Raw genomic sequence first — 72,089 nt, 5'->3', positions numbered from 1 at the left:
CTATCTACTATTTGTTGACCACTGTGAAGGGAGCAATTTTTTTTTAACAACTATTGCTTATTCCATCAGCTACTGTTCATGGTAACTTTAAAGTTACAGACATTTATTTCCCTCATATAAACTGTTTCACAGAGGACTTTGTGGAGAAACTATTGTCGACAGCTATGAATAGTGTGCGGGGGTTGCCTTCGGAAATATACATTTAATTACTATAATGAATAAAATAATCCTAAGAAAGGAGCAGAGCTTTGGCTGTGAAATTTAGGAAGATTTTGGGGGTGAGAGAGGATGTACAGGGTATGTGTGCAAGGAAGGATTAATGAATTAACACTTTATCTTTCTTTGCATGCAAAATATTGAAAAAGCACTAGAAGCTCTATTATGACTTGATATCCTGTAATGCCTTGGTGTATTAATGTGATTTAATGTGACACTGCACAATATAATTAATCATGCAGTAAGTTAAGCCAGGTAGTTGCCAAAGGAGACAATCTCCTTTTAAACATATATAAATGCAAAGAATGGCTGCCACGTATAACAAACAGATTTGAAGATCTTGTTCTTCTTGCTGTTTCTGGCTAATGATGAACACTGATTGCTCACAAATGAGCAATTTTTCCTGCTACCTTCAGAAAAAGCAGATAGTGAATAATTGGTCTTGGGACCAGGCCACATCTCTAGAGCTGGCGAAGTTTCAAAGGAATTGATTCATAGCTATTATTAAGGAGAATAAAAGAAAAATGAAAGTGTTTTGCAGGATCACTCTGTTTATGTGCTATAAGAATAGAACACAGATTCAGTGTTGATAAACTTCACCATGAATGGTAGCAAAAATAGGCAATTGCAGTAAAGTGAAAGGAATAACAAGAGCCCAGTGTTTCTCATGGTCTTTTCCGTATCTGAAAATTAATGGACCATTATCTGTCAAAAGATCATTAGTTTCAATGGTAGAAAAAAGGATGTATTTGGTTCTATTTATGTAATTTAGAGAGCTCATGAGAAAACATTATCTAGGAAGGTGATGGGACACATCCCTCTGTTTCTGTAAGACTGTATGTAACCATCTACTGCTAGAGCCGTCTTTATCACGTACTTAGTGCAACCCATGCAGGTAGCGTTATCAACTAAAGGGTGCTTCTTCACACAGGCAGTACATCTGCCTTCACTTGGAAGCGTGTTTTGGTTTTTTTTCAAACCATAAGGAAGGATATACAAATTCTTTGTTTTCACGTTACGGCAGCTGCATGCTGTTGTATAAGAGCAATTAAAGCCCGGCACAGTTGCCTTTTTCTCAGATGTTTATGCATTTGCTTATTATTCCTTGTATTTAATATTTCACTTAACTTCATAGTTTCATAGTTCCTGTTTTGCCTGTCGTGAGTCCTCTTCAAGTTAGGTCATATAATTAATAGGGAGGACTGAGCCGAACTTGAAGCAGGTAACTGGTTTTACAGACCTTTAAACTATCAATGTACAGTTTTCACGTAACCACAATTCTACCTAACAAGATGATGTGTTGCAAGTTGCCTTGTAAGCTCCTTCTTCCTAATCCTGTTCTTTTACTCACTTTGTACTCCCTGTGCATCTTAACAGAAATGTAAGATGTAGTAAGGTCGGCAAGTAACATTCAGCTAAGTGTATCTCTAGGGTATTCCAGGAGTAACTTGCCACTTTTTTTTTTTTTCTTTTCTATAGCCTCTTTTGCTGAATGAGCAAAATGGGCATTTCATGACACCCTGCTGATGACCAGTATATTTAGCCCATTACAGATGTGCCTTCATTACTACTACCGCAATGGACCTGATTTTGTCAACCTAACTGCATAAGTTACATTGCAAGTATTTTTCTGAAGCAGGCTGGTTACACTCACTTCAGTCAAGTTATTCTGGACTCCTTATGATGCTGATGATTGCTGAGTGGCAACGAATCTTAAACAGCAGACACGTAGAGGATGTTGTGTGTTAACCCCGGTTGGCAGCTAAGCATCACGCAGCCAATCATTCACTCCCCCACTAGCGGGATGGGGGAGAGAATACAAAGATGAAAACCAAGAAAATTTATGAGTTAAGGATAGTTTAATAAGCAAAAGGAAGGTGAAGAAGAAAAACAGAACAGAATAAGTGATGCAAAGGCAATCCCTCACCACCTCCCACAAGTAGGTTGATGTCCATGCAGTCTCCAAGCAATGGCTACATACCCAAACTACTTGTATCCCTCAGGTTTATTGTTGACCATGATGTTGTATGGTATGGAATATCCCTTTGGTGAGTTTGGTTCAGCTGTCATTGTTGTGTGCCCTCTCAACTTACACATCCTCAATGTACTCTCTTCTGGGACAGAGTGGGAAAAAGAGAAAACCTTGATGTTGTGTAAGTGCTGCTCAGTAATAGTCAAAACACTCATGTGTTATCAACACAGTTTTAGTCACAAATCCAAAACATATCACCATATGGGATGCTATGAAGAAAATTAACTCCACCCCAGCTAGACCCAGTACAGAGGAGAAGACCAAATTTTATTTGCAATTGCAGTGCATATGATAGGATACTCCTCTGTGCTTAGTGGAATGCTAATTATGTTGGTAGACTTACAGAGAAATCAAAAAAGAAGACTGGGCCTTTATACAGCAATTAATATATAGGTGATTATTTTTTGCTCTATGAATTATTTTTCACTCTTGCTCATTTTAAATATATAGTTTTTCTTGGATTTGCTTTTCCTCCTTTCCCATCCCTTTTCCATGTTTTCCTTTCTGGTCTTTACATGATTGTCCTACATTTCTTTCTCTGAGCCACATCTTATTACTTGTTCCTAACCCATCCAATGAACTCAAGCTGTTGAAATGACCCTAATGAGCTCCTTTTTCTATTACTGGTCTTCTAAGACTCAGTTAGCTTAGTTTGTGTGTGTATGCATGTATTTCTTTCAGTTAGTGTTTCAGGCTACTTACTTCAGTAACTACATTAGAAATTCTCTTCCACATTTGAAGAAACTATGGAAAAAGAGGTTTACCTTTTAATGTATCACTATATTTTAATATTATCATTAGTAAATAATTCCTGGTTCTGATGTCTTCATTATGAGTACGTCTTATAGGGTAATCTATAAATGGCTGATTCTTTTTTTTTTTCTTCCTGCTCCAGAGTTTTTTATCAGAGCTTTTTAAATTTTTGAAAAATACACTACTAACTTAAGTGTAAATATTTTACAAACACTATTTTTTATGAATTTGTGGAGCAAATGGATTTGTACCCATTTAAGTGTGCATAGCATTTGTAAATCTATTAAAAATGAGCTAAAACTACTTTCAGATAAATTTGCATGTCATGATTTTAAGGTCTAAGATTTTATGAGCTACTAGAGCTAGAAATTAAAGCTGGCTTTCATTAGAAAGCTAAAATGTCAACTGATCAATAGGAAAAAGAAGGCATTATTTATTCTGATACATATATTGGACCTTCAATGAGGAACTGTTCAACAACAAACTATAACCAAATCTGGAATGTAGACCGTTTAATTTGAGTTCATTTTAATCTATGTTAAGATGAAAAAAAGATTCCATTGACCTAGAATAGGTTTCCAAATGTGGTAGTTTCTCAATGTGAGCAGATGTTAACCTCTAGATAATAGATTGCAGTGTGAGGAGGTCAAATTTCAAACAAATGCAGCTATTCTCTTCACCATGTATACAATCAAAAAGGCATTGAGCAGGCTGATGGTGTTCTCATGTTGTAGTAAGCACCCATAGGCAGAAGCACTGACTTTAAGAGCTAATGTGGTGAAGCAGTAGTAAGATTAAGTTCTAAGCTGAAAGATTTTACAGTGTCTGCAACCCTCAATTTCCTTCTATTCCCTCTGACTCTCTTTCATTGGGCAGTAATGATTTTGAATCTGATTTGCCTTGGATGACTGACTTACACAGCCCATTTTGTCAGAATGGGTCTCTTTGCTCCTGTGAAGTAGTCCATACTTTTTTGCAGATGACCTTGAAAAGTTGCTGGGGACTAAGAAGGAAGGGCCTTGGGACTAAAGTTGTGATGGATGGTTGAGTTCTGCTTCTGCACCTGTTCAGTCCAGAGTAGAAGTGGGATTTCAGACTGGAGTGTGCTTGAGTAGAGAGGCTGTAGCAAGTAAGGGCACAACTGAGGAAACATTGATTTTAGCTTTGATATTTTCTTCTGCTTTCAAGACTAAAGGCTGCCTTCTGTTGAAAGGTTTCAGCCAAAAAAATGAGAGAAATAATTTGTTTCTTCTTACACATCATCTTTTTTTATGGCATGGAGTCCAGTACTGGGCCACTTTTTCCTCTGTGCATATTTTGCTTTCTGTCAGTGAGAGGAATCTGTTTCACTTCTAATCTTTGAGTGCGAAGTGCTATAGAAGATACAGTTTATGTGTCTAATTCAGAAGATACAATTAAAAAATATGGAAATTAAGCTTTTCAATTCAAATTGTTTGATCCCTTTCAGATGCTGACAATAGTCATCTGAGGGCCATAGGCACAGCTTGTTATTTTTTATCTTAAAGTTCCGTCTCATTAAACAGTGATAAACTACACCTAATATGCAAATAATATTTTAATCAGGGACTAGAATCCAGGATTCTTCATCCCTAATGAGCTTCTTCTAGTGAGTTCTCTCCAGTCCAACAAACCTGGAATTTCTTTTTCCTTTAACAAAAACAGAGTTCTCTCAAGGAAGTCACATCTGTGGCTAGGGCAGTGCAGCTTCTCCAGAAAGAGTGCTCTAGGTGTCCAGTATCTGCAGTATCTTGACCCCAGTGCAGATCTCTGAATAAAAAGACCTATGCTTATGAGAAAAAAAAGAAGTGAAGTATCATCACTAATAGCTAGAATTATGGCTTTATGGTTTTGAGGAGCATATCTGGGTGGAAAGGTTTGAGTTTCTTATTTCCTGTGAGTTTCTTTTTTCCTGTGAATTTCCTTTTTCCTGTATAATGTATGTGTCTCATTGGCTACATATACAAATATTGAGCAGGAGTGGACCAAGGATAGATGTTTATGACAGCTGATGGGCTGTAGTCAGTGGAAAGAGACAGGTCTCCATAGAGCACATTTCATCTTTTTCTAAGATGGATAACTAAATCTAAAAGCTGTTCTAGAAATGCCTGATTCGCTGCATTGACTATAGAGAAATCTAGGTGAGCAGCTTAATGATCAGAGGGATGGAACACCTCTCCTATGAGGAAAGGCTGAGAGAGTTGGGGTTGTTCAGCCTGGAGAAGAGAAGGCTCCAGGAAGACCTGATTGCTGCCTTTCAGTACTTAAAGAGGGCTTATAAGAAAGATGGGGATAGGCTTTTTAGTAGGGGCTGTAGCGATAGGACAAGGGGTAATGGTTTAAACCAAAAGAGGGTGGATTCAGATTAAATAGATAGAAGGAAGATTTTTTTTTATGATGAAGGTGGTGAAACCCCTGAACAGGTTGCCCAGAGAGGTGGTAGATGCCCCATCCTTGGAAACATTCAAGGTCAGGCTGGATGGGGCTCTGAACAACCTGATCTAGTTGAAGACATCCCTGCTCATTGCAGAGGGGTTGGACTAGATGACCTTTAAAGGTCCCTTCCAACCAAAACCATTCTATGATTCTATGATCTATGACTTATACTGTGAATGCCTACTATTAGGTGAGATGCCTCTAGCCTGCGGAAAGGTTGGCACCAGGCAGTTCCTTGCCAAGGATGCTGGCTGCCATGAGCCGGAAAAAAGAAAAAAAGAAAAAGCATAATAAAAAAAAAGAAAAGAAAAGAAAAAAAGAAAAGGGGAACCATTTATTTATTTTAGGGTGAAAGTTTTCCAGACATATCACACTTCCTCAGAAATTTCAGACATCAGTGAAAAATAAGTTATGATGCTTTTCTGCTCAAGGAAAATAATTTGGAGCATAATTCACAGTTGTGTAAGACAATTACTGAGATCGATTGCATACTATAGATGCCTTGATATAGTTTGCCCTAGTCTTTCCTACTGTGCTGATTCCAAGTAAATATTCTTAGCTGAAAGATACATGCAATGCAGAAAGATTCATCTCATTATTAACAGCTTCATTCCTGATTTAATTTAACCACGATAATGATATATAACTTGAACCTGCACACTAAAATTGTCTGCCATGAAAGAGAGTAGGCTGAAAGAGAAGTCATAGTTGTGTGAGTGAGAAGATGAAGGAGGTAATGGCAGTATTGGTGGATTTTATTTAATCAGTGTGAGGAGAGGGAATAGGGAGTTAGATGAGCCCCGGTTAGTGTTGACAAGAAAAGGGAAGGAGGAAGAATGGATCATCCAGCCAGCGATCATAGAGAAGATTAGTGTGGGGCTGAGTTTTCAGAAAGTAAAGTTCTGTCTTGGGTGAGCAGGGGCCCTTCCCCTGAGCTGAATTTGGACTGCAGGCAGGGAAAGATAGTTTGCTGCATCAGGAAGCCCCGCTCTTTTTTGGTGCCTGCACTGTGACACCTCTACCCCCTTTTCTCCCTTGCATTTGGATGTCTGGCATAAGGTGGAAACAAACCAGGGCACTGAAATGGAATTGTGTCATAGATGAGTCCTTGACAGGAAAATATGAGGAATCAGAGATGACCTGTGTCTGCAGAGAAACAGAGAGGGAAGAGGTATTGGAAAAGAAATTGAGTGGGATTGGTGATGGGTGGGCCAAACACTTCAGGTCAAATACTTTAAAATTATTTTAAGCTTAGTTTTTTAATAAGCATTTTAATATTTTGAGTTATACAATAATGTTGTTAATGGCTAAATCCTGTCTACTTTCTTCAGTAACAAGTTAGGTACTGTAAGCCAACCTTTCCTTCTAGGATAGAAAGAAATTAGAGCAGTGCTGAGTGCTGGGCCACATCTTCAGTTTGCTGAAATTTTGAAAGGGATTCAGAAAAACAAAATTACAAAAAGATCAATGGGAAGAACAAACTAGGAAGACAGAGGAGTCTCACAAACATACACAAGAGTCATTCAGAATCTGGAATTTCCCACAAAATGGCAATTCCAGCAACATGTCATAAAAATTTGAGCTAGAGTAAAACCAGAAAATATTAGGACCAATCAATGAATTCTAAGCAATAGATTCCTCTTATCAGAGACCTATGTGGCCTGTTTGTCCTGTTCAGACTCTGCTGACTTTTGAATTTCAGCTGTCATATACTTACTAACAACAGGTTGCTGTGACTATGCTGTTGATCAGAAGTAATCACAGATCTCTGAACAGATTTAGATAAAGTCTGCATTCAATAAAACAATGGTATTTTAAGGAAAATGATCAAAACCCTGTAGACAGAGATTAATTTGATCACATATATGCATTATTATTTACCTAGCTTTAATAGCTAAAACATTCAGTTTATTTCCCTAGCTGTTTTGTGATTTTGTAATACTGTTTATTTCTTTTTCAAGGTAATGGCTTGCAACATCTTCAAACCATGTGTAATGAACAATTATTTTTAATGTTGTAATTGAGTCTTCAAAGTAGTGATTAGAATATAGTATGCCAACAAACTTTCTAATTTTCTTTAAAAACATTTGAGTCACTATATTTTTAAAAGGAAGAATAGTGTTGCATATATAGAAAGTGAACAGTCGTCCCCTACTCTTGCACACGTCTGTCTGGACATAATACTTGTATGTCTAATCTTGTGTTACTGACATTTAATATGAAGCAAATTATTATGCAGTAAAATAAGAACAAATTTTGTCATTGTTTAAATGCAGATATGTTCTAAATTATGCAATTGCATCTGCATCATAGCATACCTGCTTGCTAATTTCACATGCAAAATATTTAATGTATTTCTAGGTAAACTTACCATAAGTTAGCACTCTCTCAATGGATTATAAATTGCATGTATTATTTAACAAGGTCCAGTGTGAAAAATTTACTAAAATATATATGTGGAAAATGTTGTTGTGCCAGCCAAATTAGATTTGAATGGCTGAGTTGATTCATGCAAATTGTAGGATAGGAACTGTGTCTTTTAAAAAAACAGTACACAGTATATTTTCTAGAGATTACTCTTCACACTGGAATATTTTTGCTGATCTAAATCTTCTTTGTAATGATATGTTTGCATCCCTATGAGAACTGTGCCTAACAGAAACTGTTTTAATTTATTGTGATTTACCAAAAAAATACAATTGTTATCACCAAAATGATAAATCAGTCTGGAAATAAAAAATGTGTTTTATAAATTAAATTGATCATTGCAGAAATTTAATTAGTTGTAAATGTAGATTGCCTCAAGATGGCAGGTTGATGGAAAGCTTTGCAGTTTGATGTTTAGACAGAGTATTTTGAAGACTCTGTTTCTTAATACATTGGACATTTACTTTGCATGCAGTCATTTTACATTAGGACCTTGATTAATCCATTGAGTTAATTCTTGATCACAGAATCTTTTTTGTCATTATTGAAACAATTGGTTGTTGTTTTCACTATGTATAATTTACTTTTCTTTGAACTGAAGTTGGCCTGATAAATAGGCTGTGGAAGAAATCAGTGGTGTTACTGAAATAAAGAGCCAGTATTTGGCTTATTTCTTCTGACTAATTTATAGAGCGATAGACTTTTTACTCAACTAGATGCAGCCATGCTGAGGATGGAAAGTATGATTACCATTTTAATATATAATTAAAACAATAACCAAATCAGACGTGTGATTTTCGACAGCAGTGGGCAGTAGAAGAAGAATGCATCTTGGGGCTTTGGAACTGTGTGGGGAAAACTATAACTAATTGTTGATTAGATAGTAAAGACCTGTACTTAACTGTACAGGGATCTCAATTATATGGTGAGAGAGGCAAATGATGAGTCATTCTTCCCAAAAATGTTCGTGCTCAGATTTAATAGCTATAATCATCTCCTTTTCCTCTTTTAATACTTCTGTGCTCAGAGGCTATTCAGGGCTCAAAGTGCCTTTCTCCCTCTCCTAATCTTTAGGTGACAGCACTGATCTTTCACTGGTGGGCCCAGACAGGACCAATAGGGAGAAAACCAGGTATCCAGATGTTACTTTTTTATACAATTTTGATTGTCAAGGTAATGTATTTCTCGGCAACACAATGCAGTGAGTATTTATCTTTATGAGAGCTGTCTTATTTTTCCTTGAGCCTCTTGCTAAGAAATTTAAAAAGAGGGAGTTTTATGATGCCCCTGAATAGTTTGGATACTTACCTCTACACAAATGCTCTTTTCCACTTTAGCTATGTGAAAATGCATAAGTTGTCAATTCAATTAACTTGTTCAAGTTTTCTGAAAAAAAAAAACAAACCCAAACCCAAAAAAACAACCCAAAAATAAAAAAAAAAACCCAAACCAAACCCCAAAACAGCAAAACATCTGCTACTATAACTAAGAGTCAGTACGCACCCTCCTTAAACTGGACTTTACAACTGGTATGTTCCAGTAAGAACAATGGCATCGGGAGGAGTTAGTGTTAGATATCCATTTATTTCACCATAGAGACTCTAGCTGTTGTTGGACATCATTGCCCCTGTGTTTAAAAGTTTTGTATATTCACCTGATTTGTGTTGTTACAATGTATGCTACATCTGAGGTTAAGGCGGCATTGGTCAGAACAAGAATTTCTTACTACATGACTGACAACTCCTTAGCAATAGTATCCGTTTTACTGTTTTTTTATCTGTTTTATATTACGGTAAGACTGAGATATTTGTGACTGTTCTGGATTTGCAACTGTGTAATTAGACACATGTTATGCTGCAACATTTAGCAGCCATATGTTATTCTTCTAGTTTGATTATTAGATGGAAAAATATTGGGTCCTCACTGGTGAATATTCCTGTGTATGCTAGTATTAATATAAAAATGGTTCATGTTGCAGAACATAAATTCCCCTTTAGTTACATTAGAATGCACACTAGATGTGTGTTAAAAGTCTGTGTGGTGTTCAAGTAATGTGTGCTGGTATAAGATGCATGTTGAGGAGTGTGTTTTGGCACATCACATTTACCAATCCAAATATCATTTATTTTATGATGTTCTCCTTTGTCTAATTTATAAATGGTTTCCTGTAGTCCTAAAACACAGGACTAAATCTCAAAGAGTATTTTAAGACACTTCCTGATTTGTATAGCTAGGGGCTATGAAAGCATGTATTGTCTTTGCAACTACTGTGCACAGTATCTCATTACATGGCAGTGCTTTTTAACATATATTGTAATTACAAGTACAGGATATTGTTTTGCAACAGCAACACCTGCTAAGCATTTGAAAATTTTCATGTTAACCTTCATGTCCAAAATGGCTGAAGCAAATACATGGTCTCAAAGGTAAAATCCAGTTGGTAGTAGAAACAAAAGTCTCACATCTCTCTAGGGGTAAACACACAGAGTTAGTAAGAAATACAGATTTAGATGAGCATTTCCCAGTTTCCAATTTTGTAAAAAATTAGTATTATTCCCTTAGTTCAGACTCAGCATTATTTATACTGCATCATTTAAACCCTTGCACACACAGCTTCATAATAAAAACTTTAAGTCAAGTAATGAAATAAAACATGACAAAACATGGTTACTTATTCTGGTAGTAATAAACAGTTTTTAAAGAAAAAGAAATCATGTAACAGAACTGTTTCATGAAGTCCTACTTCAACTGAAAACCTAATTGTTTAAATGTATTTCAGTTTCTGTTCTAGTATGCCTGTTACTTAGCACCATAGAAAGCTACCAGGTATCTGGAAGAAAAAATAAAAGCAAATTTGCCTCCTCCCAGATTTTATTTTTTTTTTTCAACAACACCATCAAAAAGAAATCTTCTATTAAAAAAAGGGAAAAAAGAAAATAGATAACTCTAAAAGGAAGACTTTTCATGTTTTCTCACTGAAGTATTTGTGCGTTTTAAAGAAAGAGTGCAAATAATTTCTTACATGAGTATATGCAGTTTTTTATATTTTACTAGGATTTTCTCTTTCTTATAACTATATTGACCTAAGTTTACATAGCCCTCATTGCATTTTATCCCTTTCTTTTTACCTTAAACTGCATTTATTTAGGATCTTTAGAATCTTTTGTCATATTCTGGTTCATGTATTTTCATGTGGCTTCATAGTTACATCAAGTTTTCACCACAGAGATTGTTTGCCCCAAAATACCTAAGAAGCTCTAACTCCCAGACCTTCTTTCCCCTTTTGAGAGGTAACTGGAAAGGTTGCAGGCTTATTTTCCTCTTCCTGTCCTTCTACTGCAAATAGTAGGAAAGTCTGAATCACTGCAGCGATTAAGTACTCTAAAGTTTTTTGGGGGACTGGTTTTATACACTTCTCCATGGCAATGTGTGCTAAATTAAGCACATACTTTCATTTCCCTGTGAGGTTTTTTTTGGACACCACACTCATTTTCATAACTCTTTGGGTCACTGTGTGCTTCTGGCTCTTCTTCTTGATCAAATATTCTTTTAATATTCATAGTTCTAACAGAATCCCAGAGACATGCTTGGTTCTTGGCAGGAGTGGGTCATCATGGAAGGAAGGCTTAGTTATCTTCTTCTGAAAGAGTTCCTAGGATTGTGAATCTCAAGTATAGGAAAATGTATAAAGCCCTGAGAGGAATAAGTTTTATAGCAGATTTCTTTCTTGACCTTTTCTACTGAATAGCTGATGCAGCTTTTATTTTCTTTGGAGATACTGAACTACCTCAATTTTTGTTAACTTTACCACACCTTTGCCTGTAGAAGATACCAAGTACTTATTAAGTAATACAGGGTGACAGAAATAGAGTAATATTAATGGAACTGAAATGATGACTGTGTATTGCAAGAGCACTATTAGTTATGCATGCACCAGGAATTTAGAGTTGCACTTCTAACAACGTGCAAAACAACATATATAAAGCTGACACAAGGCATGTGTCAGAGGTCTTTGCAATAGGCATGAAGCTGAATGTGTTTGCCTGCATGAGATAAGATGGCAGGAATTAAATGTAAACCTCAGAACCACAAAAACTCTTAACATATCCCTGTGTGCAAACTCTTAGTAGTACTTCAAGTAAAGAATAAAGATGCTAAGTTTCAGGGGAAGGTGAAGAGAATTCACTACTGGATTAATCCTTCAGAATGAAAACAGTAAAGTTATTACTTTATTGTGCGGTGAAACTTATAATTGCAGCACTGCAGAACACATTTTATATCATTAGCATTCCTTATATCTGATGTTTAATTCAGACAGATTTATGTAATTGTGTGGTGCATTGGATTGTCTGGATTCTGTCAGATCCAGCCATAGATGAGTATTATGACAGTCCAACAAAGTTGGGCTCTTTCCTGTCATTTTAGGTAGTAAAGTGAAAAGATCTGCTGACTTTCTAGTGAATTCACTTCTCTGCTAATTGCCCCCTGAGGAGCAGAGTGTCAGCAACAAATCCTACCAAATCTCGCATAATGATTAAAAATGGAGAAACCAAGGCAGCTGAAGTAAAGGTCACTGTATAATCTCCATTTATTGAAACAAATAGAGTTAATCGCAGTACTCCATCTCTTGTAGATTTCTTGGTATGAGATTTTTTGGGTTTGTTTTCTTTTTTTTTCTGTACTCAAAAACTGAAACTTTCAAATTTTTTTAACACTGCATGTAATATTCTGTTTATGAGCTTTCTGCATTGATAATAATGAAATGTTTGTGCCCTTTTCCTTACATGAAAATTAAGCAAGGCTTAATTATAGTTTTATTTATCAATGACTAGGGAAACAGTCATTTAGAGAAAAGAGAAAAACATGGTGTGCAAAGTTACTGTAGAGTTGATTACACGATGCAGTCTCCTGTACCATCACAAATTTGACTGGATGAACAAAGTAATGTTACTTACATTAGAAGAAATATGGAATAAATACAATTATGTATATATATATATGGAAAATATTGTCCCAAGAGGTCTTAGTTACACAGTGTTATTCAGATATCCAGAAACTGTTGCAGTACAATGCTCTTTCCCAGCTTCTACATTTCTGTGGTTCTGTGCTGTTGTTTCAGTTTTATCTAACTAAAAGTAGGAATTCTGATTTGTCCGGATTTTTTTTTTTTCTAGTAGAAATTTGATTTGGGTTTGAATTGAACCAAATCCAGCAGTTTGCAGTTTGCAGTTTCACTGAGCTGAAATTTTCAGGGAATTCTTGTTTCTGGGGGAAAATTATTATTGGTTTGAAAATGAGAACTAAGATCTCTTCTTTGGGGGATGAGAAGGTTTTGCTGGAAAGCATTTATTTTCATTTTCTTGCTGACCCTTTGCAGTCTGACAAAACTCATTCCCTGCTACTGGATTCCTCTGAGCCTGTCTCAGAAGGCAAGACTTACCGAGCTGCTTGGGAGCCTTTGTTTACTTTAACCTGAGATCTTGATGGATGCAGTAGATCTTTTGTTTGCTACATTTATGCTGATTCAGTCATCCTGAACAGGCTAAACAATGGAATAAAGCAGACATTAAACTTCTGAAAACTGAAGGTACCGAATATAGGTACCAGCTGGATGACTTGGAGCAGAAAGCTTGCTGGAGAAACTAAAATGTAAATAGCGCCAGCACTACTCTTAAACCGATTTCTTGGCTGCTCTGGTGTGCGTCAGTCTGAATGTAGTTTCTGAGGACCTAGATAACCTTGCAGAGATGATGACTCAGTTTTTGTGTTACCCCATCACTGAACTCAGGATCTCACTGAAACTCAGGACTGGCTGGCATCTGCCTGTTTTAGCCCGTAATTGTGAAAGACTACACTGCCTGCTTCTTTTAAATGTAAATGTTCCTCTCTGACTCACATCTCCCACTGCAGGTTTTGTCCTCTCCTTTCATCTGTTTTAAATGGTTTGTCTTAGAAGTTTTGTAGGGGAAAAATATTACTCCCATCTGGAATCATGATAGGTACTGTCTGTACGTGTGCCTAGTCTGGTGTCCAGTGTGTTTCTTCAGAACAAATTCAGAACTGTTTTCAGAACAATAGAACAGACAGAACAAACAAATTTCAGAACAGCAAATTCCTTTTATGAGAAATTTCTGGGAGTACTTTTCTCATAGGCACAAACTCACCCAGGACCAGCCTGCGGCTCCCCTTCTCAGTGAATATCATCTTGGGGCTAACTGGTGTTTTTCCGAACAAAACAGCTCCCATACAAAGTATCTGTTGATGACATTGTTGTTTCACAACAGCCAACAGATACCATCAGTGAAATGTATATGGATTATGAATTTTACCAGTTCCAGGAGAGCACAGGTAGCCCTGCTGTGATAGATGCTTCTGAACTGCAGAACTGTCTTTGAGGCTGCACCTGTACTTTTGAATAAAGCAGGAGCAAGGTCTACTCTTTGGTCCTGGGGCCACATGGTATGATCTAGACCTTCCAAAATATGTGGCACTTGGTCCTGGGTCTTAATTAGGCTCCCATTAGTCCTATAACAATACATACAAGCTCCCTTTCTCTCATGTGTATGTCACACACATACATATATGTCATCACGGAGTTTCATCCCTCTGTGTGCTGGGAGAAGTCTGTGGTATGTGCTAATCTAGTGGTGAGCTGTTGCTTTGGTGCAAAACCATGCCAGGGAGCATGCTAGCAATTGAGTGGGACAGACAGACAGCAGAGCTGTGACTGAGCTTGTCTGGCTTACTAGGTAGCGTAGACACAGACTCACTGATAACACCGCAAAGTCCGAAGCTATTGCAGTCCACACTCCAGCCAGAGTTTGTGGTGTCAGGATTTTGGTGTTCCCTTCTGTGGAGCTAAACAGCACTTTTTGCCCCCACTTCAGGGGCTGCGGCTTTGAGAAGAAGAGCCAGGACACTCTGGCTGAGCTCTGGCTCCAAATGGGACTTGTCAGGCAAAGGGCTCCTGGGCACTCAGAGGTAAACAGGTGGCTGCTTGCTCTGATGGCGACTAGTTGAGGTGTTTCCCTGAGAGGCAGGCACATTGTGCTGTCAAGATCTGCTCTGTCTGCACCAAGTCCTGGCCAGGACTGTCAGCAGTTCATCGATCTCAAAGTATATTAAATTAAACATTTCAGGCGCTCTGAATCAGCAATTTCAGCTTTAATTGTATTTTGTTTAATTAAATCCTGTTAAATAAATTAATCTTTTCTGCAATATATTACCAGTTGGGGTACATTTTAGTTATTCATAGCTGACTACAGTACTGGAGAGAAATGTAATAGCTCACAAAGCTATGCTGACTTAATAGAGTTCTTTATTATTAGGGGGGGTGGTTGGTTTGGGGATAGAGGCTTTTTGTTTGTTTGTTCGTGGGTTTGGTTTTGTTTGGGTCTTTGGGTTTTTGTTTGGGTTTTGTGTGTGTGTGTGTGTGTGTTGTTTTCATTGAGCTCCTGTTTTACATATTTCCATGTCATCCAAAGGTTGGACAAGACTGGCAGTGGCAGCTTTTTCAGACCTGTCAATGTGTAATTTTACACTTAGTAGTAGTCCAGTTGAAATTAATTATTTCACTGGGACTGTGCATGTATATGACTGTCTGTAGGATAGTGACTATTAAACAGCTTTTTGCCACCTTTTTGGAAGGTGGCAGAGCATTTTCCCTCTCACACAATTTTGGGCAATTTAGAGGTGGTTGTTTGGTTTGGTTTTTTTTATGTTCCCAGAGCATTCTAAGATCTTTAGATGAAAGACAGTAGAGACAGTTAAACATCCGTGCCAACCACCTCCAAAGATGCCTTCTGCGACAGCCTTTCTTGGCCTCCTAATGGCTGGCAGGGAGCCAGTGGCTGTGTAATGAGCTATGTGAAGGGCAGGTAGCCCCTGGAATTACAGAAGAGAATTGTGACAGAATAAAGGGAAAGATGAAACTCCTGTGACCTCTGCTCATGAAGAAAAAAGACTGCAGCACTTGCTTATTGTAGTCTGAACTGAATAGATTGGATCTTGACCTTAATTTTAGTTTTCTTCAGTAGGGAAAAAAAAGTATTTTGGCTATGTTTAAATAAGAGAACAATGTTATTTCCAGGCATTTAATAAATGGGAATGTTCTTCACCAGCAGAAAAAAGATTATACTAGGGCTGGCTCTGCAGTAACCCCTTTGTTGTTTGAAGTCACAATTATTCTCTTTCAAAAGGATGTAAAACTTTTATATTCAGAGGTTCAACATAGCAATATGACTGATAAAGTAGATAATACTAAGTAAAGCTGCACCATAGGACAAATATACAGTGCAAGAAGGATCAAAAACTAATGGTCTAAGGAGGTCTGTAGATATTCTAGAAAAAAATATTCATAAATCAACCTCCCTTTTCCTTTTCTCAGACAGATTTTTTTTACATAGGTGTAATCAGCTGTGATAAGAAGTGATCTAATATTATTTACTGGAAGGGGAAGTGTCCCTCCCTTCCTAGGGAAAGTCCTAATGCAGCTTTAATGATGAAAGTCAGTGTGTCCCCACTGGACTTAGTGGTGCTGCATCAGTTTGTATCAGCTGACAAAATATAAAATGGAAAATAGAAACCTAAACCCTGTCAAATTTTACTTTGAAAGAAACATTTACTGTCTTTTTAGGATGTATTCTAATGGATGTTCTAGCCCAGATTCTGTTCAAACACAACTGCAAATGGAAAGCAAATTCCTTTAATGCAGTGGCACTATGTCAGTTTAGAAACATGATTAGAAACCATTTGCTACAATTTAATCATTCTGTGGTGCTAGCTGTTGTATCTGCCATATAGGTCCATTTTTACCCCATATACCAGAAAGTTCTTAACTGCAATTCTTACTGTGATTCAGTCCATTTTTTTCTGCCAAACCAAACCTTGGCTGTTGAGGTAGAAGATCTTTTGCGTAAGTGTGGTGGTAGTGTGACAGGGCACATTGGCTGTGCAGCTATTTCACTGACAAAATATTGCAAGGAGAGACAAAATCAAATGTGAATAAAGGGGAAGAATCTTGCTGCCTTTATTGTGACAGTCCCAGTGTGGGATACACTTGGCTTTTCTCAATGCAGGTCATAACATTTACAGGATTTTTATTTGTGATCACATCTTCTGTGCATTTACTGTGTTAAGGAAAAAACAATTATCATCCTGTTTTATACATTTCCAGCTGGTACATGTAGGACTGCAGTGAAAAGAATAAGTTACATACATACCTTTATATATCAGAGTGTTAGGAAGGAAGGAATTGCTGGGCCAAATGTTTCAACATGGAACTTCTGACCTTAGAGAGACTATGTGACAATAGTAATCAGTTTTATAATTATCAGTAATTGTTGAGCTTGCAGTCTACATTTTCTCTTACCTTTTGGTGTTCAGGCCTTCCTGTGTATTTGCCCTTCTTAGAGATGTAGTTTTAAAGTATATGTTTAAAATAGCAAGGAGCACAGAGGGTAAGGTCAGAATTTCTACAGCTGGTAAGTATACAAGGAGAAAAATATCCTAAACCAGTATTTAGCTATTCTGCAGAGTTCTACACTAGCAGTTAAGTAGTTAGGCTAAATTCTATTATACACTTCAATGCAATAAATATGTTGACTTTAAATTACTTTTTAAGTTCCTGTTAATCACATTATGTGATTATGGAAGAAAATAATTGCCGGATTCTTCACCATGACCTAAGGCTTCTTCCAGCTGGGAAAAGAATTTGACCAAAGTCTGCATTATTATATGATTTTTAAAATTCTAGTGTCAGCCAAGGCAAGAAAGGTCCTCCTCAGCTGTCTCTGCGTACAATGATGGAGATGCCATTGCTACTCCACTTCAACTCTTGGGTAGTACAAATGATACAAAATAATACCAGAGTCTTCGTAAAGGAGGTATCTGTGTAAGACTTCCAGAAAGTTTCATACGAAGGACATGCAAATATTAAGTGTCAATAATATTCCTTTCATTTTGATATTTTAGTGGAGTAACTTCTGTGATTGTCTTGATTCCGCCTGCCCCCCGCCCCCCCCCATTTACACCACAAATGAAAATGAAGATCATTATTGTGCTCCTAAAATGTTGGCACCTGTTTTTTTTTTCCACTCTGTTGTACTGAATTAATTTCTCTGATGTGAATAGAATTATGTTGTCTTAAATCAATTAAATGGTGGTGTGTTAAGCTGCTGGAAGGTTTTTATAATAATGTCATGTCATGGAGAATATTGGGCTTGTGATTTTCTCTGTCTTGCCCCTGCCTTCATTTCAATAATAGATGTGTAAATACCTAATTTTGACTTAGCTATGAGACGTAGGATCAAACTCTTGATGGTTCATAATTTGCTTGATATGTAATACAAATAAGAAATTGAGTATTGGCCTTAAAATTGTACTTGTATTCAAACTTTTTTGTAGCACTCTATAAAAACTCCCAACACTGAGACATGCGAAGAATTACTTCAGCCCCATTAAATATGTCTTCTGCAATACTGTGGTTGAATCACTGCATCCTTACTCATAGAATGTTATGCTGTACACGTGGAGATGGTATTTAAGTCTTATTTGCCAAATTAGCTGATGTGTTTGTTTGTCAAGTTCTTAATTAGATGGTGGAAACCCAGCTTCCCATCAGATCTACATTACTTCAAAATGAATTGTGTGTAAGATATAGTGGGCTTCATTAAAAGTTTTTGCCTGGGATGCAAGACTAGATCCACAGAATGATATAGGGGTTGTGATGTCTCACAATAACTACTTTGCCCTAAACTTTAGATATTTACTTACTGGATTCAGTTCCCATCTGAAGTTATTTTAAATCTATCCATTTTCATTACTGATTTTTTTCTTACTGCCTGAAGGACTCTTCTTGAACACAAGAAATGCTTCTCTAAGTCCTGTGCAGCTAGGCATTGATCTCATCGGACTTCTTAGGATAACTATTGTTTATATTGCTTGATTGTTTTCTCAAAGCTTAGCTGCTAGATCAGCCCCAGCAAAAGTCTTCGGGGTAAACAGAAAAATGGGATGGAAACATAGTTGGCTTACTCAGACACTTTAGTCTGGTCTAATCAAATAGGATAGCATAGGATAGAATATGTATCTCCTGTGTTCCAGGTGAATGGTCCAAATGCCAGCTAGGTAAATCTTCCTCAATCCCTCTGTGGAAGCTGTTCCATTCTGTGTGAAATGTAATAGGAAAAGAGTATTTGTGCATCTGTGTGCTTCAAAGATAGATGAGAGAGACTCCAGGCCTTGTACTACATACATTGCCATTATATATTAAGTATTTATTGACATAGGCTTTGAATCCTAGGAGTATTGACCTCCAGCTGTGGACTGTACTACAGGATCTGCTCTCTTTTAGGATCAAGTAGTATTTAAATAATCAATGTTTTAAAAGAATGGGGCTCTCTCCAAGTCTGAGGTAATGCAACAGGAGTTTTGGGACTACCTTTTCTCTTCAAATTAGTCTTTCCCCTGTTGATTCAGGCATGTTATGTCCTGTGATGGAAGAAGAGGTTAGAGTCGAATCCAGTTTTCTGCTACTTTGACAAACGTTTTGAGCAAGCCTTATCTTTCCTTCTCTTTTTGTTCCATTTTGAAAAGAAGCTTTCACTGAAATTCAGAGGAGAAAAGGAAGAGGCGTTTCATTCACCAGAGAACTTCTGTAGGATTCCTGTATGAATTCACTTCCCCTGCTACCCACCTCCAGCCCAGTATTCATTTCCAAGAGTACTTTGCATACCTGGCTCTGGGCTGTGCAGGGGTGATGGATTCTTCTTTCCTTCCAGTTGGAGCTGAGTGATTTCATACCAAAGAGACTCTGAATCACACTGAAAAAGAGCAGCCATCTGTGCTCAGAGGAAAAGAGGCAGGCTTTTTATTCTAGGAAGATGTTTTGTACTCTGTTTTGCACGCTCACACAAGCATTTTGCTTTAGCTTCAGCAAGTACTCTAGGTGCAGGTAAGGCATAAAAATCCCATCTGCTATATTTTATCCAATCAGGAAACTAAATTTTAATGGTGGGCACTCTCTTCAACCATTTTGTGAGGGGATTTGGGCACCTAATCTGGTTTTGTAAATTCTAATTTCAAGTTGTGTCTGTGTATCACTACACACAGAGCCCTTCATAGATTATTCTGAAATCCATGGAGGTGGTGAACTAGCTGTGGCAACACTTATAGTGTTTCAGTCATGGTTTATGAAAGTCTGTGTCCCAAATGGTTTGATATCCAAGTAACATCCTGTTAGTGTCTGTGAACTATCCTGAACCCTGTAAAAGCCAACCAAATAATGAAGGTGAGAAGTCAGTGTGGGTTTGAAAGCAGTATTCTTGGGTCCAGGGACAAAAAGCCCTGCTAAATATTTGTAGTGCATCTGGGTCTTAGCTCATGGGTCTGCATGGAGTTGTGCCATATGAGCTCACCTAGCGACTTGTATCAGCTCTCCATCCATGCATCATGCAGAGCACAACTGAACATTTTAGGTGTGTTTGTAGAATGTTGCTGCTGCTCTGATCATTGGATGATTTATTTAAAACCTGAAAAGACCACTCATTATAAGCTCAGTCACAGAATGTCAACCAAGATTCCCAAACATCTGGTGTACATCAATTTTCTGTTTGCATACATAACCAGAACCTCTTATCCTTTTAAAAAAAAAAAAAAATTAAAAAATCTAAAATCCCTTTCTGAGGAGAGCAGATGTTTTGTGTTAAGGAATCCGTGGTACACATTGACCTGTTTGATAGCACATTGTGTACAACAGTTGTCTCCTGGGGGTGGGTCTTTTAGAATTTGCTGCTTTCTTGTCAGCCAAGTATCTTCTTACTGGAACCATCATGACCCAAAGCATGACTAGTTTTCCTCAGTGGGATGGCAGCCTAAGTAGGTGTACATTAAAGTTCGAATGGACAAAATTGCTGCAAGGATCATGCAGATTTCTGCATGTGGAGGAAACAGCTGACAGTCCTTCTAGAAGACTTGTCTCCAGTTTATTTTACATTAATCCTGTAAATTCCCAGTTAACTTTCTTAGTATTTCTTTCATCTAAGTTTTTATATGTTTGCATTTTGAAAGGAACTGAAGCATTTCAAGATTTGAGAGAGTCGTAGAAAAAAAGCTGCTATTACGTTTGTCCAGATGAAAATAATAAACTAAATGCTTTCCATTAACAAATTCAGCAAATCACTTTTCAAAACTCATTTAGCTAATGTTCTATTGAAAACGCAGAGTATTTCAGTCATATAATTGATTATAATGGTAATTATTTTATTGCCAGATACTGCATGTCCAACTCTTAACTCGTTTTCCATTCATGCTTATATTTCAACTAAGATGCTAAATATTTATAAATACAAGCTGTCTGTGTTAGAGAAATATCGATAAACAATTTTCAAGTCATCCCTTTGTTCATTCTGTCACTTAATCATACTCAAGAAGCAAAATATTTTTAGATACAAGCTGTCTCTGTCAGAGAAATGACTTTCATCTGATGCTCTCACTGTTGCATTCATCAGGGAATTGGAGAAGTGGAGAATGCTCAGAAGAGGCTTAAGTAATAAAGAGCTGTGTATTGCAGCAAGGAGGCCTATTTTTTCTACCCCAAGCCTTTGCTCTGAGAGCTTATCTGATTAGGACATTGCTTTTGAATTCCTTGTTTTACATTTCCACAACGGAGATTTGAACCTATTATGCCACATTAACACCCGAAGTCTTCACTTAGTGAATAACACCACTTTCTGTCTTTAAGCTATTCATTATTCCTGGAGAGGGATTCAGCAAAGGAAGGTTAGTGCAAAGTGCTACACCCTGCTCTGCTCCTAGTGCCTGCAACTCCTGTAATTTATCCAAGATACAGGTCAGATGAATTAATACTGACCCACTCACGATCCAGAGTTGGGGCATATTCCAACTGCATCGGGACTTGTAATGAGATCTTGTCCTTCCTTTCTCTCTGTGTAGCTCTGACACTGGCCTACACTCTAACTGAATACAAACTTTATTATGATTATCTATTTTGTTCTAATGATGAAAATGAAGAGTAATCGTGAAGCATGACACGTTACAATTTCTAATATGATTACCGATGTAATTCTGACTGGAATCTGTCTGCAGCACAAAGTTTGATACATAAGTGAACCAGACTAAAAAGATTCTTAAAGGCAATTTCTATTATTATATAGGGTACCTACTCTGAGCCTTGTGCATGTGGTTCATACCAAGTTTAATTTCTATCATCAGAAGCAGTGTAGGGGAGAAGAAAGGAGGGTTCTGACACTATAGTGTAGGCTTATAAATATGTGAAAGAGTAATGCAATGCAATGTATTTGTAAGTAGTGGTAAGTTAGGAGCAGAAAAACCACTTACAAAACAGCATCACAGGTGAAATCAACAGACTGGCTGAGACAAGTAAATCCAGATACGACTAATTTATTAAATATACTCATACGTGTTTATTTCCTGCTGCTACCTATGCTGTTACAACATACAGCAGTGCAAAATGAAAAATAAATACCACTACACTTGATATGCCCTCAGCTTTTCTTAAAAGGCATTGAGCAGGTGAGCATTAGAATATAAGACTTTTGGCAAGGCTAACAATAACAGAATTACAGAATGGCTGAGGCTGGAGGGGACCTCTCCAGTTCACCTGGTCCAACCGCCCTGCTCAAACAAGGCCACCTAGAGCCAGCTGCCTCAGACCATGTCCAGATGGCTTTTGAATGTGTGTGTCCAAGGATGGGGACTTCACAACCTCTGTGTGTCACCTCCTAGATGCACAGACCCAGCTCTCATCCTAGAAGCAAGATCCTTGAGAGTATATTGAAATAATCATGTGGCTAAGGCTGATTCTCAGAATTGCTTTCAAGGAACATTCGCAGTCTGGGTTTGCAGAGTTAAGGCTGCCTTTTGGCATAATGCCTTCCAGCACAAGGTAACAACACACAGAGAATATTTTGCCTAGGTATTCATGCTCTTGAAACTTTTTTGTGAAACAAACTGAATTTCAAGGACTTCTCCAAATCTTTCCTACACAGTCACCTTCTCTTTTCTTCTACTAAAATCTCTGTGAGTGGAAAAAAAAAAAGGAAGAGGAAAAGGGAGAGGCACTGACATAAAAATAAATAAATAAATACCTCTAAAAAAAAAAAATCCACTGGCAGTAACTGCTAATTATCTGGCTGGGCCAAGCCATGTCCCAGTGTATTCCTTACTACTCATATATACGGTTTGTTAAAGAAAATCACCTGGCTTTATCTACATGGTATACCATAGGCATTTGTGAGCTTGTTCTAACAACATGCAGAGCTGAAAAAAAGCCGTGACTGCATTAGTGTCCAGAGAGTCGTGAGCATAAGGTCTATGAAGACAAACCACACAGAGAAGCAGGGTATTTTAGCTCAGATTTGACATGCATTAACGTGATCGCATACATCTTGGATCAAGGTTGGCATACATCCTAACAGGTACTCAGAGAATGGATATAATATCTGTCATGGTATATTATGTAGGCATTTTCTTTCCCAGTACAAAAATAATAATCCCAATGTAATTATGAAATTTATAATGAGGTATACAGAATCTGTATACCTCATTGCCTCATTCTGACTGTATAAGGTGCTCAGATTTTAAGCTGTCTAGAAATCTGGATTATGTTCAAATATGCCTCTCAACACACAGGAAGAGTAAATACAATGTTAGCTATCAAGGCTGCTGTTTAACACTACATTCTGTATTTCTCTGGGTTACCTGGAAAGGATTTATTATCAGATGACAGACAATTTGCATTTGGTTTCTTAAGAGATTAAGAGAGTCTTAAAGTATCACTTATTCTTAGAGCAGAGTGATTAATCAAGTAATAGTAGTGTTCATCATTGTAAGGCAGAATTTTAGTTATTGAACTATCCAAATGACTGCCAAAATATTTCTATAGCAAATTAACAAAGAGAAAAAAAAAGAAAAAAGAGAGTGAGAATGACAGTGCTATGTCCTGAAAAGAAATTGAGATGCTGTAGTCGCAACAAATTGGAGTTGGGAATAACTTTCTGTGTGTATATAGATCTATATAATTTAGCCTAGAGTTGATTTTATAATATGTATACTGCCAAAACCGTGGTTACTTTTTGTTATTAGTGTCACAAAAATCACCAAAGTCCACAATCAGTTTTCAGATTATGTTGGACTTTACACTGTATAAAGGGTCATGAGGAGTTCCTATGTTTATAAGATACACAAAACACAAATATTGTAAAAGGAAATGGAAGAACTGTGTGACATACTCCAATTGTAGTGTTTAATTTTTTAATATACGTCCTTCTCTTTTCAGGTTCTAAGCTTTCAGGAGATTTAATTACACTTACTTCCAGCATGTACAATGGAAACATATATACATATATGTATTGTCATGGTTTAACCCCAGCCAGCAACTAAGCACCACGCAGCCACTCACTCACTCCACTCCCACCCGGTGGGATGGGGGAGAAAATTGGGAAGAGAAGTAAAACTCGTGGGTTGAGATAAGAACGGTTTAATAGAACAGAAAAGAAGAAACTAATAATGATAATGATAACACTAATAAAATGACAAGAGCAATAATGAAAGGATTGGAATGTACAAATGATGCGCAGTGCAATTGCTCACCACCCGCTGATCGACACCTAGCCAGTCCCCGAGCGGTGATTCCCCACCCCCACTCCCCCCAGTTTATACACTAGATGTGACGTCCCATGGTATGGAATAACTGGTTGGCCAGTTTGGGTCAGGTGCCCTGGCTGTGTCCTGTGCCAACTTCTTGTGCCCCTCCAGCTTTCTCACTGGCTGGGCTTGAGAAGCTGAAAAATCCTTGACTTGAGACTAAACACTACTGAGCAACAACTGAAAACATCAGTGTTATCAACATTCTTCGCATACTGAACTCAAAACATAGCACTGTACCAGCTACTAGGAAGACAGTTAACTCTATCCCAGCTGAAACCAGGACAGAAACAAACTAAAACAACCAACCACCCCCCACTTCCCCCAAAACATTTAGAGAATAAATACAGTCATTGATAAATAAATATGACAATTCTAAAGATTCTCTAAGACAATATATTTGCATTTCTTTGGAGGGTTAGTTTACACGTAAGGTCTGTAGCTTGATAGAAAGCATCATTACTACATGTGAACCCTGTACATGGCTTAGACAAGGTAGGAAGCTTTTTGCTTCAGACCTCAGAAACTTCTGGTGTTTGCTTAGATTAAAGCAAACTAGAAGAGGTAAGGGAGTCTTTGGCAGCAGGCTGGCCAACTTGGTGAGGTGGGCTTTAAAATGAAGGACTTGGGGGGCAGGGTCCAAAGTGGTAATGCTCATGCCATTGCAACCAACTGGGGAATAAGCCAGGCCAACCAGAGCAGTGACAAATGTTCCTTCACTGCCTCCCAAGATGGGAACCAGAAGACTAACCACCTCAAGTGTATGTATACCAATACACGCAGCCTGGGGAACAAACAGGAGGAACTGGAGCTCCGCGCCCAGTCAGAAAGTTATGATATCATAGGAAGAACTGAAACATGGTGGGACAACTCACATGCCTGGAGGATTGTGATGGATGGCTATAGACTGTCTCATAAAGACAAGCAGGGAAGAAGAGGAGGAGTAGTCATGCTCTATGTTAAGGAGAACCTTGAATGTATAGAAGTCAACTAGGGCAATTGCGGAAGCCCTATCAAACGCCTCTGGTTCAAGATCAGAGTGGTCATCTCCAAGGGGGATCTTGCAGTACGCATCTGCTACTGACCTCCAAACCAAGATGATAAGGCCAATGAAGCAATATTTGGGTCACTTAAGCAAGCTTTGGGTCAGCAAAACCTGGTTCTTATGGGTGACTTCAACTACCCAGACATTTCTTGGAAGAACAGTACAGCAGCTCACATGTCATCCATCAAGTTCCTGGAGTGCTTAGAGGACTGCTTCCTCATACAAATATTAGGTGTGCCAACCAGGAATGAGGCACTGCTAGAATTCCTACTCACAAAGCAAGAAAACCTGCTTTGTAATATCTCAGTTAGTGATAGCCTTGGCTGCACAATATTGTGGAGTTTGGGATCCTGCTGAGCATGCTGAAGGTTAGTTCTAAGACAAAGGTTTTAGGTTTTAGAAGAGCAAACTTCAGCTCCCTCAACTGGGAGGGATTCCGTGGGAAGCTTCCATGGAGGATAAAGGAGCTAGTAAGTACTGGGAGCTTTTCAAGAACGCTCTCCTGGAAGCACAAAACCAGTTCATCCCCTTTAAAGGTAAGGGAAGTAGGCGGAGCAAGAGACCCTGTTGGCTTAACTCAGAGCTTCTGAGTCTGCTCAAAATCAAGACAGAAGTATACCAGAGATGGAAAAGCAGACAAATACCCATTGAGAACTACAAGACCATTGTCAGGGCATGCAGAGATGCTGTTAGAAAAGCAAAAGCTCAGCTTGAATTGAAATTTGGCTAGAGATGTCAAAAACTACACGAAAGAGTTCTTCAAGTACAAAAACAATAAGCAGAAACAGAAGGAAATATTGGCCCACTGTTAAACAGGAGAGATGAATTAGTCACCAACAATGCTGAAAAGGTAGAGGTTCTCAACACTTTCTTCACCTCTGTCTTTACCAGCACTGTTGGGCCCCAGGCCTTGGGAACAAAAATCCAGGTTGATGCAAACCTGCTGTCAGTGAAGGAAGAGTTGGTATGTGAACTATTACAGGAGCTTGACCCTTACAAATCAATGGGCCCTGAAAATATCCACCCAAGGGTGTTAAGAGAGCTGCCTGACATTGTTGTGAAGCCACTCTCCATAATCTTTGGGAAGTTGTGGAGATCAGGAGACATCCCAGAAGACTGGAAGAAGGCTAATATCACCTTCATCTACAAGCAGGGCTTAAAGGAGGATGCAGGAAATTATAGGCCCATCAGTCTTACTTCAGTCCCTGGGAAAGTTATGGAATGAATCCTCCTGGGGGCTATCACAAGTCAAATGGAGCACAGGATTGGGAAAAGCCAGCACAGATTCACCAAGGACAAAGCATGCTTGGCAAACCTGACAACCTTTTACAACAAAGTAACCTGCTGGTTGATGTGGGGCAGGTGGTGGACGTTGTCTACCTGGATTTCTCCAAGGCTTTCAGTATGGTCTCCTTCAGCCTCCTCCTAGAGAAACTGATGCATTACGGTCTAGACAAGTGGTCTGTGCAGTGGGTGGGGAACTGGCTGACAGGCTGCACCCAGAGGGTGGTGGTAAATAGCTCCTGTTCAAACTGGCAACCTGTCACAAGTGGGGTTCCCCAGGGATCAATATTGGACCCAACGCTATTAAATATCTTCATAAGTGATCTGGATGATGGGATCAAGTGTAACCTGATGAAGTTTGCCAATGATACCAAACTGAGTGGGGAAGTGGACACTTTGGAAGGGAAAGCCACCCTGCAGGAAGATTTGGATAGGCTGGAAAAGTGGGCTAACAAGAACCTTATGAAGTTCAACAAGGACAAGTATAATGCCTTGCACGTGGGAAAACATAATGCAGGACTGTGGCACAGGCTGGGATCTACCCAGCTGGGGAGCAGCTCTGTGGAAAGGGACCTGGGGGTCCTGGTGGACAACAAGCTTAATATGAGAGAACAGTGTGCTGCTGCAGCAAAGAAAGCCAACGAGATGCTGGGTTGCATCAACAAGTGCATCACCGGGAGAGATAAAGAAGTCATTATCCCACTCTACTCAGCGCTTGTCAGGCCACACCTGGAATACTGTGTTCAGTTTTGGTCCCCACTATATAAAAAAGCTGTGGACAGGCTGGAGAGGGTCCAGAGAAGGGGCACAAAGATGATCAAAGGACTGGGAAGCCTGACATATGAGGAAAGGCTGAGAGAACTGGCTTTGTTCAGCCTTGAGAAAAGAAGGCTTAGGGGAGACCTTATCACCATGTTCCAGTATTTAAAGGGTGGCTACAAAGAAGATGGAGACTCCCTTGGAAAAGACAAGTTACTCCTTGGGAGATTCCAATTGGACACAAGGAAAATTCTTCACAATGAGAACAATCAGCCATTGGAATAATCTCCCTAGGGAAGTGGTGGATTCCCCAACTTTGGACACTTAAGATTCGGCTGGACAGGGTGCTGGGCCATCTTGTCTAGACCATGCTTTTGCCAAGAAAGGTTGGACCAGGTGATCCTTGAGGTCCCTTCCTAGCTGGTTTAGCAGAACCTGGTATTTGAACTACAGTTACTAATAGGTACAAAGCTGAACTACATTTTATGTGCTGTTGTGGCTATTGTAATGGCTAGCTTAGGATGGCATTTAGGTGCTTTTCACAAGTTTTGGTAATACTTAAACCAGCATTCCTATCGTAACCCAAGAAGAAAAGCAGTACTGAAATGGAACCTAATGTCCTTCTCATCTGGTCCTATCATCAAAAGCAGGTGCCTAAGGAAGACTATAATAACAGGGAAAACTTGAATAGTACCTCCTTTGAGTACCCTGCCAGGCTTCAAGCATTTGTAGCTAAATAACTTCCTGCACTTCCCTTCCACTTCTTAGGTACCTCAGGTTTTGAGAGAGAGATTGTACATCACATCTTCTGGTTCATCCGTTTTGCCATCAGATCTCTAAGGCCTTGGATGACAATTATCTGCTCCTGGCCTCTCATTACTGTCTATTTTGTCTGTAACTTCTGCTTGGGGAGCATCAAGTTAAAACACATCTTCTGAAATCCTTTCCTGATTTTAAAAAAAAAAAAAAGGAAAAAAAAAAGGTGGGTGGAGTGTTCTGGTGGGAAAATCTTTACATGTTCTTCCACAGTGAACACAGCCACAAAGTGTCTATTCAGCTTTCTGCTGTGATTTTATTTTTCCTGAAGGCTCCTTTTATGCCCTGATAATCTGCGGGATTTGAAGTCTCTCAGACTTACTGCTCCAGATGTGTTTGAAGAAAGATTTATTAATTTTTATGTATTTTGCTAGTTGTACCTCAAGCTCTTCTTTCACCCAGGTTTATGGAGTTTTTTAACTTTCCAGATGTTACTTTTCTTCTGTTTTCTTCATTTGGACATGATCCCAGTTCTTTGAAGACAGCTTTCAAACAACTCCCCTTGCCCCTGCCTTTTAACCATACTTGCTTCTTTTCTCCTGACTTTTATAAGTGGTATAGATCTGTTCTGTTCTTCTAATACTGCTTCCCTAAGAAGTCTCCACGATGCATGTAAGGTTTTAATTCCCTTAACTGCCCTTGTAAACCTTTTCTTATAACAACCTTTCAGATTCTTAAGCTCACATGGCATCAACTCGTGGAGACACGGAAGTGAAGCTTCATTTTTACTTAATGAATTCATATGTTTTAAGTGAGAATTTCTTTTCCTTTGCCCATCTCTTTTCACTTGTTCTTGTTAATGGTCAATGCCATACTGTTATTATTAAATTATACTGATGCTAGGGAAGGACAATGCTCTCAGTTTCTGGGGCTTGGGCTAGTGCACGCTTTCTTCCCCAAGCAGCGCATTAGGACTGGTTACAGTACATTTATTAGTCAGCCGTGACTGACAGTGTATCTGCAGCTGTTCTAGGTGTACAGAAGATGATGACTGTTAGTGTCCCCATGGGCTGTCTATCTGTTTAACTTTTAAAACATAACATATGCTTTATAATGCTTTGCTTCAAAATCGGATTGTGTGTAGGAGATGGTATTTTTCAAAAGATTTAAAGGTCTCTAGGGAAATGTTAAGAAAGAATCCTAAATACTAAGAAGGTTTCCAAATGACACAAGTTTTGTTTTCAAAGTTCAGTTTCCATAAAGTAACAGTGAATCTCATTAAATCACTTATTCTCAAATTCGTCCTTAGGTCAAATAGCTGTTTCCAAATCTTTCTTTCTGAACAACCACGATGTGGTAAAATAGTAGGGGTTTTTTTCCTGTCTTTTTCTAATAATAAAATCAATGGTGTTTTGTTTGGCAACAACTGCTGAAGGAATTGGGATTTTCTAATTACAGGCTGTCTTAAGAAAAATACTCTAGGTCAATATGGTGATTTGGATTTTATAATTTCAAAATTGTTTTGGTTTAGTCCCTATGTTTTGAAGACATTTTTTCTCTTTCTGTTTTCTGCACAGGCAGATGTACGATTAGGGGAACCTTAAGGCAGTTTCTGTAAAAAGATTTTAAAAAGATGATTTAAGATGACCAAAATAAATGTAAATACTCTCACATTAAACTAATTCCTCTTCCTTTGCATTATATTAAAAAAACCCACAACTGTTTAATATTCATTTGAATACAAAATAATACAGATATGGTTGATTTTGAAAGAGGAAAAAATTTCTTATAAATTTACATTTGTTGTAGTACATTAAATGTATTCAGCTTTCTGAATAAGCTTTCTGATAAACCAGAAGGTATTTGAAGTAATATCAAGTTTCCTGTAGAAAAGGAAAAAAAAAACCAACTGATGCCATACTCTACTTGTGAAGTTAAATGCTGTTAATAAAATTTCATGTACAGATACAGGTACTAACCAAAAGAAAATAAATTGTGTTGATAATAAACACCCATTTTCTAACTGTTCTAATAGTCTGCTATGTGGGGTCTTTTGCTCAGATATTTTAATAAGAATTTTAATGTTTTCTGGCTGCATTTGTTAATGAATTTTATGGATCTAACACACACATTTTCCTCTAAAATTTGCGTAGGCATTTTACCCTAACCATCTTAGATTAAACAGGAAAGCTATTGTCCTGTATTTATCTCTAATGATTATTTTATAACCAAATATTTTGGCACAAGTTTTTTGCACTCAGAACAGGAAATTCCTTGCCAGATCAGCCCAAAAGTGCCAATGACCATAGTGACACATGCAGAGACTTCCATGTATTTCAGAAGCAGCTCAAACTTTGAAAAAAGTTAATATGATTTGGGAAAAAAAGGGAAAAAAAACAAACCACAAAAAAACCAAGCACCATACAAATTTTATAATACTTTTATTTTTTTTAGTCCTGCTAACATTACTTTAAAGTCTTTTATTGCTGTAAAAATAGTATGTTATTGAATACTCTAGACTCTTACCTTCAGTAAAATCTTCAGGAATTAATTGAAATGGTTAAATAACTAGTGGGTGAAAGTGATGCTTTAATTTTTTTACCTTTCATTTTCATTTAGGATTCTTAACATCACTCATCTTAATAGGGTCTGGTCTTCAGAAAATGATGATTATCTAATCCACCTTAAAAAAGTACACATTGGAAAGCCCTGGAAATATGGAAAAAGGATGTCGCTCTTCCAGTCTAGTATTAGGTGACTATACATGTTGATACTTGACCCCACTCATTCTACCTTTTTTTATAGTTATATCTATGTATAAAAGAAACTAGTTTTGATAAAACCATGAACCTGGCCTCAAATTCTACCTCTGTGAGAAAGTAGCTGTTTATTAATGAGTCTTGTTTGTCTATCTCTTTTTCCACGGGGTGTTTCTGTTCAATGACCCATCTTGAGCTTTGGCTAGGTCACTACTTTAACTTTGTTAACAGCAGCTAATGAAACAGTTTGTCAGACATAATGAAACACTGTTTTCTATCAGTAGATCTCATCACTGACAACAGATGGCAGATTTATTTATTTATTTATTTATTTTCCAAATACTAGAAAGAAAACAAGTAACGATCTGGACACTATTCCAAAGGTCATGCTCCAGACTCGGACCTAACAGCTTCACTGCAGTTCCTTGCCTGGCACAAAGCAACATGGTTGAGTTAGTACATACGCAATATTTCAGTTACATGTAAGAGAATATATTAAAGCATGTAACCAGTTTGCCATACTTTTCCTACAAAAGAAATGCCATGTTCCTTATGAGAATTAGTCTCAATACGTATCTGAAATTTTAATCATGGTAGATAGACTTTCTATTAGTTCTTCTGCTTGAGTCTTAGATATTGTTGTCAAAAGTATTTCAGTATATTTTGAATGACACCAATTCTATTCTGCTTGAGTTTTCTTAATTCACCTTTATTCTGCAATACTGTATTACTGTCTTTAGTGGTAATTTCATAAGATGTATCTATCATTTCCTAAGAACTTTTTACTCCAGAACACTAATAAAGTTTGTAACCAATAATATTGAATATTAATTATCAAATTAATTTAAATACATTTCAATAAATAATGGTAGTCATATATTGAAGTACCAAATGTTTGGATTTTTTTTTTTTTAACACAGAAGTTCTAAATAAAAAAAATCCAAACTCCTATGTATATATATTTAAAAAAAAAATGTAGTCCAAATTTCTGTACAAACCACTTTGTTTTCCTCTCTTGTGAATGTTTTGTATTCTCAGATAGTAAGCTTTCTGAAGAATTTCTAACATATTGCAGATGAACAACTGTCAGCTTTATTGCTTTGTACTATTCTGGATCAAACAGAAGAAAACTGAATCTAGGTGAATCTAAAACATTATTTTACCAATTAAATCAAACTCTTTTATAAATAGAAATCACCACGTGAAGTGCTATCCAGCTGTTTGGAATGTACTTTACAACAATAAACTTTTTCTTTTCAGAAGTGCTGACAGAATAAAATGGGTTCAGAATTACCAAAACAGATGCAATAACATACACAGTGAATAATTTCATCCTTTTTAAGAAAAGATTAAATTTTAAGGTGGAAAGCTGGTTGCCAGCATACCATATTATACTTAAAGGTCATATACTACAACTGCTGCAGAAGTCTTCTGTGAACATCTGCAGCATTTTAGAGAACTTACTTACATTTCTTCTAACTTTATGAGGATTCCTGTAACTTTTGCATCAGATCCTTACTCAGAGTAAACATCACTTACCTCTTGCTCTCCACAGTCTCTCAGAGGCAAAGGTGTTCTATTTTAACATCTTTATCCTTTAAAAAATGTTTTTCTCTGGTTGATATGACCATAACTCATGCAATAATTTTAACATAATGAAAATTGTAACATTTTAAAGCAATTGAAACTATGAGCACTGCATTACTTTGCTTAGGTAATTTAATCCTTTTTTCTTTAGTGCTTTCCTGTAAAAATATCAAAAGTTCCCATCTGCTTTGTGACTCATCAAGAGTACTAAATAATGCCTAATTAATTTAAGATATAAACTGTTGTTTGTTTACCTGACTAAATACCCCGATGCAGGTGAGTTTGCATACAGTATAAGAAAAAATCTTAGAAAAAAGTATGAAAAGCTGTGTTACACATTACTCTGCATTGTCCTAAAAATCTCTCAGAATTCTAGGCATTGAATCAAATAAACTATCCCCACCATCACTTCAAGCTTCATTTTAATATTCTGTATAAACTCAAGGGACCATTTGTCTTTTTAAAAGATGAGATTCTCTTGCAATAAATTTAAATGTACACTGTGAATTATTTATGTATTAGGCAGCATAACTAGATGATTCCATTTTTTTCTAAAGAATTTTCTCACTTTAATGGAATTTTATAGGTAAACAAAATGTCCTTCCATCCATAGCTTTCCAGATGTCATTTTGGTCATATGTGTGCTTTAGGTTATGCCCAAAGTACAGCATTACCAATTTGACTGCTCACTAGAATCTATATTTCAAAAAAAACCTCAACACATTCACACTAAATGCATACATGGATGATTCAGTGTTCCTTTCCATATTCCCGCTTCTGGGAACTCATGGAAATACTGTTCCAAAAACTGCTTTGGTACTGACCTGTCCTTCTGCTGGGATGTTTCCTTTTGCACAGATTCTACCCAACAGCAAAGTATGTGTGAAAGAAGAGATATGGGAAAAGCTTTATAGTTCTATTTGCTGTAGACCTGGGACAGGCTTTTATTATGGCTTCTAGGGATGTGTGGATACTAAAGACCAACCACTGGCTTTCTGAAAAGTCTGTGAATGGGGAAACTAGCTCATGACTCTTAAAGTATGTGCTCTGTCTTCTAATACTTCTTACTATAAAAGAGAAATAGTAGAGAAGAACAAGCAATTTCACAGTTATTCTGTGGAACTTAGAGAACTTGTTTTACCTGACACAGTCTATATTAATCTGCATGGTTGTTCTTTAATTATACATACAGCTAGGGTTCCTCTTCCTCCTCACAGTATTAGCAATGATTAACATCCCTAGTATCAATTTATGCCTTTGGGATGTTATAGCAGTTACTAGTTATAATCATAGTCAATGTTGATTACAAATTAACTTGTTTCTAAAAAACATAGTTGTAGATATTACAGCCTGACTTATTAATATTAAAAGGTAGGTCTAATGTTGTTTCTGCAAGAGGCTTGACACTTTAAAGACTAATCCATTTTTACCATCCATCAAAGCACAGTTGTGCTATTTATTATCTGGTTTTTTCACCTTCTCTTTCTCTTTTTTTTTTAAATTTCACTAAATTTATAATTGCTCTTTTTGTTTGAATTTTGATCACTTATTTGCAAATCATTTGTCTCAATTTGAAATCCAATTTTCTAGTATGATATGTTATCATTAATTTTTCATCTCTGTGCCTTATCACACATAAAAGCAAATAACAGTGAGCATTAAATAAGTTTCACAGTATTAATGACGTATTTAATACTGGTTCCTTAAGAAAACAAGTTGAGTAACAAAATTCAGTATTTTAAAATTGGGGAAAGGGAAGTGTAAATTTAAATTTACATAAAAATCATTACAATGTCTATTTGATTATGACAATACTGTTCCAACTGGATACTGTATCAAAATATATGAAACAATATCTTGCCAAAAAAATACAGCAGTTCCTTTGTAACCTTTTGCTTAAATATCTGTTTCTACAGGTATGTGGGTTGTGTAATTCAGTGTACACACAAATAATATATTATTAATTCGCAGTCCTGTGCATCTTTAACGTAAAGGTATATATTTTGATTTTAGGAAAGCATACAAGTGAAGTAACATATATTCTTTCTTGTAATGTTGTATATAGTAATAGAGAAGTATTTAATAAAGCAGAACTTGAAATATAGCTCAGCTACTCTATCCTTTTGCTAAAGGCTGAGGCTATATGTACACCTTGGCTATCCCTAGTCTTTGAAATCTGGTAGAGATGACATCTCCTCAGACATGCTGCTGCAATGTTTCCCATTCTCGTCGTTAGAAAGCTTTTCTCAGTCTTGAGTGTAAGTTTGGCTTTAATGAAGACTACCAATTACTATTTGTCTTGTCCTTGGTGGACTCAGGAAAATAATGTATCACTGGTACTTTTGTAACAACGCTTTTAACAAAGCATACTGTTACCTTTCTATCACACCCTCTGATGTTCCTTCTCCTGAAACCCAAGTTTATTAAATCTTTCTTGAGCTATAATCACAGTTAGTAGAATTATTATATCTGTGTTTTCCATCTGACAGTCTTACTAGCACAGCCCAGAAGAATATTTGTCTCATTTGTAGAACATCAAGTTGTTGACTCCTGTCAAGCCTGCAGTCTGCCCTAGACCATGACATCCTTTTCCTTTGGTGTCTGCTAGATATTCCTAATTTTGTATTTTTTCACTTCTAAAGTGTAGTACTTTGCTCTTGTTTTTATTGGCTGTTATCTTGTTGATCTCAGACCTTTCTCCACTCTATCAAAATGATTTTCATCCTGTCCTGAAGAGTGTTTACAGCTCTACCTATCTGTTTACCATCTGTGAATGGTCTAAGTGCTGCCTTTAGTTCGTCATTCAGGTTGCTAACAGAAATGTTTCAAAGGATTGAGCTGAAGGCCCTCTTGGAATATAAATTGTAGCAGCTACTTCTGTAGAAATGTTTTAACCTATTATACATCTGTTTTTTAGTGACTGAATGTGAATAGAGGGTTGTTTTTAACATTTCTGTGGAAGGATGGAGTGTCAAAAGCTTTATATGGCATTTTCACTTCTGCTGCCTGTTGTCTTATAACAATACTCTAGCTACCCTATGAAAGGAGTATATTGGTTGGGTTTTTTTTTTTTTTTTCATCTTGTTTTGGTTTGGTTTTAAATCTTCTTTACTATTCCCTCTATGCTTTGAAATGAATATTTGGTGTTTGGTTCCCACTCTCTGTCTCGTTACAGACTAAGAGTAACTGCTTGATAATTCCTTGTCATTCTCCTCCCCTCCCATCTTCTGAAAGATAGCCGTTCTATATTTGCCCCTTTCCTGGTTCTTAGTGACTGATACAATAACCAGCGTTATGATAAAGAGATTATTTTATCTACCATTTTGCTATCATCACATATACAATCACTTTGCTTAATAGACGCTGTCAGAGTTGATATTTGCTCATTGAATAGTTATCTTCCTCAAATATCCTAATTGAAGTATTTCACCTAAAGCACTTATAGATGAGTTGAAAATACTTTCTTGCACTGCACCATGGAAAGTGAAATATCCACACTGATTTATGCTTTATGTCATACAAAGACATAACAATTTACCCATTAGTAAACGCCTTGCTATGTAAATAAATCTCTTCTAAGAATTACGTAGAAGTTAATTCAGCTAGTGTCTGCCAGAACATGTTAATGAACTCCTCTTAGAATGTGCTAAAATTAACACCATCTAGGTAGCTTATTGGTTTTATTCACATGGAAAAAGCATTCTGTGACAACTTGTGATGCAAGCAACTTTATTTCCCTTCTTCACATGGGAAGTGGCTTGTCAAAGATCACCTCAACAGACCAGCAACAGTGGAAGGATTTAGAGACTTCATATTCTGAATTTTCTTCTGTTAAAACTAGAAACTTAATCAAACCAATAGAGTCAAAGTATTGTTGTATCTGGGAATCCAATTTTGCAAGTGCTGTGGGAGTCTCAATTTGCGAAACACAGTAAATCTATAGAAATAGATTTACAGAAATCTATAGAAATAGGAACAATTAGGCAAAAGCGTTGTAGGAGGCTGGTTTCCTTCAGAAAGTTTAGTGACAATATCTAGGATGTCTTTTAAAGTTTTAAAAAATTATTTTATTTTCTTTCACGTTTAGCTTTGTGGATGTTTTTGATGTTGAGCTCTGAGAAGTACCATTTAAAAGGAGTGTCTGAACAGAGGGATAAGAGGAAAAGAAAGTGGGATTCAGAAATAATGGCTTATGCCACACTTACTAGTATCACAGAAATCTTTACATACCTTTTGAAGCCTGGCTGACTTTAGTGGTGATTTCTGTAGTCTTCGCAACATTACACTGTATATAATAAGAAGCAGTGAAATAATCCTTAGACTTTTACATTCACTGTAATTACAATATCTTGTCCAATCCACATCTACTAAAAAAGGTGTCTATTTCTTCTTGATTGAAGATAAGGAAGACTTTTATTTTCAAGTAAACTAGTGATAAGTTTCACAATTAATGCTCAGCAGTTTTTGATGGTTCAAATATTTCTCAAATTTTACACACAGTGACCAAAACCCAGAATATTGAAGACACAGGCTTCAAGTTCATTAGAATAGAGAGATCTGCTAAGCACATTAAAGGAAATGGATCTCTCTGGTTTACTTTGTGTGTGCTCTGACAAATACAGGAAAATTACAATTTTTAACATCTGTATCATCTAGTAATAATATAGCTGACAGTGGTGTACCTGACTTGATTAGGCTTTGGTCCACAGTGCATTGAAGGTATGGGACATCTTCCTCTTAACTTGACACCATGTGTTTTTTTCACAACCAGCATTCAGTTTGTGGCTTTCGCTGTTAGTCTCACTTAATTGTATAAACACCTGTACAAATAATAATTGTAACATGGAACATCCATGAATTTCTTGTGGCATCAGTCTCCTATATCAGAAAGTATTATTCTCCAATTACCTTTTAGCATTTTATACTATACGGTAGCCATATTGCTTCTGCATTGCAACATCTGCCATAAGTGAAATACACTTGTGCCTGTATAATCTTGCCTCTCTACTGATAGCAATATACAAATACAGAACAAATTTAAGTCAGCCCTTAATTTTGGCTAACTGCTCAAGATTAGTTTACATGCTCTTTACTCATTCTGTTGACTTCAAAATTAACTTAAAATTAACTTACTTCTTGAATTTACATAAGAAATTGAAATAGTTACTTCAGAAAGAGCCATTGTTCATAGTAACTCTGAGTAATTTCCATTGCTTTTTTCCATGTCAAGGTTTTATGCTGTGTTGATGGTAGGTTGGAAGCTATAGTTGAATAATCATGACTACAACAGTGAAAAATTTTAATAACTTACTATATCATTTTAAAAAAAATATAAAGTATTATTTGACAGCATAACTTTTTGATCTATGATAGCTAAAAAATGGCCAGCATTTTGAATTCTTTTCACAGTTTTAAAAAGCCACTTAATACTAAACAAATAATTTAGGTTGCCCCCTCTCATTAGCCCCTTTTGGGGCGGGGGGCATAATTTGCCAGAAGTATTTAAAAAGTTATCAAATGAATGTTTTTAATAATGGTGGATTTATATCCTCTGTATTCCAGCTGAAAACTTTCCTTTCTACTTGGGAAGACAATATACTTTGTTCAGCAGCAGTGTTTAAAATATTAACAAAATAAAAGATCAATCACTGTTTAAATTCCTCTCACCAACTGTCATGGACATTCATTGTTGATTCCAGCAGTGATCCAAAATGCTGCTCATTAGCCAGGTTGATCTATATACAGCAGAAAAATTCTTTCTTTTTCAACATTCCTCTTCTTTCGTCCACCACTATTATCTTTCTTTTAGTTATCCTTTTGGGGTCTAAAACTTGACTTTGAACAACAGAAATGTTATAAATTTATATCCTTGTTATCTGTCTTCTTCAAATTAGAAGATCTTAAGTGGAAGCACTGCCAGAGCTGCATATGTCAGTTTCTGAAGCATACCCGTAGCTTTGCTGTGCCCTTACCATTTCAGCAGTCTTTTCAAGTTAGTCTACAGATAGATCTTTTCTAATGTACAATGTAAACAGTAGGAGAACAATGCAATTATCTGTACTTTCCCTAGCACTGTGTAGAATTGAGAAAATAGTTCTTTCTTAGCTTTAGAAAATGTACACTACTAATCATCACAGGAAAATTAATAAAACACAGCTATGCTTTTGGGAACTATGCAAGACATGCTGAGAAGTCAACAACTGACTAGGAGGAGAAATACCATAAGCTAATTTCACAAATGTATTTATGAAATACTCCATCAATCCCCAATTGGCTTAATGTGTGAACACCTGGGGTAGAGACAAGCAAGGTAGTGTTAATGAAAACATTAAAGAAAAAGCATGCTGATGTCTTTATACTCACTGTCCTAGGATGGAATAATGTATCTCTATTACATTGACAAAGTTTGTTCATCTGAACTTGTTCCAATATTTTTAAAATCAATGGGTTGAATCCCTTTAGACTTCAATAGGTACTGACTTAGCAAGACTAAATAAAATAAATAAATTGAAGCTATAGAACTACTATCCTGGATTTGGGGAGAGCAGACTTTAGGCTGCTCAAGGAACTAGTTAGTGAGGTTCCCTGGGAATCTGCTTTTTGAATGTAATGGGGTCCACAAATGCTAGTCACTTTTTAAGAGCCCTCTTTTAAGAGCACAGGAGTAGGCGATTCCAATGTGTCAGAAGTCAAGCAAGAGGGGCAGAAAGCTGGCTTGGCTGAACAGGGATCTCCTCCAGAACTTAGGCAGAAAAAGAAAGTGTATGGACTGCAGAAGCAAGGTCAGGCTATACAGGACGACTACAGAGATGCTGTTCACCACTCTAGGAAAAGAATTCATATAGCCAAAGCTCAGCTGAAGTTGAAGCTGGTCAGTATGATGGTGGGTAACAAAAAAGGAAGGGTTTAAGTATGTTGACAGCAATAGGAGAAAGAAGAAACATTAGTCCATTACTTGATGAGGTTGGTCACCTCACAACTATGTATGAAGATAAAGCAGAGACATTTAATGCCTTCTTCACCTCTGTCTTTAACAGCAATGATGGGCCCAGGGATGCCCTGAGCACTGGGTTGGAAGACCATGACTGGTGGAGTGATAAGCTCCTAGTTGACTTTGAATTAATACAGTATTTGCTGCTGCAACTGAATACACAAAAGTCTATGGGGCCCAACGGGATTCCTCCCAGGGTAGTGAAAGAGTTCACTGATGTTATTGCAAGAGCTACCTTAGTTATTTATCAACAATCTTAGGAATCTAGAGAGGTCCCGGTCAACTGGAAGCTGGCAAGTGTTATTCCAGTTTTCAAGAAGGGCAAGAAAGAAGACCCTACTAATTATAGGCCTGACAATCCCACTTTGATGCTTGGTAAATTTATGGAGAAGATTATTCCAGGAGTTATTGAAAACCACTTGAAAGACAATGCAGTGATTGGTCAAAGCCAGCATGGGTTCATGAAGGGAAAGTCATGCCTTATTAATATCCTTTTATGACAAGGTTACCTGCCTAGTGAATGAAGGGAAGGCAGTGGACATGTGGGGTTTTTTTTTATTTTAGCAAAGCTTTTGATACTGTCTCTCACAGTATCCTTCTGGAAAAAAAATCTAGCATATAGATAAACTTGCACATAATATGATAAATGAACAATTGGCTGAAGGGTTGGGCTCAAAGTGTTGCAGTAATCAGGGTAACATCTGGCTGCTGGCCAGTCACCAGTGGATTTCCCCAGAGCTCAATTTGAGAGCCAGTTCTCTTCAATGTTTTTGTTAATGACCTGGACACAGGAGTTAGGTCACACTAAGTAAGTTTGCTGAAGATATTAAATTAGGAGGAGTCATTGATCCCCTTGAGAGTAGAGAGGCCTTACAAAGAGATCTTGATAGATTAGAGTGCTGGGTAATCGCCAATCATATGAAATTTAACGAGAACAAATGCTGGATTCTGCACCTGGGACAGTGTTAGCCTTGATGGCTGGATGTATGAATAGACTGGGGGACAAGAAGCTGGAGTGCAGCCCTGAAGAAAGGGATCCATGGATTTTGGTTGATGGTAAGCTCAATATAAACCAACAATATGCCCTGGCAGCCAAAAGGGCCAACTGTTTCCTGGGGTGCATTAAGCACAGTATAGCTAACCAGTCAAAAGAAGTGATTGTCCCACTATACCTCAGCACTGGTGCTGCCTCACCTCAAGTTCTGGATTCTCCAGCACCCTTGTCATCTTTAAGGCCCTTCACTGGACTTGCTCCAGTATGTCCATGTCTCTTTTGTACTGGAGAGTCCAGAACTGGACACAGCACTGTAGCCATGGCCTCACCAGAGTCTGATTAAGAAGTAAAGCTGAAGGACAATGAACAAATGACATAAACACCTGTCCTATGTGAGCTCAGTTTTGTTCCCACCTTGTGACATTTATCCATTAAATTGCCTGTGAGAGAATACCATCGACCTCTGACAGTCATCTTGAAATAGCTGCAAAAGAAAGTACATGAACTAGCATCTGTCTTTTGGGGAAATTAATATGTAAACTTAATCCATACTGCTCTGCTTTGAGCTGTATCAGTGGTTCATGGAGTATTGGTGTGCTAAGAAAAGAAACATGGCTAAGGGAAAAGCAGGGTCATTGTTTCCCTGACTCATTATATTAATCAGTCTGGCTTATAGAAAGACAGAACTGTAAGCTATCAGAGAGAGAAGATCTTTAAGAAAGTCATAGTGGCAAAAGCTTGATTCTATTTTGAAGATGTTATCCAACAGTGGTTGCCATTCTCTGATTGTCTTTTGTGTTTTCTTCCCATCCCTTTTGTTTTCAGCACAGGACTGCAGGCTGTCTTGCAATTGAATATTCGTTGATACACATTTTTACCCATCAGCAATACAGATTTTAAAATCAGTGTTAACTGTCAATTTTGTTGATGATGCACAAGGCAGAATAGAGCACAGCTTGTGGTTTTACAGCTTTTTGTCAGCAGTATTGACAGCATTAAAACCCTGAAGCAGAACCTACACAGGAAGCAGATATGTGCACTAACAAGATGCTATTTTTAGAGTTTCTTTTCTAGCTCATAGCTTTTTACTGGCCATATTTTAATTGGTCCGTTGCCAACATAAAAAATATAATGGTTTACAGCTGTAATCAAACAACATTTGGGAATTATCTGACCCAGTAATATAATTCCCCTTCTGTCTCAATACAAGTAAACCTAATTAAATATACTCCAGTCTTCTCCCAATAACAGACATGTTTCAGCTTTGACCAGTCCATAGGCTTTACATTAAGCACAGGCTTTTGATTATACAGCAAAAAAAGTAATGAGAAAGAGAAGGGGGTAAGCTTCCATTTTAATGAATTTGAAATGTTCTTATTTTTTCTCAAGTTATATTGAAAAAAGTGTAGTTATAGAAGAAAAAAACCCACCTCTTGAACAGATACTTTTTTCTCTCATAAAATAGTAACTGCAACTTTCTTAACTTTTAACAAAAACACTTGCTGGGATAATATCGTGAAATTTTCATTACTGGCAATAGCAAATTTTAAGAAAGAATAGTGATGGTATTAGTTTTCACATACTTAATAACTAAATAGCAAAGCTTTCGTACAAAGCTCTTTTGTGAATCATTAACAAATCTAATTCCTAGAAATTTCACTTAATTGCTTAAAGCTATTAAGCATTTGATCATACCTTGTTTAGCCAACATGAGAATCCATATTTTATCATCATGTCTATAACCCTGCTTTTCTCAAAGAGAAAGAATACAACAGTAAGAATAGTGTTGCATGTTTTCACATCGTAGTTCTAGGATTGTTTATGTGGGCATGATGTGTTCTAAGATTTTTTATTCAGCACCTGTGAGGCCACACCAGGAGTGCTATGTCCAGTTGTGAGCTCTTCAGTACAAAAGAGGCATGGACATAGTGGAGAGAGTCCAATGAAGGGCCAAGAAGATGGTTAAGGCCATCTCTTCCATGAGGAAAGGCTGAGACAGCTGGGACTGTTTAGCCCGGAGAAGAGAAGGCACAGGGGCAGAATCTCATGAGTGTTTGTAAATACGTGAAAGGGAGGGTATGAAGAGGACAGAGACAGGCTCTTTTCAGTGGTGCCCCATGACAGGACCAGAGGCAATGGGCACAAGCTGAAATATAGAAGATTCCCTCTGAACATCAGGAAACACTGCTTTATCATGAGGGTGACTGAACACTGGCACAAGTTGCCCAGAGAGGTTGTGGAGTCTCCATCCTTGGAGATAATCAAAAGCACCTGGTTGTGGTCCTGGGAAACTGGCTCTAGGTGACTCTGAACAGAGGGGCTGGACAAGATGAAGTCCAGAGGTCTCTTCCTTTGGAGGTCCTTCCTCAACCATTCTGCGATTCTGAAGTTATCATCAAAGTTTCCTAATATCTTCCATTATAATTTCAACTTTTCTTCAAACTTCAAGCATCAAGTGAAATTTTCCCTGTTGGGATATCTGCTTCTGAGAAATGACACTATGATTAAAATAAAAATTAAATAAAATAATAAAAAAGAACAAAGATCAGAATCTTAGCAAAAAAGGTTAAAGGAAAATGTATTGGTTTGCAGGAAGGGCGAGAAGGAGAGGGCAAGAAGGAGAGAGGGAGAGAAAGAGGGAGAGAGGGAGAGAAAGAGGGAGAAAGGGAGAGAGAGGAGAAGGGATGGAGTAAGGAAGGACACAATAATAATATGAAATCAGACAGAAGAAAAAAAACCTTTTGCTCAGATTTGTTCAACCACAGCCCCAAAGACCAAGAAGTCAGTAGCCTGATGGAAGCCCCAAGGGTTACATGGATGGCACAGAGCAGAATGTCACCCTGCTTGATTTGTTAGGCACACAGATGGTGGCTGTTGAGAGCACACTCTAGAACAACTTGTGCAGTACAGTAGCAAGGCAAGCCACTAATCATATATTGCTCACTTAATCAATCATTCACCTACGAAAGAACAGATGGCACAATTCAGAAAGAGTCAATTACAAGTGTACAAAAGGGCTCATCGGTATTTCTGCCTTATCCTTGCAATCTATAAAATAGACTTGTCTGTTTTATGGATTGGCTAGCTGTTCACTGTCATATTGAATTCACTGTCATGCTTATGTCTTCAGAAGGATAATTTAAAATGAATGTATCACTAATAAATTCATTATCCATAAGCTCAGATAAGAATGAGAGTCAATAATAAACAAAGCCAAGCTAAACTAAAGAAACTTTGGGAGTCCCTGGAAGAAATTAGTAGAGTGATCAGTTCCAACAGTTCTTACAGTGATAGCACAAAGATGGGTGATGGCCTTAACTTGATGTTATTGCCAGAGAGACTGCAAGGACTGTAGCTCATTGTATGAAGTAGTCCCTCAAAGCCCTAACGTAAAATAAGGAGACTCTGGAATTTGATTTGGAGCCTTAGTCCTAGAGCACTCTCATGAAAGTCATTCAGGCTCCTAAAACTCTGATTCCAGACATGTCCAGAATCAATTCTGTTTCACAGAGTATCCTATTACCTGTCTTTCTCTCATTATCATTGGGCTTCACATATTGACTGTAGGTGTTGGTCAAGTGGCTGTTCCATAAGTAAAGTGTCAGATGTAGTATTGTACAAAATGTGATGGCAAGAAATGTTTGCCTTTAGTGTGATGAAGTGGTTGCCACTTCCCGATGAAGGACATTTTACAGGAAATAAACATTGGTTGAAACTTCTGAAATGGACAGAGATCCTATCAACCATAAATAACAGAAAACTCAAAATTAATTATGAAATCATGTTGATTCTTGTTCCTTATCTTTATCTGGGAGGAGGAAACCAGGAATAAGTTATCTTCCAAGCATTAATGAGGTTTCGCCATGCAAAATGAAAGAACAATCTTAGATTTCTTTGGCAGAGGCACTGAATCTGGACATCCCACATCTTACTGTTCTGTTCTATTGACCTATGAGGGAATATCAGTGGCTCCATCTACAAGGTAGATCAAGCCTTTGTGTTTAGGAAGAAATGTCCTAAGAACTTCAGGGGAGCATATGTGGCTGTGGATCCTGCCTGGATGTCATGCTATCACTAAACAAAGAAGGTAAAATCTGCCACAGATGGTGCGAATAAATTTAACCAACCTCACTGCCTCATCTTGAATAGTGGCACAATAGCAAAATTTAGTGGGTTTTGGGGTTTTGTTTGGTTTGGTTTGCTTTGCTTTGCTTTGCTTTGTTTTTGTGTTTTTGTTTTTTAAAAGCAGAGGCAAGTAAGTTGTCATGCTTCCCTTAGACTCAGTGACACATGAGGTACTTTCAGTCCTGTGCTCCTATTAAGTCAACACAAGTCTTTCTCTGGACTTCAATGTATAATAGCCTGAAATCTTTACAAGCAAGGTGGAAGGGGAGATTGAAACTTGAGTGTTATATAGTGTAATCCTTCTTCAGCCCGTCTTATAACAATTGCTCACAACCCTATTGCACTCATTTCAGAAAAATGACTTGCAAGGGAATACATCTAAAACCTGTGTCAAGGAGAACATAGGTATCATATGGTTTGTAAGTGGTTCATTTTTCAATGTATCTGCTCTGATAAGAAGTGTTGATTCAATATCACTGGAACCTGAGTGTACCAGTATTTGGGAGCCTAGCTATTCCAAATGCTATATGGAGACTACTAAACTATGCCCTCCAGCTGTATATATTAAGGCTAAAAGAGAGACAGAATATGTTAATACAGTTTTTAAATCCATAAATTGAAATGTATTTTCTTGATTAATTAGTATTTTCCTCCAAACAATGACTTCTATTTTGGAGATGGAAAAAGAAAGGTTAGAGTACTAAAGATGTTAACATTAACCTTGTAATGAAGTTACTTCAGCTGTCAATTTACAGTTTGCTAAGGTATCATTTGGTAGGTCGCAACTGTATGTCTGAAAATATTTTTTTCCAGAACTTAATATTGCTGGCAATAAGATACGTAGTTTTTCACCCACAATCTTCCTGACACACCGAAGATAAGAAATATTAAAAAATATCAGAAATAATAATATCAAGGATTTTCAGAAAAAAATTCAAGTTCTTGAAATTGTAGTAATCACCACAGTCATCAGAGTAAGTGGTAACTTTTTTGGTAAATCGTTATTTCATGAAAAACCAGTATGAGCTTACAGCATTATTACTTCTGATTAATTATCCAGTGAGGTAAAATTTTGTTTGTAAAAGTAACTCATTTTGCAACACGTTGCTATTTCATGCAGCTCATTCACCTTAATGATCAATGCTTTTAGTGCTAGTAAAACTTGTGTAGTTAAAAAAACCCACCCAATACTGTTTGCATATCTCTGAGTGTATTTTAGCTACTTACAAATGGAAATGGAGAATGGATTTCTGGACTCTTTTCCTTTCCCTTTTTTTTACACTTCATTCTTCTTCTTCTAGGTGTAAGTACTTTCAATTACAGATTTCTTCTAATTGCCTAATGGCATTTTGCAAATCACTCTCAAACAAAGCACATTTTTCATGGGCTTTATTCCCAACAAAATTACCAATAGTCCCTGGAGCAATTAATCAATAATATTATTTCCTTCTGCCACACCAGTTCTGCTCACTGGGGTCTCTGCCTGTGAAAACATATATGTTACTTTATTGTTCTAGTCCAAGATCTATACTGACTAGAGTAGAATAAATGGGCAATCATCTTTGTAAGAGAGAAATAGATTTCTCATTGATTTTTAAAGACCTGAACCACAGCCTGACTACAGTGTTGGAGTATGGCTTCTGGATTTAGGAAGACCAGTTTCTGTTACAATGACTTCTCACCAAGAACTTCCTTGGCGCTTACTCTGAACTGGTTAGACTGAACAGCTATGGTCCTTCTAAATTGTTTTAATACTTTGTATTATATGAGTATGTATTACTGTCTTTATGTATGCTGCAGTAAAGTCAATCAAATACTTTGTTAAGGTATAAAAATTTAAAAAAGAAAGAAAAAAAGGAAAAAAAATCTTATCATAAAAATAAATCCATACAAGATTTATGCTGAAATAAGTTACTGATGGAATCCTGATTGCCTAACATTATATGCAGTTCAGGTTTTGCCTTACTGAAATTTAGTCACCTGGCTACTGATGTCCTCTTTCTTCTCCATAGAGACAAGCAAGACCCACAGAAGGCTTGTAGGGAGTTTATTCAATCTCGCTTAAGCTGAGTGTCTCTCTTTTCCATTAAGGATGTAAGAAATGTTAGGTCCTCTGTTTCCAGCTGTGCTACAATTTAAAACACATTTTAGAAGAATGCTCTGGCCATGTTGCCACTTTTCACCCCTCCTTCTCTAGGATGAGCATCTGTATAGGCAGGAATACAAGACTACTTTTCTAAACCATTTCAGAAGTGCACTTTAGCAATCATGCCATAGCTGCTAAATTCTTTTTCATTTCACATCTCCCTCTCTCCTCCTGTATCCTCTTCCCCCTCCTTTCATCTGCCCACCACAATTCTGAGATCAATTCAATTCATGGCACACACTTTGATACAGTCATGAAATGTATTGTATTTCTATCTTGTATCACTTCTCATACTAAATTTGAGTACACAGCCTGGAAAACCTGGAAAATCAGCAGGCTGGATTAACCATCTGGGATGTGCATAGTATTAGGCACATAAGTACAGGCAAGGTTTGGGCAGACTGGATCTTACCCTCTAAGAAAGCTCATGAAGACATATACATTTGCTATAGGAAGCTATGTGGGAAAGATGCAGTGCATCATTCTGTTTCTTTATGGTAACTATTAATCACTGTCATTTCTATATGAGATAAAAGACAACCTATTTAGTTCATACTTACACAATCCTTTCCTGGCTCCAAAGTATTATGTTAATGCACTTTAGCAATCATACTGTAACTCCTAAGTGCCTTTTCAAGTCACACCTTTCTAATTTCTTTTCATCTACCTTGCACAATATGAAGATCAGTTCAACTCCTGGCACACCCCTCTTATAAGGCTGCAGAAAGTATCACATCTCTATCATGTATTACATTTTCTATTAAACCTGTACACATTTTAAAATTTACAGCACACATTTTAAAAACATATATGAATGTTTATACATGTTCTTTTTATGAAATGTTTTACTTCACATATAAGATATTGTGATATCTTAATCAAACTTTTTATAGATACTTTTTTTTTTTTAAGTGTAGCCAATAATTCCCTGTTTTATAGTCTCTCTGGTCCTTATTTTATCTTACAACTGGATGAGTGAGGGGAGTTTCTGTTGTACTAATCCAGACTTTATGCATTAGTTATCAAGCTGCCCTGAAGTAGAGGACCCAAGTTTCCTAGGCTGTTTCCTGTTGTCCAGCACCCTGGGCTTTACAGGGTCCTTTATGCAGATATTTTCTACATAATTTCGGTCTTAAAGTTAAGCAGATGACTTAAATACATATTTAACAAAATAAAAAAGTGACATTATCTCTATTTGATTCAATACTTCTTTTGTATATGTAGGTATATTTGCTCAGAATACCATTTTCTCTGTTAGTTCTGCTCTTTTCTGAATAATTTTTTTCGGTATTTCCTCGGGCTCTACAGGTAGAGCAACAATATCTACCACCCAATAGATGTAGCATCAGCACTTGACAAAACTGTTAATCATAAGAAATCCTCTCTATGTGAAGATTTTTCTCTCTAGGATGAATTAAGAATGGATTATATATTTTGATGTTGTTAAATCTATTATCTATTCCTACTAATGTGTATCCAGAAGGACACGAACATTATTCCTGCTGCAGATCATAATAGCAGACACCTTCGCATGTTTAATACTGGTAGACAATACATGCTTCTTGCTTAGAGGCTGTTTAGGTGAGGGGAAAAAGTATTAACATTAAGATAATTTGTGTTTTCTTTTCACTAGCTATTAAGTAGTGATTTTTTTTCAGCATTTCTGTAGCATAGTCACGATAGTCAGTAGCATATTCTTATAGATCATGTGAGGTTTTAATTTACAGTTTTTGAGAGGGATGGTATAAATCTCTGCTTTTCGAGTCATGTTTCAGTAAGCATATTTATAAGGAGGTAAACCTTTGATTTCTTTAATATCATGCATAAAACAAAGTTTAAAATGAGCATGATTTTACCTAGAAATACACCTTAATAAAGAAGACTACTGAAATTCTAATCCATTTGAGATTTAATCAAATAACACACATTATATAGTTATACATCACGTAGAAGCCACAATCCTGTCATTATCTTTAATTGTTTTCTTCAGGCTTTAAGAATTGATTTAAAAATAATTCTCTGAACTGCAGGGGTTGGGATGTTTACTTCTACATGAATTTTTTCCTGAACAGTTACATTAGTTGAAAAATATTTATGTTTTTTTCACTGAGAACATTGCTTATTAGCATCACTTAAGAAATCATGGATTTTGAAAACCTGTTAACTGATAGTCAATCCATGCTTACAAACGTAGCTGTCCCTCAAGATATCCAACTTTCACTTATGTTCTCGGTTCAAGTGAAATATATACCAAAGGTTGCCTTTCTAACCACTGAATTAATCTGTAACCATAGAAACAGCTGAACTGACCGCTAACTGGGGTATTCATCCTGATAGAGAGCTCACCAATTCTGCAGGGGCCTGGCTGTTTGAGCTTCGGTGTTTCATGTCCACGGGAAATGTGACCGACTCTCAATGTTTTTTAAGGACAAGGGGAAAGTGGATGTATGTATCACCGTGCGTTCTCACTATGATACCCTTCTCCAGTCACTGAGTTAGATAAGGTTTCCTGTCTTTTCACCTTTCCTCAGTTGTTCATAAAAAACAACGATGCAAGTTTTGATTATGAGAATTTATAACGTGAGTTATATTCAGGACTACTTAAGGTTGGGGTCAAAACTGAAAATGAGTACTTATTAAAGAGTTTCTATGAAAAGAAACATTTTTCTCTTCACATTCTACCAAGCTTCTACTGAGGATTTCTTAAGGTGATATGTTTAAAATCTGAAAATCTATCTGTGTTCTCCCATTTCAATGAGAACTGAGGCTTGATGGCTCAGAAATGCTGAAATTTATGGATCAAAGCTCTACATTACTGGCTGCTGATACTCAGGTTTCTTCCTTTTTGAAAAAAATGATATCAAGGTTTTTATTTTTTTTTTTTTTTTAAGCTAGAACTGTCCACCTATTTAGGGGACACACTTCTTAAGAAGATTTATTTGTTGGTTTATTTACTTCTTTTGCCTAATGCAGATGCTTAAGTTCTAGAGGTGTGCTGGCTTTTGGATGCAGACTTGTTGCTATTACCTAAGTCTTCTAGATACAGAATATCAGGTTATACTCTTTCAGACTGAACTTCAGAACAATTCACTTCTAAATGTTACCCCATTTAGTGAGAGTTAGGCAGTCCCCAAGTTTATAAAACTATCTTTGAACTTCCATTCGACTCAGAAAGTCAAAGAGTGCAAAAAAATGGAATAAAACCAATTTAATAAACAGCTGTGTTTCTGGCTTCATACTGGGTTATCAAAAAAGGGCTACAGCTTGTCATGTGGTTTTACCCAGGGTGTTTTATTTTTATAACAAGGTAAAAGTCATGCACCTGATTAAGAAGGAAAAGACAAAGAGTTTATTTGAGTGTGAAGCAAAGCTCAGGAAAAAACATTGTCATTTCATGTGGTTGCCAAAAAGGGTCATAAGGAACTGGTCCTCTGAAGCACGGACTTATGTATGTATATATGTGTGCATCTGTGCCTGTAGATGTGTTTAAAATGCTAATTTCTTACAGTTAGAATTTAAAAAAAAAAATTTGTTTGCTAAACAGGCAGGTTCAACAGGGCACAATTCAAGTATCCTAAGCTGGCTGTAGTATGGAGGAAACTAACATCTAGTTGTTCTCTGTGTATGTGTTTTTGAAGGTGGGTACTTTTACAAATTCTGCTGTTTTGGTGAGGAAGGAAAAAAGTGGTACTGAAAAACTGTGTTATTTCAAAAAGAAGTCCCCATAAATAGTTGAACACAATATAAATGCCACAGATATTTGCCAATAAGCTTGTTTCTATCCTGAAATATTGAGATCCCGAGAATATCATAGTTACTACTATGAGATACAGCAGTTGTGAAAAACTTCATTCTTGACATGGACTTATAAAAAAATTGATTAGGAGGCATTTATTTTATCCATGTGGGAGGTATAAACTCTCACTGAATGGTGGACCATGATTTAAGATGAGTTTTTCAATATTAAAGAATAGTCTCTTCTAATATCAGAATGCATTCTTGAAACTTCTCACTCCCTTGAGTACTTTTCAAAGGGTTTTAATGAGCAACAGAGCATGAGACTGGTTTTCTAACTCTGATCTCTAATTTGATACTTCAGTTTTTCTTATTCTTGTGATATATTGATGCCAATTGATGCAGATCCTTTTCATACCTCTATGCCCGACTTTGAAGCACTGATCACCCTCATAGGCAGTCATAGGATTCAGGAATTCTAGATCTCTTTTCTTTGGTTTTCTGGGTTTTGGGTTGGTTTGGTTGGTTTGGTTTGTTTGTTTCTTAAGTAGAACCAAGTGAAAAATTCACCTGAAAAAATTGACCTAGAAAATATTTACTCAATGTTTTTATAACTGAAGTTATTAAACAAAGAAACAAACAAGCCTTTTTGTTTTTCATGTGGTTAAGAGTTCTACAGGGTACAGAAATATAGAGCACAAGGTCAAAATCTAAACTCAGTTCACCAATTTTATACTGTATGACTGCAGGTCATAAAATCAATCGGAAGACTGCTAAAGCTAAAGAGAGTAAAAAAGTAAAAGCAATAAAATACATAGAGATGGGGTTGTTGCATAGGTGCCTAACAACCATTTCACTCAAAGTAAACTTTGCTGGCTTATTGTGGTTGTTTGAACTTTCAGAATGGGAAGCGTGCAAAGAGCTCATTCTGGTGACAGAACAGAAATCCCATACAAGGGATCCACACAATTAATAAACAGGAGAGCAGGCTACTCAGCCTCCCATGTCAAAGAAAAATTCCTGATTATCCTAAGAACTTTGTCATTAAGGTGAAAAACTTTTAAGTTATAGGTCCTATGGTATGCATATTAAACAGGAAGAATAAAATTTCAGAATGGAGACTGAGGGTTAGTTCCAGGGTTACTTCCAATAACGAGTTTGTAAGAACAAAAGAGTAAACCCAAAGAGAGAGCAAAACTCTCTGTTAAATGTCATATGTAGGGTGAAATCCTTCAAGCTTCACAAAATCAGGCACGATCAAAAATTAGCCATCAGCCTCTCAGTTTGTCTAAGCCATTGGAATTTCCATGGAGGCACAGATAATCTATTGCATTTAAGGTCAGAGTTAAGGCCTCAGTGCTCCAGGAAAAGTAACCTGTTACCTGACCATCCCTTGATATGCACTTAACTTTACCAGTATTTCTCAGCAGGTCTGAAATATTCCATACTTAATTTCTGCTGATAAGCAGTATTTCGGAGCTGTGTGAATAAGTCTGAAATGTCTCTACTATTATATCTTCATAGATGCAATATGAATTATCTGCATTTTGCATCTTCTTTTCTTGCTAGTGCCCATGAGTATTTCAAAGTAGCTTATCTGTAGGAGTTCTCATTAAAAAAAGATACAAAAGTATTTTATAGCCTCTAGTTGTAGTGTCATACTTAATTTCTGTCTGAACACTTCTTCATTTGATTCATCAGTTAATGGGGAACATGCTCACATAAATATAGAATATTCATTACCATGTTTTTGTCTCTTTGCTCAAGAGGTAATCATAGTCTTTACCTTTACAGAACCATTTTGTTTTGGTTTTGTTTGGTTTGATTTGGTTTTATCATAGCATATCGTTACCATAATAGTGCACCATAGTTACTAACTTTTATTCAGACCATGTTTATGCAGGATGAGAATTTTTCCCTTTCTGCAGATATGAAACTGCAACAATGGAGAGTTACAGGATAGAAGTCTTCATTTTTCAATAGATTTGCTATCAGGAAATAAGGAATACAGATTGTCCCCCTGTATCTAGTACATCACTCAAAGAATGAAAGACTCATTAAAAATCTACAGCATCATCCACAAACTCTGTAACTGATATAGAGGCTACTTTACCAGAACAGAATTTAGTGGCTTTAACTCTGAAAATTCCTCATCTATTCTTAGGCGCATATCTTCCAGTCTGAAAAAAAACAATTAGCTGGAGATTCTACAGGGAGCAATATCCCTTGCTTTACAATAATCCTCCTGCTTTGAGCACTTAATGAGACTTGGTTCCTCTAGGAAAAAATAGCATTGCTAGAACTTGCTAGAACTTGCTAGAACTTGTCTTGACTACTCTAGATACCATCTTTAAGACTTTTCTATGTGCAGCTCCTCCATCCTCTTTTGCCTGTGACTGTGTGGTTAAAGACTATGTAGGTTATGATGCCCTTTTTTCACACAAGCTCTTGACTTTACAGTATCAATAAAGTAATTTGTTAGAAATTATTCTTTCTTTTGCAGATTTTGGCAAAAAAAAAACCCCAAAACCCCAAAACCAAACATAGCATCATGTGATTTTTCAGTATTGTTGATACTTTTAATGCCTCAGCTACTTGATCTGATGGTATAAATAACTGCATTTTTGTAGGTAAAACTGTAGAAATTGAAGAAGCTACTGTCCGCACAGGTTAGTTCCTTCTACCTGCCAGGGTTTGTGTGTCTGCAGCTGAGTTGTATGTATCAGTTGTATGACATGATTTGAATTCATATCAATGTGAAGTCAATCACAGTACTTTTATCTGCTTTAATTGTACACAGAACCAGACATATGTAGCATTCAGTCATGGGGCAGTGACAAATGGCCATGGGACAGTAATTTCTGTAGTCCTTTCAAAACTATCACAAATATATGTTCTAATTTTTTGAATGAGAGGTGAATGACAAGGTATCTTTCAAAATGAGTTTTGCAGGCTATGCTTACAAAGCTTTTTCCAGGAAGTCGAGTTAATTCTGCCTGTGCTCCAGGCCAGTGGTCACCCATGCAGAAGTGTAAAAGTGTACACTGATAAATCTGGGCTTACGCTTCCCACCCCTCAGCACTGCTGCTGGGTCAGGCACGTTGTCATACAGATAAATGGCTTCCAGGTGCTTCAAAGTATAAGCAGATTGATTTCAGTTCTTCTTGGAGAATGAACAAGACTCAGTTGCACCTGTCTGCAAAAATGAGTGTCTACTTGTAGATACCAATGCCGTCCTCTCATGTCCATTCCCTTCTGCTCTGGCTTCCTGTCCCTGTTCCAGTATAAACCCTACTCTCATCCTCTAACTCTTTCTCCATTCTCTGCATACACCTGGTCACTGTGCCAACTCCTTACCACTATCAATTTGTCTTTTATTACATCAATATTTCAATTGGAGCATGGCCAATGCAGGCAGAGGTCTTTTCTGAATTACGTTTCTCCAGCTCTGTGTTATTGTAGTTTGACACAATGTCTTCATCTGTGCCTGATTCTTCCCAGTCCCCATTTAATAAGTGTGGAGAGTAAAATATGCTCTGATTTCAGAGATCCTTGACAGATGCTGACACATGTATTAAGACTTATATACATAAGCAGATTACAACCAACTTCACTGATTGTCATGGTTTAACCACAACCAGCAACTAAGCATCACGCAGCTGCTCACTCACTCCCCTCCACCCAGTGGGATGGGGGAGAGAATCAGAAAAAAAAAGTAAAACTCATGGGTTGAGATAAGAACAGTTTAATAGAACAGAAAGGAAGAAAATAGTAGTGATAATAATAACAATAATGAAATTACAATAATAATAATAAAAGGATTGGAATATACAAGTGATGCACAATGCAATTGCTCACCACTTGTCAACTGATGTGCAGTAAGTTCCTGAGCAGCGATCCCCCCCCAGCCCCAACTCATCCCAGTTTTTATACTGGGCATGACGTCACATGGTACGGAATACCCTGTTGGCCACTTTGGGTCAGGTGCCCTGGCTGTGTCCTGTGCCAACTTCTTGTGTCCCTCCAGCTTTCTCCCTGGCTGGGCACGAGAAGCTGAAAAATCCTTGACTTAGACTAAACACTACTGAGCAACAACTGAAAACATTAGTGTGTTATCAACATTCTTCTTATACTGAACTCAAAACATAACATTATGCCAGCTACTAGAATGAAAATTAACTCTATCATCTCAGCCAAAACCAGGACATTGATCCATCCAGGGATGCAAGGTAGTTTGATTTTGCTTAGGTCTCATTCCCTGCGAATGAGGCTGAACAACCCGTGGGGTAAATGGGAAGTGCTGTTGTTCGCCTGACACAGCGCGACTTGTGAAACTGCAGGAGCTGCAGTGCACATCTTAGCTCTGAGATCTCAGGCCCTCTACACAGATGACAAAAGTAGGGAGCAATTTAAGAAGTAAGACACAAGAGTATATCTGCACAGTACAAAGCCCTAAATCTGCTACATTTGAGATTGTCTTACTCTGACATCTTAAAAAGTCTTTTCATAATTACATCTAACATGTTCTAACATGAATACCTTCTTTGAATGTTTTATGATATTATCTGCTTGCAAGGTCTCTCAGGTAGTGTACTTGGTGTCAGCTGTAGGTTTAAATCTAAACAATAATGATAAATATTGCCCATTTCCAGTCTGCAAAACAATAAATGTCAGCTGCACTCTGACTGTAACTCAAGACAATTAAGACAAAAAATTGCTTTTTCTTTCCCCTGCTGCCAGAGCTGTAAACCCTTTGCCAAACTGCCTTTATAAGAATTTAACTTCCCTACTGATTAGTTTGACTCACATTAATTTAAAAAATATCTCCACTACAACTTACTTGGCTATAAAAATATCCCTTTTCCTAGCATGAAGCCATTGTGGTTGTTATTTTATTTTAGTTTGAAGCTTTTAAACATAAATAAATAAATAATGCTGAAATCCCAATAGAAATAATGATTCTACTTGATAATCTTCTCATCAAAATCTCCCTCTGGTATCTTAAGGTAGTTTTTAAGAGGAAGATTTTTTTCCTCCCCCAGACCTGTTTTATCTAGAAAACATATGCTTACAAAGGAAGAAAATGTTCCTTTTTACTGGGCCGAGCTACATTTTCTGTTTCATTTTTGGACTATATTAGTCCTTTCTGACCATATAGAAGAACATAAAATTTGTTTCCTGGCTGGTCATTTTTTTATCTGATATTTGAAATTAGTCATTAACAAATTCAAACAGTCAATGGAATAATGTTTTGTGTGCATCTTTGTATAAAACTAATAATCACTGGTTTGGAATAAAGAGAGGAAGGACATTGGAGAAAATTCAAACCATAACCCCTGATAAGGGAATACAGGACAGAGTCAGATGGTGTGAGAGAAAACAATTATTCAGCTTTGTCATTCAAAAGAGATGGTAGAAGCACAGATGTGCAGAAATGACAGTTTCAGATTGGCATGCTGAAATCTTTGGAAATTGAGGAGGGAAATAAGCTAAAAGGAGTGGGTTAATTGTTTGGACTGTAGGCTCAGAGGTGGACTGGTGGCCTTGGCTGGACCTACACAGCCAAGCTGAAGGCAGGGGAGGGAAAAGGGCTGAATAAGTTGGGGAAAAAGTGGAGAGCTGCTTGGGTCACTGATTAATTCAGTAATGCACCATGTGATATTGTTCTGTACTGATATGATAAACTGGGCAATCTCTTCTTTATACTAATGACGATGTGGTTTTAGCACAGCTGTTCACATTTTTGTAGGACTATTTTGCTTCTTCTAGATATAATACAGTAATTGATTCAAGACCTTCTCTTTCCTCTTAAGAGACAATGCAATTTTTTTGTAATATCAAGCTAGGGTGTATCTAGGAATGAAGTACAACACATTTTACTGTCCTTTAAAGATAATTTGACTGGCTTCATTATCATGCATTTACTACGTATCAAACCTGACTTGTAAATAGCAGTGTACTTCATCAACACCAGCAAAGCTTGCATAAATAACAAAGTTATGAGTCTAAAATGATAATTACCACAATCTAATGAATCACATAAATCATTTATAATGAAGGGAAATAAACAACGACTCAGAAATGAACACATTAATAACTTAGGGCATTTTTTTTTTCAAAAGCAATGAGTAGTTTAATTTATATGGTCTGTCCATAGACAGTACAACTGGAATTCTATCAGTGAAATAATTAGTAGTTAATCTAAAGGGATAAACATATCTAGTGGAGTCCAAATTGAAAAATGACTATTAAAATGATCATTAAACTGAGAACATGGCTATAAAATTATAGTAAATGACCAATATGCTTATAAAGCAAATTCAACATCTTGAAGAGATCATTTACCAAACATAACATCTCCCAGTCCCCTATCCCCCCCCCCAAATAATTTAAAAAAAAAAAAAAAATTTCCAAAATGGGAAATGGAACCTATTTAAATAAAAATGTGCATGTTGACAAGAGAGAAGAAAAAAAAAATTAACTAGGAATCTCTTTGCCTACAGTTTCATTTAGGTATGCTGTGTGAGTATGACCTGGTTATGACTCCAGCTGATGGAGGTTTGGGGTCAGGACCATTATGTGGCATAATGATGGTGATTCAAAGCAACATCTCTCTTCCTCAGTGAGGTAAAGAGATGGTAACCAAACACCTACAACTACAGTAGTGATATTGAATAGCTGGTGCATTTCAAATATTCTTTTTTAATGTGTGTGGGAAACCGGTTTCAATGTATAGGAAAAGGTGACTGGATTTCCAAACCATTTATGGATATTCAGAAGGAAACACTAAAGTAGTAGAACATTTTTAACTTAAGTATCTTGAAAGATTATAACACTATACTAGAGTCTCTAAACAATGAATAGTATAGGATTGCTATATTCCATGCAATAATTTAGCAAATTATTCTAATTTATAGTGTGTGATGAAATTACTGTATATTTAGAACACTAAAAAAAATCTATCGTCTTTTGATTCCCTCTTGTTTATTAATATTTATGAATATTTATTATTAGATTTACTGTCTCCTTATCTATTTTAGCTATAAACCTTATCAACTTCCCATATTATTTTGGCTTAGTAACCATTAAATTATCAGATTTCTTGAAATTCTGCATGTTACCACTTACTTGAAATCATAAATGGATTCATCATATTCCAGTTCAAATTAGATGAGTGATCATAATGTGTAACTAAGTCAATCTGTTAGAAAAAAACATTCAGATATTATACATATATATGTTCCTGATGACTGGTGAAATGTCAAGGAGCTCTCTTCACTGAGTGAAATCACAGTTAGGCAGGTTAAGAAATTTCAGGGATCCTGAAGAGCATGAGCAAGCGCATCAATACTACTCTGACCTTTCTGTCACTTCAGTCTGGACTGCAGGGGATAAGTAAGAGATTGCAGGCAACACTCAGAAGCCTATAAAGTGTAGAGATCTGGAGTAACCGAGCAAATCCCGTAGAAAGCCACTACACTGACCCTAGTCCATTTGAAACAAGGCTGATTTTGTGAGCTTCCACTACAGTAATGACCACCTCATTGTCTCTGCTTTCCAGCTTCAGCCACCCAGCCACCACCTGCCAGAATTCTCTTTTTCTCAGGAAAAAGCTAATCACTGCATATAGAATGTTGTTGGTGCTTTATTTTGCTTTTTCCTTGCCCAGGTCAGCTCTTTTGTCAGAAACAAGAATACCCTTAGATGTTATTTAAAGATAATATAAGAAGCATGCAAAGTATTGAATTTGTTTTTCTTTTTTTTTTTTTTTTTTTTTAATTGAGGGCATCTAGATGCTAGGTTCATGGTGTTAATATAAAATATAAAATAAAGGATGCTTTTCTTTTTCCTTTCTTTTCCCTCCAGCACTGGAGGAAACCCCTTTGTAATAAAAAGGAGCACAGAGATCTAGAATCTCAGCTTACAGGGTAACTGAGACTGTGTTTCAGCACCCAGTAAGTGTCAACTGATAAATTAAAATTAGCAGAGGAGAATAATTGACAATGTGTCCAAACAATGGGGCATTCCATTGTCTGTAAAATCCTTATGACTGCCAGATATCATTCAGGTTTGTACTTGATAACTCACAGAAAACACTGTTTTTTCTGTTCAGTAGGATAATATGAATTTGTAACTCTACAGTCACAATTGCCATCATTAAAAGTAATAATGATCTTTGAATTCCATGTAAGTTATTTTTTATATCAAGTAGGCTAATGAAAGCTGACTGTCATTTCTAATACACAGTATTTCTGATAATAAATGAAACTGTCTTGGTGAAAATGTAATTAAGATAAATACCTATCATGTAATCAGTTGTCTTGGTATAAAAACATTTCAAAAGAAAATGAACCTTTTTTCAAAAGACCTCAGAATGGCTTAACTGTGTACAGATAGGCTTTTTGTGAAGCTTCCATGGACAAAGCTTATTTTCACCCTGCTGAGCAAGTCATATTTTATTTTAATATTACCTCTACAGCTCATTCTAAAGGTCTGTCCTTATTTCTTCTCAAAGAACTTCTTTTTGGAGAAATTAGTATAGCATCTAAATCCTGGGGCCTGACATCACATTTTTTTTTTAGTTCATTCTAATCATTCAGTTTGGTGGTCAGTGCATGATGATTCTGTCATACTTTTTCTTGTGAAGTTCTATTACAGCATCCAATGGATGAAATGACCTAAAAATAAATTAATTCCTTAATTTGTGACATACCATTTAAAAATCTATATAAATTGTTCATTGCCAAAAAGGTTGGTATTTGATGTAGCCATCTAGCTGTCATGCCATTGTAAATATATCTTTATTGTTATATTAATCACTTTTAAAGGTTTCTGTGCTTTAAAGAACACACATTAGTTTTGTACTATATGCTGTGGGGAGAGACAATGTCACAAAATAAACTCTTCATAGGAATAAGAGGTATGATGTTAGCTTATTTTTGCACTTTTGATGCCTTTAGAAATCACAGACATCTCACAGTTTCAGTTACGTGAGGACCAGATGGCTCTGCTTTGGGATAGTAAGAAACACAATCCCAAGACAGCATTCAGCAGATGTCGAGGCAGCAGCTCCAGCTGACCAGACAGGTTTGCTCTTCCTCCACTCCACACCCGGCCAAAGCCAGGAATGATGCAAGGACAAGGGAATAAGCCACAAGCAGTGAGCACAGAGAAAATTATTTAAAGACTTAAAGCAAACAAACAAAATCCAAACCTCAAATCCATCCTACTTGTCCTTTTCTCTTCTTTGGGGAGGAAAGGAAAGGAAAATGGCATAGGGAAAGAAGTAATTGGATTTTCTTTCTTAATCAGAGAGAAAAAAAATATTTTTTTCTGATGCAGGTGCTTATTTCCTGGTCACCTGCAGTAACTGAATTTGATAACTACGACTGTTTATTTAATTCAAAGTATATTGTCTATGTCCAAATAATATTCTGACTGAGTCTTCAGCAGCCCTAAATCAGCATAAGTCTGTTGAGCCAAATAGCATTTTAGGGTTTTAAATTATTTCGGGATCAGCTGACACCACTTATATTTAATTTCTAATTGGTGGTTGTTATATAATCAATGAAAAAAAGACAGATTGCACTTTAATTTCTGTGACTGACATTATAAAAGAAATCAGAACCTAAATAACATAACAGCTGGAATACTGTAGAGGCATTAAAGAAAGGGGGGCGGGTGGGATTTTGCAGTTAAAACAAGACTAAAACCCAAGATACTTGGTTTTATTCACAATCTTCTTACATATTCTCCTCGTAAATCTGAGCCAGTTGTTACCTTCTTCTCCATTTCAGTTTCCTTTACTGGTGGATATTTAACAGATAGGATGGGGGCAAAATTAAGCTCAGTAGGGTCTACATCTGCTTCTCCTTTACCAAGTCCAGCTATGTCTCATGAAAGCCTTGGATACTCACCAAGCTCCTGTTGCTCTAGATTTCGCATCATGATTTTCATGGAAAGGCAACACAAGTGCATCTTCCAGGGGGAACTCACAAAGTACTGGTCTAAATGAGCAGAGGAACTGGAGCCTTGAGATGGTCTAAATGCAGGTGAAAATGCTTTGAGAATTATGATTGAAAATATGAAAGGGAGATTTCATAATTGCATTCAAAATGCAAGCTGTTTTTGCTGACATGGAGTGTAATGTTCTTCCTGTTCTCCGCACAGAAATAACAGCACAAAGTATCTCTGTGGCAGACTTTATTTTGCTGGCAATCCTACTGAAAACCCAGTGATGAAAGAATCATGGATAATAAACCATTTTCTTACTCTTATTTTTGGTCCTTCCAGAATAGTCTGAAGTTTTTTGGCAATGCCTCTACAAAATAATGCAATTTTCACTTGCTGTCTTTGAACTTCAGTTTTCTTTGTAAAAGTTTGACATCATTTGTTAGTAGTAAACTCTTATTTGTACATTTTTGGGGGAAGAAAAATTAAATCACCCTTGAGCTCTGGATTTTATTGCTAAATTGCCTTATGAGGAGGGATCATTCCAGTCAGACTGGTTTCAGCCTCCTAAGCCATCTGTGGTTAGTGGTATTACACACACAGGATTTGATCCTCATCTTTCATGCATAGACACATATTACATCAGCATGATTGATTCCTAAATTTGAAGTGATATCCCATCCCGACAGTATACATCAGTAAGTTGGGAAGTTTTTAGATACTCTACTCGGAGTGATTGAACTATGGACTATCCAAAAAAAAGTGACATCTTTCTGAATAGATGACACTTCTACCAAATGTATTTATAAACCATATCTTACATAGAACTGATTGTTTATTTGTATTTATAGTGTGTTTGATATTTAATATTCACAAGCACCCGTAAATGTATATATCTATGTATATGCATTGTTATGCAGCTATCGTCTTCTGATTTTATCTGTTTAAAGACTCCCATTGACCTCCGTGAACTTTTGAGCCATACATAAACAGTAAGGACTGAGATGACTAATGTCGCACAGGATTGTAAGTAAGTCACAACAAAAATACCATTTATACATAAAAAACATTGCACCAGCAAACTTTATAATGTCTTTCCAAGGCCTGTGGAATCAAATTTGCATGGGCAGGGGTCAAGCTTCATAGATTTGCTTACACTCCCTGTGTGCAGTTGGGCTTTTTGCTTTTCTGGTAGATAGATAACTTTAGTGTCACTGTCTTTAGATTACATTTTGGTTTCTGTGATCTCACCATTCCTTCCCTTCTTTCTTTCTTCCACTGTCCCTGGCCAACAGAAAATGAGATGGGCAGTTGTCCCATTTGCTGCAATACCAGCATGCCCCAAAGTAGAAGCCTGGAAATACCCTAAAATAAAATTGCAGATCTTGGATCATTTGAAAGATTGGGCATGTTTGGTAGGGGAAGAAAAGAAGCAATCAAGGCAGTGGTTTATTTATGAAAATTTGAGTTCTGAATTTCACAGAAGAAGGTATGATAAAGAGATGCTTGCTCAATAACCCTTCCTATTTTTTCCTGACAGCAAAACTAAGGCAAAAATAAGCACATAAAGAAATCGGCATTGATTTAGCCCAGTGTTCCCTTAAGGAGCTTAAGATTGGGAGACAGATAAACAGTAAAAGAGGACAAGAGCATATGTAAATTATCACTTGCCTTTCAAACAATGTTTCTCCTTATTTGCTCACTTTTATAACCAATTTTATCTTTGTTATTATCCCTGTCTTCTCATATTTCATATGGACTGGGAAAATCACCAATGAATTAATAAAAGTGGGAGAAAAATTTCCAAGCAGGAAACAATCATGCAATTTAAATCCTAAGGCGGTGGGTTGCAGAATCACTGGTAATCATAGATTTTGTTAGAACAATTTATTCTACATAAGTTCCCAAAAGAATGTAGGAGGAAGTACCTGAACTGTCTTTCAGGTTTGTATGTAATATTGAGGATATATTAGATCCTTAACCTACTCTTTTCAATAATAAAAACGTTCTGATCAATTTAATTAAATTTCCTCCCCTGTGTAGGGGTTCCCTATAGCACATAAAGACCAATTTGGGCATCACTGGATTTTGATCCTTTCTTTTGAAAATTTGCACATTACTATACAGAACTTAATTCTGTGTGGCTGAAATCACCTGTAGGAGGAGAGGCAAGGTCAGTTGCCAGTTTTGCCACTGTAGGCAGAGACCCACATTCGTACGGCAACACGGCTTCAGCACAGGCAGAGCTCTTAAGGGGCAGGCGGTGCATGGTGACAAGGATACAAGGGAGCTGTTGTGAAAGGTTGGGGTGCCTATACGTTGCGGATGTATCAAGGACCGAAAGTAGAGGCTGCAGCTGAGGCACTGAGAGCATGGTGGAACAGCAGTGAGAGGTGTGTTGGAGTTATTGGCTTCCCTACCATTTAAGGTTATATGTGACTTCTGTTTTAATAATTTGAAGTTGAACAGGAAGAAATAAGCTAATTATGATAGTTAGTAGTAATTAAACACAGGTTTAAAGGTACGTGCCACTTAGTTCAAGAATTCTGTTTTGGATGGCATGGCTTAGAAGCAGTCAAGAAGGACTAGATTAAACCTTGGTTGCTGCCAGGCAATTTTGCTAATCTTAATTAAGCAATCAATATATTACTGCATGTGCATAAACTTAGTGAATATTAAGTAACTTAATTTCTTAACAAATACCTTTGCAGACCTGATCTTCTTTCAGCCACTAGGACTTTTTGTATTTCATTATTTTTTCTTCTTTATTAGGGCATGATTTGACAGATCTTTACAATAAACTCAAGTCCCATGTTGCTTACAAAATTCTGAGATACAATTTAATAGTAATTTTAAAAAGTACGTCACCATTTCAGAGCCCTCCAGTAAGATTACTCTGGATGCAGACAGGATATTTCTATTTTCTTTTAAATGCAATCCTGATGGAAAAAATCTGTACAGGGAGCAAAGATTTTTTTCTCAGCTGCAAGGCCAGGCATAACAGAATTTTGATATCTGGCTAGGATCTGTTGGCCGTTCAGCAAGAAGCACTAGATCATTTCAGCAAGATTCGCCTGGTTATAAATTGCAGCTAATTGCTGTCTTTCAGCATTTTGTGACCCTCAGGTATAAGTGATGTGAGATGTCAATAAACTGTGTGTATCACTTCCCCTTTTGCCAGATAACGCCACAAGAGTAGTACATACTGTACTAGAATGGGAAATGCTTCTCCAGCCCTGTTTAGCAGTGGTTTTGTTTGTTTTTTTTTTCTGGGTGATATCCTTCACTAACAGTTCCTGGAAGCCTCAGCAAAGATGCATGTAGGCACCAACTGTTAGCATACATTTTATAACTTTATTGTTCACTGGAGCATGAAAGATCTAACAGGATGCAAATGATCATCCCTGTAGATAGGAATTGATCAGAAAATTCACAACTTGAGGCCTGCTGGTGGGCAATTACTGTACAGTGTCATTCACTTGAAACCAAGTGAGTTTTGCTATAAATGAGCGAGACAAGAAATGTTGGGCTTTGCGAGAACTAAATTGCATTGCATGGTTGTAGTCAGCCTGTCAGTAAATGAGATTAAAGCAATTCCTATTGTATAGATCTGTCCAGAAACATAATCTAGAAGAAAATGCTTAGATGAAAACTATAAAAACTGCAGTTAAACTGTAGATCTAATCAGCATCGATTGGCTGAAGCTTTAGGTTTTGTGCCCTAAAATCTTCGTTTCTTTTTTTTTTTAAAAGTCTTACAGTAGGATTTGGAGGGAGCAAAAACACAATCATTATTGATTTTTCTTTTTAATCTAGAGCCTACAAATATTTACAGAATTATTAATCCTTTTTTTCCTCTGTTTCTAATTATTTCCTTTCAAGACCTTCTTTAGTGTCAGCATCCACACATACTAAGCTTTGATAGTCTTCACAATACCAATATTGTCAGATTTCTGTTTTAATTACACTAATAACAGGCCAATGTTTTTTTCATAAAGTAATTATTTTTTAGAAATATTAATCACAGCATTGCACTTTGACATTAATAAGAGAAAGTATGAACACTGCTTTAACTGCATGATTTATACTCACCTGTGAAGTGGGTTTGTCTCTCCAAAATAATACTGAGGTTTTAGAAAGTTTTCAGTAGTAGACAAGCATTGTGCTTTATGGATTTTTAAATCATTGTTCTGAGTTTGTCTATGTGGATATATTACATAATTGATTCTTTATCCCAGTATTATATGTGTGTCGTGGTTTACCCCCAGCCAGCAACTAAGCACCATGCAGCCACTCACTCACTCCCCCCCAACCCAGTGGGATGGGAGAGAAAATCAGGAAAGAAGCAAAACCCACAGGTTGAGATAAGAACGGTTTAATAGAACAGAAAAGAAGAAACTAATAATGATAATGATAACACTAATAAAATGACAACAGCCATAATGAAAGGATTGGAATGTACAAATGTTGTGCAGGGCAATTGCTCACCACCCGCCGACCGACACCCAGCTAGTCCCCCAGCGGCCATTCCCAACCCCCACCCCAGTTCCTATACTAGATGTGACGTCCCATGGTGTGGAATACACTGTTGGCCAGTTTGGGTCAGGTGCTCTGGCTGTGTCCTGTGCCAGCTTCTTGTGCCCCTCCAGCTTTCTCACTGGCTGGGCTTGAGAAGCTGAAAAATCCTTGACTTGAGACTAAACACTACTGAGCAACAACTGAAAACATCAGTGTGTTATCAACATTCTTCTCATACTGAACTCAAAACATAGCACTGTACCAGCTACTAGGAAGACAGTTAACTCTATCCCAGCTGAAACCAGGACAATGTGCAAGTTGCAAATTCAGTATACAAAAATCAGAAAGTATCCAGGATTAACAATGACCCTACAACATTAAATTCCCCTCCTGCAGCTGAGCCAAATAAGAGGACTTGTTATATGATTTTACTTTCATGTTATAAAGAATAATTTTTTTTCTTCCTTTATTCATTCTGCCTCCTGCATGTGAGGATGCACATAAGTGTAAGTTAAGATTGGAATAAAATATGAAGTTGACTGCTGGGAAATACTGAGCTGTTCTTGGCTTTGGAGGAAAGTACAGCACACTGGTCATCACAGCATATCTGAATACAGACATTTGACATATTTGCTCCAAAAAGCAATGTGACTGAAAAAAAAGAGATGTGGATCTGCAAAATCAGTGAGATAGGTTTAGCTCGTGTCCTCCAGTGTTGGCTGGGGAGTAGTCTGAAGTGGTGGACTAACACAGAGACAGAAATAGAGTGTTGCATGGTGCTATGAGATGGGCTGACAGGGAATTGATCGTCTTGGTATGAGCCAGAAATGGGATGAGCATTTTATGTGCCAGAAAAACTAGGTTAAGGAGGGACCGAAGTCTGCCATAAATTACAGCAGATTCAGGAACAGTTTGTGAAAGAAAATATCCGGAAGGAACTTGTCATGTCCCAGTTTCTCAGGACAATGACTCAGGTTTGCTGATTCCCAGGTCAGGATTAAGATAAAAGGACACCAGCGATCCTTTAACTCACAAAACTCAAATTTTATTCCCTCACAACAAGAATTGGCATGCTCACCACAAGAACTGGCATGAAATTATGTCAGTAAAAGGTGTAATGTACTAACCATGCATCACCAAACTTATACTACAGGCCTGGCTTATCGGGGAATCAGTTGAGGGCAGACAACAAGGCGAGCCCTCCCGTTGAGTCCCGAGGTTGAGAGCAGACCCCATTGCTTTCTAGACTCCTTCTCGGAGAGGAGCCCAGGGGCGGCTGGATCCGATCCCCGTCCCAGACTTTGTCAGCGGTTTATGTCTAAAGGGATGAGGTGTAGGGATTATGGAAAAGGGAGAAGAGACAAGATGAGACGAGACACGATGAGAAGAGTTGAGTTGAGTTGAGCTGAGTTGAGTTGAGTTGTCACTGGTCCTGGGTCCAGCGTTGGCCCAGTCAGCTGAGGGTTCCGGTTCCAGTGGGCTTATGCACCCAGGGCTTCAGTTTGTGTCCTTTTATCGTCCCTGTTCCTCCTTCGGGCCGGCATTAGGCTAATTAAGCATCATGAATGGTTTGTGAGCCTTTGGGCATGGGGGTCTTTTGGGGAGTCACTTCCCCTTCCTGGAAGGGTGAGCTGTCCTGCTCAGCGCATCGGAACAGAGGTATCGGTATCAGTATCAGAGCCAGGAGCTGTGCGCCCTCCGGCAAGGCCTCCCCCTCCTGCTGCTGATTGATGTGTGCCGATGGGCACCGATGGGTGCTGATCGATGGGCTGCTTTTCACCTGGGGTTCCTTGCTGGGCAGGGTTCCTTGTTATCCAGAGTTAGTCGTTAAGCAGAACTTGCCCCACCACAATGTTTGAGACATTAACTCTTTCGGTCTCTCACAGAGCTGGGTCTTCCAGATGCTGAGAACCTAATTGCCACTTTCCTACTCTTTACAGGCATTTCTTTCAGGTACTGCCTAACTTGACCCTTCTGAAAGTCAAGGTTGTATTGTTTTATTCCAAGCATCATTAGACCTTGGAGGCAGTTTATGTGCTGTCTATGAATAACAGATATTTCTAACTGGTGGCAGATCTCTTGTAAAGACTATTGAAAATTAAGGGGAAATTCAAATTATAATGGTAATTTGTAAGGGGAATGATCTGGCATGGAGGGCAAGAAGACCCAACTGCAGAAGGGGTTAAACCATCTGGAAGCAGAAACACCAGAGACAGAAGGACTTCATGTAAGGGAGGGAAGGTTCCCTGCTGATGAGATAAGAAACAGCTGCAGCATTATCTTGTAAGGATCATGGAGAGCAAGTGCTCAGGGGCTACTTTTAGTCAGCAGAACTGGCTCTGGGGGATAAACTAGACACCAGTTTAAGTGCTCAATGCCTATGCTTGTATAATTGGTGTGAATGCAAGTGTATATAAGAAATTAGCTTGTGCTGCATCTTCACAGACTCTTCGTGGAAGCTCTTACGGCAGCAAGACTCTACCCAAAGCATCATTCATTAAATCTCTTTATATTTAAGCACAAACATGTTTAATTTGCCTCAAAAGTTCCCCCAACAAAAGCCAGTAATACAGACCTTTCATTGACTTCAAAGGTTTTAGAGGTCAGGCTTTGGCAACCAAACCAACTGAGTCTTCAGGCATGGGAATAGACTAGTTGGCCTTACAGTAGCCTGTCACGTGTTTAAATACAAATAAATACATAAGTGCTCTATTATGTTAAGAATGATCGCTGTACAGACCTTTGAACAAATGCCGCCCTATTCTCCTTCACTGCAGAAGGTGGTTGTCATAATGTCAATGCAGTTGGTGAGAATTCAGAGGAGTTACTCTCTACAAGGTTTCAATCTGGTGTCCATCTTACCAATTCAACATCTGATATTTGATAATGTTTAGAAAGTCCTGAAAATATGAAAGGCTTTTCTTATTTAATTCAAAGTATTAATGTCATCAGGCCACCCACATGTAAATAAAATAGGTGAGATGAAAGAGAATAATAGTTATTGAAGTACACTGTACTTTGTTTCTGAATTCCTTCAATCAGTCCAATTAAATATATAACAGAAAATGCTCACTCTGATTTTTTTTTTAAGAATAAATGATGAGGTAATCTGCTGGAAGTAGGGAAATAATTTTGTGCCAGTGTTATTGCTTTTCTGTATTCATTTACCAATTTACTATATTCCTGCTGTTTCAGCACTGAGCCTCATAGGGAGAGACTGAAAAATTTGAAGGAGCTTAAATTTTCATCCACATGTTGTTATCAATATGGATTACTATTAAAGCGTAGTTTTAAAATTTAGCAGAAATTTAGTAACGGACATTTTACTTGTGCCCTAAGTTAACACAGGAATCTTAGTGCATCGCTGGAAAGCTAAAGTTCTTTCAAATTATCAGAAATGGAGAGACTAAAAAGTAACGAACACAGTAATAAAGATAAGAAATTCTCAGAAACATTTTTCTGATGTGGTTTTGTGGCCTGAGTTTAAGCATTCCCGAAATACTCTTACAACTGATAAGAAATGTTCAAAACCATTTGTAATCATCAGCAAGTAGAAAAGAAGCTGAACAACAGTCAAAACAGGTAAAATGTATCCTACTACTTGAGAACAGGCTTTTCAACCAGAATAATAGTCAGATTTTAACTGAATATTCACAGTAAAAATGTTTTTTTGCTTGAACACAAGCAACAGGAGGTCAAGACTAGTCTCCAGGACAACTTGATATTTTTTAATGTATTTTTATACATCCAATTAATAGAAGACTTTTCCACCAGTGATGAAAACAGTCTCTCTCAAGTAGTAACCACAGATTCCCAGATATACTAAAGTTGTTTGCATCTTTTCCATTGTACCTCAATGCTATCTTCTCTAGCAGTTTATCAGGACAAACACCCTTCACAGGAAACAAAACTATGCAGAGGAAAGCAAAACCATGTTGGGATTGCTCTGATTTTTTTCATAGTTGTAACCACCAAAATGTGGATAAAGCTGAATTCTACTGACAGACTTTTTGTGAGCTATTGTTCAATAGTCCAGTACAGTGGAGGACTTCAGTGCTGATGAGACACTGAACCCCTCAACACTCTTGCTGTAGTTACTGCAAGCTTCTCAGCTCAGTTCTGCCTGTACATCCCTAGTGTGCCCTACAGTTGGCATTGCTAGGGTAGTGACAGACCTCACAGTTTTCCCTCTCATGAATTCTGTCACCAGAGGAATGCTTGAGACAATTTAATCCATTTTCTGTTATAGGCAGAAATTTTCATCATAGTTCTCTCAATGTTTGTAGCTGAACATAGATGCATACTTCAAACAGCCTGTACACCATGCCAGTTGCCACTAAAAATAGATCAAAGGTATCTTTAAATATGATGTACGTATTTCCAACTTGCTTAGGAGACAGAGGGGATGAGCCCACAAAATGAAAATAATCTATGCTTCTCTGACTCTTCTAATTTCTATCTTAGTCCTCAAACATCCATGCTTGGCAAATTACTGTTTGGATTTTCTTCAGTTGGAAGAGGCTACATGAAGCTGCATAATGCACGTAAAAGTAATATTTTGTATTCTGGAAACTATAACATTTGGGAATTTTTTCAGATTCCGTTTGGATTTAGATCCAAATACAGAGAAATAATGAATTATGTTATGAAAACTGTTTATTGGTTTACATTTCCCTTTACATCAAACACGAAACGCAGTGCTACTTAGTAATTTTTATTGGCAGACTTCCGCCCGGAATTTGAAACAGACAACGTGTGGAAGAGGGCAGTACTGCTACTTTAGCACAACCGTATGTACTTAGAAATATTCTTTCATTGGCATTGCAGTAGATTTGGACACAATAAGCAACAGCACACTCAGTTGATGGATATACCGATTACAAAATCAATTTTTCTGTCATTATGGCTACACTGGTGAACGTTGGGTGTGCTGGTTTTGGGGTTTAAGTGTTCGATGGGGGGATTAATCTAAGTACTTGATAACTGACTCATGATTAAAAATTAATTAAAATTAAGAATATTAATTACACTTCCTCCATAAGTGAAGACATACTAACAGGTGAAGTAATAAGCAGTTCTGGATACATTCTTGACCTACAATTGGTCTTTGCATGCTTCTTAATATTGTCCTATTTAGACCCCCTAAAAAAAACAAACTCAGTGCAGTGCTATGAGAGAGCATGGGGTACAATTAAAAAAAGTGGTCATGGATGACAAGAGTATAAAGTTATTCTGCAAAAGCAGTATAACAAAGAAAATATCACAGAATTGGCAAGAGACAAATGCTAGTCTAAACAGAAAAGAGTAATGAGGTAAAGGAAATACGTCTTGTAGAAGAATCATTTCTGAAGGAAAGGAAAAGCAAAGAATCATTCTACTGAGATTTGACTACATCAGGGACCTGTGTGAGATATTAGATTATTAGGTACAAACACCGTAGAAAGGACAAACAAAGGTAGGAGGAATGATAATCTCTCTAAAGAAATAAATGACTTACCAACCAGACTGAAACCTGGCTGTTGGTATTCCTCAGAGCCCTATTCCAGTAAAAATAGTGTTTGCTGTTCACAATAATTTCTCAGCCAAAACTTGATTTCATTGCTTTGCTTAAGCATTTTTCATCATTTATTTAACATCTCCCAGTCTCAGCCACCTTTTCTTTGAATAACTAGTCGACATGATCCAAACAATAAATTGGAAACCTGCAAGCATTTTATGTACACAGTAAAATGCATATTTCACTGGAATAATGTGAAAGAAATTAAGAGTGGCTAAACAACAAGAAAATATCCCTGACTTTGATTGTAATGTCTCCTAAAGAAATATTTGCATTAAAGTAACTTAGATCCCTGACTATCCCAAAGGTGTGCTTGTACCAATTTAAGATTGATACTGCAGTAACATGGTGAGTCAAGACAACTTGTGAACAATATTTAAAGGTCAGATCCTGTTTTTGTAATGCTCGGTAGTAAAAAATGCATGTGTAGCAGAGTGATATATTCTAGGTACAGTGGGTAGTTCTCCATAAAGCTCAAAGCCTTACAAGGTTCAAGGAGCTCAATGGTTTTAAGCCCCAGTTACCTAACAGAGCACATGCTTTGGGCACAGTAACCAAACCTCAGGCAGTATGGATCTTCTTACAACAAGGGTTGGATCCATACTGTGTGAGATGGGGCTTTCTTGGGGGGCTCATCTGAAACCATGGAACAGTTGCTCCTGGACAGCAAGGCCACCACAAAACATGAAGTATCAGGTGCTGTCCTTTGGCCTGCCTACTCCATGGTAAACAGGGACCAGTGTGAGCACTTTGCTTGTCCTCTCACCCCCCTCCTCCTCCTCCTCCTCTGAATATCAGACAAAAATAATAAGTAGATGACATCTGGTATGAAAGTACAGAATAATAAGAATGTATGTATGGAGAAGACTTCAGTGTTTCAGTCTTTCAAAAATCCTGAAAAACTAAGAATACTAGTGGGGCTTCTGTGAGGAGGGAAGATACCTACACAAGCTTTAAAATGTGCCTCTCCCAAACTTGATTTTTATGAGTTCATTAGTGTCTGCAGCTTGGGTGATATATGCTATTGATACCTCTGAACATCAGCAAAAGAGATTTAGATATCTAAATACAGAAAAACTTTAGGCTCCAACCTTGAATGTTGCATCAGGTATCATATTAAGATACATAAGACTTTCTGGGCTACAGAAAAAAAAAAGGTTAATGAAGAACCAGTAACGTTTCACTATAGATTCTCCAAGAAATAATTTTTTCTTACTGTTGTTAAACTCAGAATCATAAACCTTATGTTAATGGCTAAACAGAGAGCCATAGATAGCTCTGGCAGAAATAAAGCTGATAGCAGTCTGCATGTGCC

The sequence above is a fragment of the Haliaeetus leucocephalus genome, unplaced genomic scaffold (genome assembly GCF_000737465.1).
Source record: "Haliaeetus leucocephalus isolate CR32 unplaced genomic scaffold, Haliaeetus_leucocephalus-4.0 Scaffold587, whole genome shotgun sequence".
Taxonomy (NCBI): Eukaryota; Metazoa; Chordata; class Aves; order Accipitriformes; family Accipitridae; genus Haliaeetus; species Haliaeetus leucocephalus.
The sequence above is the reverse complement of the archived record's forward strand: the minus strand, read 5'-3'. Positions refer to the sequence as shown.